This window comes from Solanum lycopersicum, chromosome 7 (genome assembly GCF_036512215.1).
Source record: "Solanum lycopersicum chromosome 7, SLM_r2.1".
NCBI classification, from domain to species: domain Eukaryota; kingdom Viridiplantae; phylum Streptophyta; class Magnoliopsida; order Solanales; family Solanaceae; genus Solanum; species Solanum lycopersicum.
In genome coordinates this window covers 61,548,197-61,620,285 of record NC_090806.1, presented here as the reverse complement: position 1 = coordinate 61,620,285, position 72,089 = coordinate 61,548,197, and the positions used below count along the sequence as shown (strand labels likewise).

At 37.3% G+C, this 72,089-nt stretch overlaps 4 protein-coding genes across 14 annotated transcripts; 1 reads left to right on the top strand and 3 right to left on the bottom strand.

The window, feature by feature from the left end:
- Positions 1–14,182: 14,182 nt before the first annotated feature.
- On the bottom strand, positions 14,183–18,312 carry LOC138337545 (uncharacterized). The gene is made up of 3 exons (XM_069287462.1): positions 18,280–18,312; positions 15,611–17,808; positions 14,183–15,563 (listed from the first exon to the last, which is right to left on the bottom strand). The coding sequence occupies exons 1-3, from the start codon at positions 18,310–18,312 to the stop codon at positions 14,183–14,185; spliced, it is 3,612 nt and encodes a 1,203-aa protein (XP_069143563.1).
- A 16,163-nt stretch (positions 18,313–34,475) lies between these two features.
- On the bottom strand, positions 34,476–42,161 carry LOC101248592 (uncharacterized). The gene is made up of 3 exons (XM_004243486.5): positions 41,366–42,161; positions 35,017–36,315; positions 34,476–34,939 (listed from the first exon to the last, which is right to left on the bottom strand). Exons 1-3 carry the CDS (start codon positions 41,546–41,548, stop codon positions 34,712–34,714), a joined length of 1,710 nt encoding a protein of 569 aa, XP_004243534.1. The 5' UTR covers positions 41,549–42,161; the 3' UTR covers positions 34,476–34,711.
- Positions 42,162–47,494: 5,333 nt separating this feature from the next.
- On the top strand, positions 47,495–58,552 carry LOC101248892 (CSC1-like protein At3g21620). 3 transcript variants are annotated; one of them, XM_004243487.5, is made up of 12 exons: positions 47,495–47,610; positions 49,617–49,948; positions 51,235–51,381; positions 53,354–53,489; positions 54,298–54,399; positions 55,019–55,138; positions 55,256–55,336; positions 55,745–56,085; positions 56,241–56,486; positions 56,961–57,285; positions 57,672–57,905; positions 58,021–58,552. In XM_004243487.5, the coding sequence occupies exons 2-12, from the start codon at positions 49,635–49,637 to the stop codon at positions 58,276–58,278; spliced, it is 2,304 nt and encodes a 767-aa protein (XP_004243535.1). In that variant the 5' UTR covers positions 47,495–47,610; positions 49,617–49,634; the 3' UTR covers positions 58,279–58,552. The 3 variants fall into 3 exon arrangements, with proteins under 3 accessions (XP_004243535.1, XP_010323863.1, XP_025887821.1); XM_010325561.4 differs by having other exon boundaries at positions 47,581–47,812; XM_026032036.2 differs by lacking the exon at positions 47,495–47,610 and adding an exon at positions 48,033–48,051.
- A 593-nt stretch (positions 58,553–59,145) lies between these two features.
- Positions 59,146–71,556, bottom strand: LOC101260553 (uncharacterized). Of its 9 annotated transcripts, none has more exons than XR_011210787.1 (13): positions 71,435–71,556; positions 71,093–71,185; positions 70,074–70,205; positions 66,705–67,544; positions 66,440–66,521; positions 66,288–66,364; positions 64,584–65,490; positions 64,194–64,492; positions 63,676–63,782; positions 61,428–61,578; positions 60,045–60,197; positions 59,596–59,845; positions 59,146–59,474 (listed from the first exon to the last, which is right to left on the bottom strand). XR_011210787.1 is itself a non-coding variant. In XM_069287019.1 (12 exons), the coding sequence occupies exons 1-12, from the start codon at positions 71,474–71,476 to the stop codon at positions 59,711–59,713; spliced, it is 3,018 nt and encodes a 1,005-aa protein (XP_069143120.1). In that variant the 5' UTR covers positions 71,477–71,556; the 3' UTR covers positions 59,550–59,710. The 9 variants fall into 9 exon arrangements, 2 of the variants coding, with proteins under 2 accessions (XP_069143120.1, XP_019070541.1); XR_011210789.1 differs by having other exon boundaries at positions 59,146–59,456; XR_011210791.1 differs by having other exon boundaries at positions 59,146–59,486; positions 66,705–67,509.
- Between the last annotated feature and the right edge of the window lie 533 nt (positions 71,557–72,089).

The following is a 72,089-nucleotide window of genomic DNA, read 5'->3' as shown; positions in this document are numbered from 1 at the left end:
TCTCCAAACGAAGCAAGTTCAACCTTTTCCTTAGGCTTTCGGTTTCCATCTCAACCTCCTTCTTTCTCTTTATCTGTGATGCCAGATCTTCATCCAAGGTTGTGACCGCAGCTTTGTAGATCGCCGTGGTCACGTCTACCTTGAGTCCTTCCTCCTTAACCCTCTGAATCTCTTGAGTGACTCGCTCGATCTTTCTTCGCAATTCCTCCTCAGTGAGCTCCGTCTGGACGTTCTTGCTTTTGTCCATAGCGGTGATTCGACTTTCCTGAGATGATAGAGCGGTATTTAGAATTTATGGTATGGATTTTGTGTGAGAAACTTGAGACTCGGGAATTTTGGTCGGACATTTGTAATGTTGGCTTCTGTATACTCTTTTGAATTTTGGCTGGGAGTGGGTTTACGATATCCTCAATCAAAGCAACATAACACATAAACATTTAAACAAATATATCGTGTCCTAAACATGCATGTGACCCTTTTGTGCCAAGGGTAGGCCTAGCGATCTGAAGGATGTATTGCGCCATTTAAATAAGTAATTGTACCCCCGAAACAAATTTCACTAGATGTCATAGCGTTCATTACACGATCAAAATTAAACGGGATATATCTTGGGAAGGGGATGTAATGCAAATACATATATAAAATCAATCCCACGCAGGGGAGTTAAAAGGTTGATGATCCAGCTACTCTTCTGGCCTTCTCCACTTCTTCTCGGATAATGCACTTGCTGGTGAACACGTATGGCTCAGCGAACACAGCTTTGGAAGATGTTGGTACGGCTTGTAAGGTGTTCATCTGCTCGTCCAAAATAGTGTCCAAACGCATTAGACAAGTCCTTGTGTCAGCTAATTCTTGTGACATTACGGCTAAAACTCTCTGATTTTCTAACTCCCGGAGTTGGTACGCTTGCTCCCTTTGTTGAAATTCCTGTTCTTTCTTATAGAATTCCTGCTCCCTCCGATCCTACTCTTGCTGAAAATGGTACGCGTGAATCTGAAGCCTTGTCTCCACGTCTTCGATTTTCCGACTCGTGCGTGGTGTCGGACCCACTACACCATGCAAATTGTTATGCAACCATGTCTTATATTCGTCGACATACCCAGCTCCATACCTATCTTCGTTGACCTCCCACTTCATGTTGACACGTCCGGCCCATTCCTGGAGGATAATTTTAGCGAAGGGTATTTTGTCCTTCCCGTTGTAATCAACAATGAAAGAGCTGGCATCTCCTTGGGCGGGTATGATTTGGACTTTCCCAAATTGCCGCATTACTCGTGTCGGGTTGTAAGGACGCAATCCTCTGATGCCGGGAAGGACTAAAAATGGCAATTTGGCCCCTTGTGCTGCTATCATTTGAGACCTGAAGCTCGGTAATACCCATTGTATGTCTCCTTCTTTCAAATTGTAAAACACCTTTGCCCACGCATCCCTGGTGGTGTGAATTGGAAATTTACGAATACTCAAATAGAACTCGTAATTATCAAGAGGACTTGTTTGACTCGGTTCGGCCAAACCCTGTGGCTGGGGGTTGTCTCTTTTGCATAGATGTTCTGTCAACCACCATTGAAGCAAGATGTTGCAACCTTGGAAAAACGGGAAACCATTCTTGCACAGGCTCAAAGATCGGTAAATGTCGGACAAGATGACTGGGGCCAAACAGCAATATTTCTTTTCTTCAGATTTTCTACCGACTCCTCTGAACATGGCATTCACTACCATCACTACTCTGGTGTCGATCTCTTTTCCTTCGTCTTTAGGGAACACCATAGTTCCCAAGAGGCATGCGGAGAAAGCGATAGCTTGGGTTTGCCTCCAAGTACTGTGATCATGAAATTCGTCCGGGAACAATCTAAAATAATTGTCGTGCCCCCACCTCTCGAAAAACCTCATCAGCGGAATGTTGTTGGTCTCTAACCAATCTGCATTCACTAGGAATAGCATATCCCTCAATTCGTTCTTGGTTGGCCTATCTGGTAAGAGAATGTGATGATCGGGACGCTTTTTCCTTTTGCCACTCGTCCCAATCGAGTCAAGGCAATCTTTGATCTCTTCTAATGTGGGTGTTATTTCGACATCTCCAAATCGAAAGACCATCTTCTTATCGTCCCAAAATCGGGTGATGACCTCGATAAACGTGGGCCATACCTTGAAATCCATTATCGAAGGTAGGTGACCCAAGTAAATCGAGATTTCTCTCTTTTGACACTCCTTAAGATTGCCCCACCATACTCGAAGAATGTCGGGTGCCCGGGTGACCATTTTGAAGTGAAGGAACTGACTTGACATCTACAAAAACATACAACTAGTTAATTTCAATCCCCCCGATACAACAACTAGTTAAACACGCAATACATCCTTCAAATTTAAACAACAAACATGAGCGTCCTATCGAGCCGCAGGCTCTTTGGACTCAAGGTGGACTTTTCTAATGGGCCCGACACTCCTTGGGTGTCGGGTCATCCTAGGCCAATGCACTATTTTCGGGATTTGGTTTCGCTCTATCCTAGTTTGACTAAGAGTGGGTTGTATTTAGAGTGGATTGGGTAACCCAAGCGGACTACTTGGGCTGGGACAATTAACGATCGTTGACTATCAAGTAGTCAACTACACTCGTCAGGGTGCCCCGAGAAGATTTTTGGTTAACGAACGACTGCGAACCCGCATAATCGTCCTTTAGTGGAAAATGTAAAAAATGTCGTTTGACGGAAGTATGTATGCTATGTATGCAGCAGTTTAAAAATCTAAACAATTTAAACATTTAAACAGTTAATCACAAATAATCAAATGCGTTAATCTTAAGGTTAGAATCCTCCAAACTCCCCAGCGGAGTCGCCATTTCTGTTTTATCGAAAAAAAGGGGTGATTTTCGAAAAGAGTTTGCTTTATTTTCGACTTTATGGAGTCGCCACTTAATTTTTTAAGAAAAATCAAGAAAACTTTGTTTCTAAACAACTTAAACAGAAAAATTATTTTGAAACATTTTAAGGGTTCGGGATTCCTATTAATATCTTAGGAAGGTGTTTAAGGCACCTAAGATACTCCGTTAATACGGTTTTCCGGCGATTAACTTATTTGACTATTTTATAAAGGCTAGCGAATTTTTAAAGATAGATTTCTCAAATCTTAATCAAACTTAATAAAACATTATTGCTTCAAAATTCCATTTAAAGTTAACTTTTTAAACTTTTAATTCTAAGCAAACTCGTGAGTTTGAAACGTCTATCGCTTTAAAGTTTCAATTTTTAGTTTTGATTTTGATAAACCAAAAGGCGTTCGACGGGGTTTGGAGTTTCTAATCCTAAACTAACGACATTTAAAACAAAACGTCAACAAATAGCAAAGAGAGATAGAGAGAGGGGGAGAGAGAGATTTGGGTCCAAGTTTTCGGGTTCTGTTCGCCTTGACCGAAACTTGGACCCACCTGCTTTTGGGTTTTTAACCCATTTCTTTCTTTCGTACCTGTCCTAATCTAAACATACAAGAATAAATACAAGGAAAGTAAAAATGACAAGGGCTTATGCCCAAAATAAATACAACTTAATAAATAAATAAAAAAATCTTCTAATACGCCTTCCTCGAGCTCCTTCGATCTTCATGGAGTTCGAATTTTTGCACGCCTGCTGCCATTCATATTTTTACACCTATTTAAGATATAGCGCTTCTGTATATCACTGTATACAGGATGTATATCAGCCTGATTTTCGATTTTTGAAAGTTGAAAGTTCCTTTCCAGAAGCATATTTTCACTTCCATCAACCCAGATTTTGGATTAGGCCTCCTGTGCACATTTTTACCTGTATATCAGCGTATAACAGACGTATATAGCTGGTATACAGCTTCTTCAACACCTGCAGATTATTTTTTACAGCCACTGTTTTGATTTTTCTTTGCTCCATAACAGCAAATCGATTGACTCAAAGACGGGAGAAACTCGGAGGAATGCGGGAGGAAAATGGAGTCCCAAAATGGACTCGAGAGGAGTTTCACATGCAATCAAAACAAGACAAAAGAAGGGAATTAGGAGGGTAGAAATCAATATCACATCATAATATTAATGTCACCCATAAACAAAATAACCATGATAATCCATACGATTTACATCAATCAAACCCGACTAGAAAAGCAAATCGGAGGCGAAGCGAGATATAATTCAAACAAAATCCTACAAACTTCGGCTATGCATGCTGGAATGTATGAAAGCGACAGCCTATAGCTTCCAAAATTTCAAAAGTAATACTTCAAACTCAAATATGCAGAAATACAGCCATTAAGTATGAAGGAAGTGAGCTGCTAAAAATTGAAAGGAAACAGGTACACAACACACATACGAACTTAATCACGCACAATCCAACTGTTTATCAAACTAGGCAAGAAAACAATTCATTTAACTCGCTACAAGACCTCGTATTAATGCAGTCAACCACAAGTGACCTTGCAAGAGGAAAAACAGCCTCTTAAACTACAGATTTCCCGAAAATTTTGGATAACTGACGTTGGTTCATAACCGGTTTAAACACAAGAACAATGGCTTAACGTCAAATGCAAAACACACACATTCATTCCTGCTGACTATAGGCAGACTATATGAGAAGCATAGCAATTCAAATATATATATATATATATATATATATATATAATGTAGACAAGCTAAGAAACCTTCATGTTCTCTTGAACCGTGTACTTGAACAAAGCTTAGAGATGGTTCAAATGAAGAGAGGCTTCAGCTACAACTCCAGCGAGATAAACAGCATGAACAAACTTAGAACGAGATAATCAAAACAAGAGAAGACTACACTCTAAACACACAAAACACACAAACAGTTCAATAGCATTCGAACGAACAGACTCGATAAGAGAATTAGCGAGCCAGCTGCAACATACATCCGTATTCAAATTTCATAACCGTCATCACCATACGAATCGTCAAAACATCAGAAGAAGCCATTTCGAAACGAAAGAAACGAGAAAGTTATGCGAAGCAGGGGATTACCTGTCGACGAGCAGCGAATTGAGACGATACGAGCAGGTGCGAACTACTTCTGCCACGAATGACAACTCGAACACCCAAGCGAGGGAAGGAAGCCGATGGATCGATCAACTCTTCCGAAGTGCGTAAGGAAAGCTGAAGAACTGGACTGTTCTTATGCTAAAATGTTAACAAAGTTTCAACCAACGATTCAACTTAAACTTTCGACCAAATTTCCAAAAAATATCCAACCCAAGTTCTGCTTTTTCCGAATTTTTTCGATGAAAATCTCTCTTCTTATCTATTCTTAGTTTCACGATAAAAAAAACTTCGTATCTTCGACTTGATCGAGACAGTGCCAAACTTAAAGGAGATTTTTCGATAATCCTTCCAACCAAAATTCTAGCCAAAAAAAAATCTCAGTCCAAAAAATAATCCAACCTCTAATCGCCCCCCCTCGATGACTGAAAAAATGGAGGGTATTTAGAGAGGGACGCTAGCCCTCTATTTGAATTCGAAATTCGAAATTCCCTTGGGTCAAACCCACATGGTCGACATTGCGTGTTGCAGACCTGCTCGACAGCGACGACTTGCGTGTTGCAGACCTGCTCGACAGCGGCAGGGTATGGGTCTCTGTCGTTGCGTCTCGCTCACGCGGAATGGAGGGGGGAAGGGAGAAGATCGTGGGGTGGTTGACGCAATTTCTGGGGAGTTTGGTCTGTTTTTCTGGGTTCTGTCGAGAGGGGAGGGAGAGAGCGAGCGTGGGGGAGACGCGGGAGAGAGGGAAGGAGAGGAGAGAGGACGAGAGTGCGAGAGCGTGGGGAGAGACGCGAGGGGGTCGCGTGAGGGAGGATGGAGCGTGGGGGGTCGGGTCTTTTTCTCCTTTTCTTTTCTGGGTTTCTGGGGTCGTGTAGGGGTGCTGGGGGAAGAAGAAGGGAAAGGGAAATGGGTCGGGTCGGGTAGGAATTGGGTTGGGTTTAATGTGTTGGGCTGGCATAGTTGAAAAAGGGGATTTGAGTTGAAGTGGGCTGGGATATTTAAGTTAGTGTTGGGTTGAGAGGTAATTGGGCCTGGGGAGAGTGAACGAAGTGGGCCTGGGGGTGTTGGGATTAAAGGAATTGGGTTGGGAATAAGAGTGGGCTGATGGTAACAAAAGGAAATGGGTTGGGATTAAAGGGTTTGGGCCATTAAGAATAAAAGGAAAGAGGCCCAAACATTTTAGATGTGTTTGAAGGGGCAATGAGTTGGATTAAATAAAAATGATAAACTCGGTTAAGCATTAAATAAACGAATTTGTATTAATTAATTAACGAGCCTATTTATTTAGCAACATAACTACTTAAATTATAAAATAAAGATTCAAAATATAGTTGTGATTTAAAGCAAACTAGTTTAATAGAATACTTTCCAAACTTAAGATATACATACATACATATACATATACATATATATGTATATATATATATACATATTTTTTTTTATTTTTTTTATATATTTTTTTTTATTTTTCGCAAGACTTATAAAACTAATTAACTTAAATAATTTGAAAACTCATGAAGCTCGATAATTAATTTATACCAACGCGGGTCAAAAATTGGGTGTCAACAACTGTCCCTCATTTTACTTGGGTTGATGCAAGCAACTCGAGGAAAATGAAGTTGACCGAACCAATTTTGACCAACTCCATTCGTTTTTAAACAGAAGGATTTGACAAAGAGTTTAGGAATTATGGCCGAACCCTTGCAACGGGTCTCCTACATATCTCAGGCTATATGAGAATTCAGGCCACTTGTAGTTCGATAAGCTTGATTTACCGCACGATTTCGAAGAATCCAAAGCCACCTCGACACCGAATTATGAAGGTATCGAAATGCTCGAGAATAGAATTCGAGAGCGAATGTTGGAATACAGCCGAGTTTTCAACATTGAATCCGCCTACATACCCTTAAACCTTCGGAATCAGGCTGTGTGTAGTTCGACTCGATCGTTGGAAAAGGAAAACTATTATGCTAGCTAACCTTCGGTTTTGGACGAGTGACACATTAAACGAGTATGAAAAAGAGGCTTGTAACCTCTTAGCCATGAATGTGGCGCGCTTCACACCCATAATTAAGAACTTACACAGACATAATTTCCCAATCTTTTGGCATATTGTCACTCAGATTGGAAATTTGCTTCCGATAAAACAAAACTTTCGGAAGCGGGACAGAAACTGACAGAACTAGAGAAAACCCGTAAGCCTCGAGAGGGTGGTTCGATTGTGGTGGAAGTCGCTCCTCTGCTCGCGTCCTAAGAGTTTGACATTCCTCTTTGGACTATGTCCCAGTTCGCTGCTAAGAAAAAGTTCCACGTTGTGCTGCATCCTTTTTGATGTCGTCCGCACCTGTGGTTTTTGGAGAATTCATCCTTTTGGATGCTCTCGACAAAGACTGAGATAAAACTCGTCAGCTTAAAAAATGCAATTAGGATGGGAGACAGTGTCTTTTACCATGTCGACACTTCATTGTTCTCCTCCATGTTCGACGTCGACTCGATCGGTCTGACGTCCAGCAAATAAAGCTTATGCCTTGTGTTTTGCAATATCATCTTCAATGTATTCCATACTTGATGTCGAAATAAATAAATAAATGCTGATGCGATATTGATGTTTCTTTTGTTGTCATCTTCAATGCTCTCCATGATGTTTATTTTTATAAGAAATAACATAATGCAGTCGAGGCCAATGGATAAGTATTGCTCTTTCTTTATCCAAGTACGTCTTCTTGCGGGTCATGAATATCTTCTCGCGATACGTAAATTCCTGCGAGATATGAATCTTCTCGCGATGCATAACTTTCAGCGAAGAATAAAATCTTCTTGCGATGTGCAAATTTTGACGAGGCACGAATTCTTCTCGTCGTGCATAAATTTTGACGAGGCATGAAATCTTCTCGTCGTGCATAATTATTGGCCCGCGATGCATGATTTCCGCGATGCATGATTCCGCGATGCATGAATTCCAGCGAGGCATAAATTCTTCTCGCGATGTATAAATTTTGACGAGGCATGAAATCTTCTCGTCATGCATGATTATTAACTCGCGATGCATGATTTCCGCGATGCATGATTCCGCGATGCATGATTCCGCGATGCATGAATTCCAGCGAGGCATAAATTCTTCTCGCGATGTATAAATTTTGACGAGGCATGAAATCTTCTCGTCATGCATGATTATTAACTCGCGATGCATGATTCCGCGATGCATGAATTCCAGCGAGGCATAAATTCTTCTCGCGATGTATAGATTTTGACGAGGCATGAAATCTTCTCGTCATGCATGATTATTGACTCGCGATGCATGATTTCCGCGATGCATGAATTCCAGCGAGGCATAAATTCTTCTCGCGATGTATAGATTTTGACGAGGCATGAAATCTTCTCGTCATGCATGATTATTGACTCGCGATGCATGATTTCCGCGATGCATGATTCCGCGATGCATGAATTCTAGCGAGGCATAAATTCTTCTCGCGATGTATAAATTTCGACGAGGCATGAAATCTTCTCGTCATGCATGATTATTGACTCGCGATGCATGATTCCGCGATGCATGAATTCCAGCGAGGCATAAATTCTTCTCGCGATGTATAAATTTCGACGAGGCATGAAATCTTCTCGTCATGCATGATTATTGACTCGCGATGCATGATTTCCACGATGCATGAATTCCAGCGAGGCATAAATTCTTCTCGCGATGTATAAATTTCGACGAGGCATGAAATCTTCTCGTCATGCATGATTATTGACTCGCGATGCATGATTTCCGCGATGCATGAATTCCAGCGAGGCATAAATTCTTCTCGCGATGTATAAATTTCGACGAGGCATGAAATCTTCTCGTCATGCATGATTATTGACTCGCGATGCATGATTTCCGCGATGCATGATTCCGCGATGCATGAATTCCAGCGAGGCATAAATTCTTCTCGCGATGTATAGATTTTGACGAGGCATGAAATCTTCTCGTCATGCATGATTATTTATATTGCCCCCGTGAATAGTAACGGCAAGACGACCTCCAAATAATATATCGACTTGATCGATAATGATAAAAATAATAATTGCATAGCTGTCTCTTCTGAGGTAATGCATTGTCTTGATCGACAATAATCATCTTGCTTTGATAACGCGATGCAAATAGCATCTTCTATAGAAATCGTGAAATCTTCGCTAAGATTCCTTTTTGATCCACCTTTGAATCAGGCCAGGCACTTTGTAAATTTCATGTATTGGGGAATGGCTTGAAATAAACAAACACATTCACAAGCATCTTGTCATAAAGATATGAAATGCTTCTTGCTTTCAATAAAATCACCGGCTTTGGAGATAGTTTTCTCCTTCTCCGTATTCATCAGTCGGAAGAATTCGGCCGATTTCGAAGTGAAGCTATAAACCTGCATCCACAGAAAAATTGTCAGTTTTAAACATACTGATCTGTGTCGATCCCTTCGATTGTTTGCTCCTTGTCTTGCCGTCCTCGGTTGATTTCCCGACTCTTGATAGATAAGAAAATATCTTATGCCAAAACAGATGAAATATAAAAGGGAAATTTTTAAGAGAAGCAGGAAATTTTTTAAGAAATAGTATCTCGAAAAAGTCAACGCCAAGTCATGTCATGTCAGGCTTAACGAGCTTCTTTGAGTCCGACGCTTGTCGAATGAATTTCAGAGGCATTCCGGATTTGTGGGGAAGTCCCATGACGAAATTTTGAGGCCATCCTCAAAAATTTCTGTCCCAGTTTAGTATCTTGTTCATCTTTCCATTGTAAACGAACAAATCTCGGAATTTTTGAGATCTTCTCAAAAATTCTGTCCCAGTCGCAAACTCGAAATGTCCTTAGTTTGATCCGCTGAGGAGAAGGTTCCTTTTGGAGAATTTTTGAGTCCCTCTCAAAAATTCTGTCCCAGTTTCTATTGTAGAAGGGGGAAATAGAAATCTTACGAGAGATATGACCGAGCCCTTGTGGCGCCTACGTATCCCGTTGAGGCAGGAATCAGGTCAAACGTAGTTCCCCTTTAAAGGTTAACAAGAATAAAATTTATAAAGAAACCGACCGAAGCCGACAAAGGCCGCCTACGTATCTCATTCTTGAGAATTCAGGTCGAACGTAGTTCAGGTCGTAGAATTTTGGTCTTCTGTTTTGACTTGTTAAAGAAGTCCAACTTCAAATGAACTTTTGAGATCCTCTCAAAAATTCTGTCCCAGTTTCCATTATGGAGAGAAATGGAAATCTTCTGGGTATATGACCGAGCCGTTGTGGCGCCTACGTATCCCGTTGAGGCAGGAATCAGGTCAAACGTAGTTCCAACACAAGGAATAATCAAGGGGAATAAATGGGGTGACCGAAGTCGACATAGGCCACCTACGTATCTCGTTCTTGAGAATTCAGGTCAGACGTAGTTCGTTACAAGAGGGATAAGAATTCAAATTCGAACAAATACAAGCAAACAGAAGATTACAAGTAAATGATGGGAAATGCAAAACGAACTTCACGCGTAATATCTCTTGACAGTATCTGAGTTGATAGGTTTGGGCCACACAGCGCCATCCATCTCTGACAAGACTAAAGCACCTCCAGATAGTACTTTGCGGACCATGTAAGGACCTTTCCAGTTTGGTGCGAACTTTCCTTTGTACTCGTCTTGATGAGGAAAAATACGCTTAAGAACCAACTGACCAACTTCAAAATTTCTGGCTCTTACTCTTTTGTGAAAAGCGCGAGTCATTCTTTGTCTATACAACTGGCCATGACAAACAGCAACCATCCTCTTTTCATCAATCAAGGCTAGTTGATCAATCCGTTTGCTAACCCACTCAGCATTACTTAGCTCAGCTTCTTGGATGATCCTCAGTGACGGTATCTCGACTTCGACAGGTACGACTGCTTCTGTTCCGTATACTAGCAAGTATGGAGTAGCCCCAGTCGATGTTCTGACCGTCGTTCGATAACCCAGTAGAGCATATGGCAACATTTCATGCCAACCCCGCTGCTTGTCAATCATTTTCCTCAGAATCTTCTTGATGTTCTTGTTGGCGGCCTCTACAGCTCCGTTCATTTGAGGGCGATAAAAAGTTGACTTTCGGTGAATAATCTTAAATTGTTCACATATCTCTTTCATCAGATGACTGTTAAGATTTGCACCGTTATCAGTGATGATGGATTCTGGAACTCCAAATCGGCAGATCAGATTGTTGCGGACAAAGTCGGCCACCACTTTCTTGGTTACCGATTTGTAAGAGGCTGCTTCCACCCATTTGGTGAAATAATCGATGGCAACCAAAATAAATCTGTGTCCATTGGAAGCGGCCGGTTCTATAGGGCCGATGACATCCATTCCCCAAGCTACAAATGGCCAAGGCGAACTCATAGCATTAAGTTCGTGAGGTGGCACCCGTATCAGATCGCCGTGCACTTGACATTTGTGGCATTTTTGCACGAATTTGCAGCAGTCATGCTCCATAGTCATCCAGAAATAACCAGCTCGAAGGACTTTTCTTGCCAAGGTAAGCCCGTTCATATGTGTGCCACAGACTCCAGCATGTATCTGCTCAATAAGCCTCACGGCTTCAGCAGCATCCACGCATCTCAAAAGACCCAAATCTGGAGTCCTCCTGTAAAGGACTTCTCCATTCAAAAAGAAATTGAGAGCCATACGACGTATCGACTTCTTTTGATTAGATGTGGCGTCTTCTGGATATGTCCCAGACTCCAAGTACCTCTTTATGTCGAAATACCAAGGCAAACCATCTGGTTCTGATTCCACGTGTGAACAATGGACTGGATGCTCCTTCAAATCTATATCCAGCGGGTCGATGTAATCAATATCCGGATGTTTGATCATTGAAGCGATGGTGGCAAGAGCATCAGCTAATTCATTCTGTATTCGGGGAGTATGTCTGAACTCGATCTTGCGAAACCTTTTACACAGGTTTTGCACATATTGCACATAAGGTACAATCTTTGGGTTCTTCACAGCCCATTCTCCTTGAACTTGATGGATCAAGAGGTCTGAATCTCCAATAACCAGTAACTCGTAAACATTCATGTCAACGGCCATTTTCAAACCGAGAATGCAAGCTTCATACTCAGCCATGTTGTTTGTGCAGTTGAACCGTAGCTTAGCCGCCATAGGATAGTGCTGACCAGATTCTGATACCAAGACTGCTCCAACACCTTTACCCTGGTGATTCACCGCTCCATCGAAGAATAATCTCCAACCTGGATAATCTTCAGAGATATCTTCACCCACAAATGACACTTCTTCGTCGTGAAAATATGTCTTGAGAGGTTCATACTCTTCATCAACGGGATTTTCCGCAAGATGATCAGCCAAAGCTTGTGTTTTTATTGCCTTCTGAGTCACGTATACGATGTCAAACTCACTCAACAGCATTTGCCATTTAGCCAGCTTCCCGGTCGGCATCGCTTTCTGGAAAATATACTTTAACGGATCCATCCTGGAGATAAGATATGTAGTATACGACGACAGGTAGTGCCTCAGCTTCTGGGCAAGCCATGTCAGAGCACAGCATGTTCTTTCCAGCAAAGTGTAACGAGACTCGTACGGAGTAAACTTCTTGCTGATGTAGTAGATAGCCTTTTCCTTCTTCCCTGTCTCGTCGTGTTGACCAAGTACACATCCAAAGGCGTTATCCGAGACAGACAAATATAGCAACAAAGGACTCCCTTCTCGCGGAGGAACCAATACTGGTGGGTTAGACAAGTAGCTCTTGATAGCGTCGAAAGCGGTCTGGCACTCCTCAGTCCACTTAGTTGGGGCATCTTTCTTCAGCAACTTGAAGATAGGCTCACATACCACCGTCGATTGTGCTATAAACCGGCTGATATAGTTTAACCTCCCTAAGAAGCTCATCACCTCTTTTCTCGTCTTCGGTGGAGGTAACTCCTGAATTGCTTTGATCTTGGAAGGGTCGAGCTCAATACCTCTTCTGCTGACTATAAACCCTAACAATTTCCCAGCTGGGACTCCAAAAGCACATTTGGCGGGATTTAGCTTCAAGTTGTACCTACGCAAACGTTCAAAGAATTTTCGCAGGTGTGTCAAATGATCCGAACTCTCGCGGGATTTAATTATGACGTCGTCCACGTACACTTCAATTTCCTTGTGAATCATGTCGTGGAAGATAGTCGTCATGGCTCTCATGTAAGTAGCACCGGCGTTTTTGAGCCCAAACGGCATCACCCTGTAGTGATATACCCCCCAAGGTGTGATGAAGGCCGTTTTCTCCGCGTCTTCTTCATCCATCAGAATCTGGTGATAACCCGCGTAACAATCCACAAATGACTGCATCTCATGTCTGGCACAGTTATCAATCAGAATATGGATATTTGGCAACGGGAAATTATCCTTTGGACTAGCCTTGTTGAGATCTCTGTAATCAACGCAAATCCTGATTTTTCCATCTTTCTTGGCGACCGGAACGACATTCGCCAACCAGGTGGGATATTGCGTTACTTCTACCAACCGGGATTCTATCTGCTTGGTGATTTCCTCCTTAATCTTCAAACTCAACTCAGGCTTGAATTTCTGAGTCTTTTGCTTCACTTGCTCGAACCCTGAGTTGATAGGCAGCTTATGAGATACGACATCGGTACTCAGCCCCTGCATGTCACTGACCTCCCAAACAAACACATCGCTGTATTCGGCAAGCAAATGAATCAGGCTCTCCTTCTGAGTTTTATTCAGGTGAGTGCTGATCTTAACCTCTTTGACACATTCTGAATCTCCCAAATTTACCGTCTCTGTTTCCTCCAGATTCGGTTTATGTTGATTCTCGAACTGTTGAAACTCTTCTACTACATAGTCTGGTTCCCCACTTTCTTCGTCGTAGTCGTCAGCCTCATCGTCATTTACCTCATTTTGTTCGTTTAGCTCATGACACGACATGACGTTGGCAGGTTTGTAACTTACGTTACTGAAATCATAAACGGACAAAATTAGAAAGTAAAATATAACAAGCAATCGAATAAACCAAGTCAAAATAAGGAGGCTTTCATTTAAATTGAATCAAGATGCAAAGTTGGGTCATGGCACAAGGCCATGTCGCCCTTTAAACAATCATAACAAAATTTAAAATCAAGAAAATGCAGAAATGGTGGGTCTCGGGCCTCTTCCGAACGACCACCGATTTTGGCATGCAAAAAATAATTCCTTTCTACCCAAAAGTCCGGGACATCAGGATTGGTGTGGACGTCCAGTTCTTCAGCATCTCCCCAGGTTCAGCATCGCGAAAGCCAGCTGGCTCAGCCTCCTCCTCTATGACGGCATTGATCTCCTTGAACAGGTCACAGATTCCTTCCCCGTCGTCTTCAGGCTCGGCATGCTCCCGAATTGGAAAGGAGTGATAGAGATGCGGGATCGGCTTAGTCAACTCTTGATCCCTTCTCCTCTTCATCTTCATATCATCATCTGTGGGGATGTACCCCAAACCATACTTTGATCCCTGAGCAAGGACCGGAACAGGCTCAATAATTCCTTGGGAATCTCTTCCCAATCCGAAACCTGGCTCGAACCCATTTTGCAGCATCACCGTGGCTATCATTTTGTACACGGCTGGCATGGAGTCGAGGGCCAAATCTTCGTTGGTGGCATTCACCAGCTCCACTGTGTAAAAGTCTGCGCCTTGCGGCATCTCATCAATGACCGACACCTGCTTGCTCGAGCGACTTCCCTCGCCGTGAATCACTAACTCTTCATTTTTCCACACAAGCTTCATCATCTGATGGAGAGTAGAGGGGACGGCTCCAGCCATGTGGATAAACGGCCTTCCCAAAAGAAGGTTGTAGCTAGTGTCTATGTCCAATACTTGGAATTGCGCACTGAACTCTGCGGGGCCCATTTGAAGGGTCAAAGTCACAGCCCCTAAGGTGTCTCTTTGCACACCATCAAATGCCCTTACATTGACCTGATTCTGCTCCAGTTTCCCAAGGTCAAAATTTAGTTGCCTCAACGTCGTCAATGGGCAAATATTCAAACCGGACCCATCATCTACCAAAACACAGTTGACAACCTTTCCACGACATATCACGGTAATGTGTAGCGCTTTGTTGTGGGATCTTCCTTCGACTGGCAACTCATCGTCACAAAAGCTGATCCGGTGCCCCCGAATGACTTGATGAATCATAGCGGCCACGTTATCACTACTTGTACCTGAGGGTACGTATGTATCATCAAGAGCTTTCATTAAGGCCTGCCTGTGGGACTGAGAGCTCATCAGCAGGGCCCACACGGAGATCTGAGCCGGAGTCTTCTCTAAATGTTTGACGATGGAATAGTCCTTCGGTTGCATCCTTCTCCAGAATTCCTCTGCTTCCCCCTCGCTTATCGGCCTCTTAGCATGGTCCTTCTTCTGTCCTCCGAGAGCAAGCTCATCAGGAGTGTAGCACCTTCCGGACCTGGTCATGCCTTGGGCCACGGCAGTTTCAATGACAAATTTGGGCTTAACGAGGGTTTTCGAAGGCACCAAGGCAACAGCCTTTACAGGTGTCAGAATAACAAACTTCCTCCTTTCTTTGACGCTTAAAGAAGCGACAGCCCTTTCCAAGTCCTCATGCATAATAGGGTAATCATCTTTGTTCCACACCCGTCTTCATCCGTTTCAATCATATTAAGGTTGTCACCTCCATGATTCGGCAACGGATTTGTGTTGATGTTTGGCACCGCCGGTTGCAGAGAAACTACCTCCTGATCGATCAGGTCTTGGATTTTGTGCTTGAGGTTGATGCAATCTTCCGTGTCATGTCCAACACTGTTGGAATGATAAGCACACCTTTGATCTGGCCTGTAGAACTTCGAGTTAACATCCCCGGATTTGGGCCCCACAGGGTGGATGTATCCATCTGCGGCTAGCCTCTCAAATAGTTTGGTCCGGCTTTCAGCAAGTGTGGTAAAGTTCCTTGAAGGCCTTTTTTCAAATCTCGGACGGGAAGTATCATAACCACTTTGCCGAGGGGGAGGCACCCGCTGATAATTTTGGGTATTTGTACGAGGAGCTTGGCTCCGGGGATAAGGGTTTGCCTGGAAATTTGGCATTGGAGCTTGGTAATTCGGGAGGGGGTCCTGGTATAATGGAGCTCGGACTTGATAAGTGGGCGGAGGTGGTCGGTAGCTCGACTGTACGTTGGCACAGTTGGGAGCAATGTTCTGATAAGGGGATGGGATCTGGTATGGTTGAGGGTAATTTGGGAATATGGGAGAAAAATTTTGGAGATTAGAGGGTGTACCTTGGTACGACGAAATTTGAGCATTCTGATAGGTGGGGACAGTATTGTGGCTATTAGGATGATCGGGTTGTGGGTAGTTGGATCGGTGGGACTTTGGGGAAGGCCTGAAACGATCTTGGGAATGTGACGGGTTTCTAGGGGTTTTTCTTCCCCCATACGAGACAGCGGCAACTTCCTCTCTTCTCTTTCTTATCAATCCTGAAGACCCAGGCGACGCAGATACACGGGCTATCTTCCCCGATTTTAGACCATCTTCGATAGTCTCACCAACTTTGACTATCTCAGCGAATTTAGCTCCGACCAGCAACATGATTCGATCATAGTACTCAGGCTCCTGTACCCGCACGAACACTTCCACAATCTCTTTCTCGGTCATGGGTGGCCTTACCCTCGCCGCTTCTTTCCTCCACCTATAGGCAAATTCCCTATAGCTTTCAGTTGGTTTCTGCTTTATCTTCTCTAGAGAATACCGATCGGGCACTATTTCAACATTGTAGGCGAATCGGTCAATGAAGTCCTTAGCCAATGCATTCCAACTGGGCCACTGCCTGGTTTCATGTGAAGTAAACCACTCGAGGGCCTCTCCACACAGACTTCGGCTGAAAAGCCGCATCAACAAGGCCTCATCCCTGCCAACTCCCACGAGCTGGTCACAATACGCTCTCAAATGCGCCATAGGATTGCCCACTCCTCCGAAGGTGTCAAACTTCGGAATTTTAAAACCTTCGGGAAGGTTCAAATCTGGATGGATGCACAATTCTGCGTAGCTAAGTCCGACGGCGTCTGGGATGCACTGCAGCTCTTTCATAGCCCTTTTGATTTCTTCCTTTATATCGATCTTCACTTCTTCTTTCGCCTTCCATTCTCTTTCCTGTTCTTCATAGTGATCCAACTCAGAACCGTGCACCTCGTGCTCGGCAGGAACGGGAACTTGGAAGGTGGCTCTTTTTGGTAGGGGTGGAGCTATAGAGGGACTTGGAGCGTTTTGGGCGGTCTGGTAGTTTTGTGGGTAGGCCTGAGGATTGGTGTTCTGACTCAAATGCGGATGAAATGCTTGGGTATTGAAGGCAGTTTGAGTTTGGTTTTGATTTTGTGGCGGTGGGGCAGTTTGAGTATTCTGAGGATGGGGTGGTATTTGAGGGTGGTTATTTGGAAGAGGTGAAGGAGTTTGGTAAGATGCAGAAGCGTATGGAGGGTTTTGGGTTGTGAGGTCAATCACAGACGGATTATGCACAGGTGTAGAAGGCTGGTTCTGAGTTGGATCTATGTTTGATGAAGGGAAGTAGACCGGAGGTCTTGCATCAGCAGTATTAGTACCAAATCCAGGTGGAGGCGCATCCTGTCTCCGTTGCATTTCAACTTTCATTTCAGCAATCTGTTGCATCAGCTGTATGATCAATTCGTTCTGTTCCACTACAGTGGGCTGAGCCACCACAACGTCAGTAAGACGCCCTTCGTCATTGTTGTCTCCCATAACTGTTTTTCCATTGTCTGAATTTGATCGAGGGAAGGAATCTGTAGGACCTTTCGATCTGGTGAAGTAAGGATGATCTGCCAGCTTTATTGACACAGATCAGTAAAAGGTACCTGAGATGTAAAAACAACTCAAAGGCAAATTTGTTAGTGCATATCCAGAGTACAAAATGCATAATATCGCACATAAAACAGATAAACACACAAGTCATTTTGTTTGAGGATATCTTAACCCACGAATAAGGACGGATATATATTTCGAACAAACAGGAATTTGTTTGTTTGGCGCTATCTTGGGAAATCTGAATCACGTTGAGCTATGGTCTTCTTGCAGCTGCTTTGCGACGTCCGTTGATCTTATCTTCGTATCTCCGAAACATGGAGGAGAATGAAAATTTTCTGTGATAGGGGCCGGGCCGAGAAGGCTGCCTACGTATCTCACGGGGAGAATTCAGGCCCAACGTAGTTCGGATTTTAGGATGAAAATTTTCCATTCATTCTTTCGTTGTGATTACAAGGGAATTGAAAAACAACATTAAGATTTCTAGCAGATCACATTCGGAGATTTCTTGTCTTGTGGCTGCGTCATTCCTTTCCTTTCAGACAGTCGGAAATGGAGGCTTGTAGACTATTTATTCTTCATCATCCTCCTCAATCACTTCACGGCTGGGGCTACTGTTATCTGCTTCCTGATCACGGGCGAGCTATTTTCCGCCCTTTGGGTCGCTATGGGTCGCCAATTCCTCGTCGAGCGCCGCATTTCTGGCCAACGCTACGGCAGTCTCGATATCTATCTTCGCCTCTCTCGCCTTTCCTTCGTGTATCTCCAAACGAAGCAAGTTCAACCTTTTCCTTAGGCTTTCGGTTTCCATCTCAACCTCCTTCTTTCTCTTTATCTGTGATGCCAGATCTTCATCCAAGGTTGTGACCGCAGCTTTGTAGATCGCCGTGGTCACGTCTACCTTGAGTCCTTCCTCCTTAACCCTCTGAATCTCTTGAGTGACTCGCTCGATCTTTCTTCGCAATTCCTCCTCAGTGAGCTCCGTCTGGACGTTCTTGCTTTTGTCCATAGCGGTGATTCGACTTTCCTGAGATGATAGAGCGGTATTTAGAATTTATGGTATGGATTTTGTGTGAGAAACTTGAGACTCGGGAATTTTGGTCGGACATTTGTAATGTTGGCTTCTGTATACTCTTTTGAATTTTGGCTGGGAGTGGGTTTACGATATCCTCAATCAAAGCAACATAACACATAAACATTTAAACAAATATATCGTGTCCTAAACATGCATGTGACCCTTTTGTGCCAAGGGTAGGCCTAGCGATCTGAAGGATGTATTGCGCCATTTAAATAAGTAATTGTACCCCCGAAACAAATTTCACTAGATGTCATAGCGTTCATTACACGATCAAAATTAAACGGGATATATCTTGGGAAGGGGATGTAATGCAAATACATATATAAAATCAATCCCACGCAGGGGAGTTAAAAGGTTGATGATCCAGCTACTCTTCTGGCCTTCTCCACTTCTTCTCGGATAATGCACTTGCTGGTGAACACGTATGGCTCAGCGAACGCAGCTTTGGAAGATGTTGGTACGGCTTGTAAGGTGTTCATCTGCTCGTCCAAAATAGTGTCCAAACGCATTAGACAAGTCCTTGTGTCAGCTAATTCTTGTGACATTACGGCTAAAACTCTCTGATTTTCTAACTCCCGGAGTTGGTACGCTTGCTCCCTTTGTTGAAATTCCTGTTCTTTCTTATAGAATTCCTGCTCCCTCCGATCCTACTCTTGCTGAAAATGGTACGCGTGAATCTGAAGCCTTGTCTCCACGTCTTCGATTTTCCGACTCGTGCGTGGTGTCGGACCCACTACACCATGCAAATTGTTATGCAACCATGTCTTATATTCGTCGACATACCCAGCTCCATACCTATCTTCGTTGACCTCCCACTTCATGTTGACACGTCCGGCCCATTCCTGGAGGATAATTTTAGCGAAGGGTATTTTGTCCTTCCCGTTGTAATCAACAATGAAAGAGCTGGCATCTCCTTGGGCGGGTATGATTTGGACTTTCCCAAATTGCCGCATTACTCGTGTCGGGTTGTAAGGACGCAATCCTCTGATGCCGGGAAGGACTAAAAATGGCAATTTGGCCCCTTGTGCTGCTATCATTTGAGACCTGAAGCTCGGTAATACCCATTGTATGTCTCCTTCTTTCAAATTGTAAAACACCTTTGCCCACGCATCCCTGGTGGTGTGAATTGGAAATTTACGAATACTCAAATAGAACTCGTAATTATCAAGAGGACTTGTTTGACTCGGTTCGGCCAAACCCTGTGGCTGGGGGTTGTCTCTTTTGCATAGATGTTCTGTCAACCACCATTGAAGCAAGATGTTGCAACCTTGGAAAAACGGGAAACCATTCTTGCACAGGCTCAAAGATCGGTAAATGTCGGACAAGATGACTGGGGCCAAACAGCAATATTTCTTTTCTTCAGATTTTCTACCGACTCCTCTGAACATGGCATTCACTACCATCACTACTCTGGTGTCGATCTCTTTTCCTTCGTCTTTAGGGAACACCATAGTTCCCAAGAGGCATGCGGAGAAAGCGATAGCTTGGGTTTGCCTCCAAGTACTGTGATCATGAAATTCGTCCGGGAACAATCTAAAATAATTGTCGTGCCCCCACCTCTCGAAAAACCTCATCAGCGGAATGTTGTTGGTCTCTAACCAATCTGCATTCACTAGGAATAGCATATCCCTCAATTCGTTCTTGGTTGGCCTATCTGGTAAGAGAATGTGATGATCGGGACGCTTTTTCCTTTTGCCACTCGTCCCAATCGAGTCAAGGCAATCTTTGATCTCTTCTAATGTGGGTGTTATTTCGACATCTCCAAATCGAAAGACCATCTTCTTATCGTCCCAAAATCGGGTGATGACCTCGATAAACGTGGGCCATACCTTGAAATCCATTATCGAAGGTAGGTAACCCAAGTAAATCGAGATTTCTCTCTTTTGACACTCCTTAAGATTGCCCCACCATACTCGAAGAATGTCGGGTGCCTGGGTGACCATTTTGAAGTGAAGGAACTGACTTGACATCTACAAAAACATACAACTAGTTAATTTCAATCCCCCCGATACAACAACTAGTTAAACACGCAATACATCCTTCAAATTTAAACAACAAACATGAGCGTCCTATCGAGCCGCAGGCTCTTTGGACTCAAGGTGGACTTTTCTAATGGGCCCGACACTCCTTGGGTGTCGGGTCATCCTAGGCCAATGCACTATTTTCGGGATTTGGTTTCGCTCTATCCTAGTTTGACTAAGAGTGGGTTGTATTTAGAGTGGATTGGGTAACCCAAGCGGACTACTTGGGCTGGGACAATTAACGATCGTTGACTATCAAGTAGTCAACTACACTCGTCAGGGTGCCCCGAGAAGATTTTTGGTTAACGAACGACTGCGAACCCGCATAATCGTCCTTTAGTGGAAAATGTAAAAAATGTCGTTTGACGGAAGTATGTATGCTATGTATGCAGCAGTTTAAAAATCTAAACAATTTAAACATTTAAACAGTTAATCACAAATAATCAAATGCGTTAATCTTAAGGTTAGAATCCTCCAAACTCCCCAGCGGAGTCGCCATTTCTGTTTTATCGAAAAAAGGGGGTGATTTTCGAAAAGAGTTTGCTTTATTTTCGACTTTATGGAGTCGCCACTTAATTTTTTAAGAAAAATCAAGAAAACTTTGTTTCTAAACAACTTAAACAGAAAAATTATTTTGAAACATTTTAAGGGTTCGGGATTCCTATTAATATCTTAGGAAGGTGTTTAAGGCACCTAAGATACTCCGTTAATACGGTTTTCCGGCGATTAACTTATTTGACTATTTTATAAAGGCTAGCGAATTTTTAAAGATAGATTTCTCAAATCTTAATCAAACTTAATAAAACATTATTGCTTCAAAATTCCATTTAAAGTTAACTTTTTAAACTTTTAATTCTAAGCAAACTCGTGAGTTTGAAACGTCTATCGCTTTAAAGTTTCAATTTTTAGTTTTGATTTTGATAAACCAAAAGGCGTTCGACGGGGTTTGGAGTTTCTAATCCTAAACTAACGACATTTAAAACAAAACGTCAACAAATAGCAAAGAGAGATAGAGAGAGGGGGAGAGAGAGATTTGGGTCCAAGTTTTCGGGTTCTGTTCGCCTTGACCGAAACTTGGACCCACCTGCTTTTGGGTTTTTAACCCATTTCTTTCTTTCGTACCTGTCCTAATCTAAACATACAAGAATAAATACAAGGAAAGTAAAAATGACAAGGGCTTATGCCCAAAATAAATACAACTTAATAAATAAATAAAAAAATCTTCTAATACGCCTTCCTCGAGCTCCTTCGATCTTCATGGAGTTCGAATTTTTGCACGCCTGCTGCCATTCATATTTTTACACCTATTTAAGATATAGCGCTTCTGTATATCACTGTATACAGGATGTATATCAGCCTGATTTTCGATTTTTGAAAGTTGAAAGTTCCTTTCCAGAAGCATATTTTCACTTCCATCAACCCAGATTTTGGATTAGGCCTCCTGTGCACATTTTTACCTGTATATCAGCGTATAACAGACGTATATAGCTGGTATACAGCTTCTTCAACACCTGCAGATTATTTTTTACAGCCACTGTTTTGATTTTTCTTTGCTCCATAACAGCAAATCGATTGACTCAAAGACGGGAGAAACTCGGAGGAATGCGGGAGGAAAATGGAGTCCCAAAATGGACTCGAGAGGAGTTTCACATGCAATCAAAACAAGACAAAAGAAGGGAATTAGGAGGGTAGAAATCAATATCACATCATAATATTAATGTCACCCATAAACAAAATAACCATGATAATCCATACGATTTACATCAATCAAACCCGACTAGAAAAGCAAATCGGAGGCGAAGCGAGATATAATTCAAACAAAATCCTACAAACTTCGGCTATGCATGCTGGAATGTATGAAAGCGACAGCCTATAGCTTCCAAAATTTCAAAAGTAATACTTCAAACTCAAATATGCAGAAATACAGCCATTAAGTATGAAGGAAGTGAGCTGCTAAAAATTGAAAGGAAACAGGTACACAACACACATACGAACTTAATCACGCACAATCCAACTGTTTATCAAACTAGGCAAGAAAACAATTCATTTAACTCGCTACAAGACCTCGTATTAATGCAGTCAACCACAAGTGACCTTGCAAGAGGAAAAACAGCCTCTTAAACTACAGATTTCCCGAAAATTTTGGATAACTGACGTTGGTTCATAACCGGTTTAAACACAAGAACAATGGCTTAACGTCAAATGCAAAACACACACATTCATTCCTGCTGACTATAGGCAGACTATATGAGAAGCATAGCAATTCAAATATATATATATATATATATATATATATATATATATATATATATATATAATGTAGACAAGCTAAGAAACCTTCATGTTCTCTTGAACCGTGTACTTGAACAAAGCTTAGAGATGGTTCAAATGAAGAGAGGCTTCAGCTACAACTCCAGCGAGATAAACAGCATGAACAAACTTAGAACGAGATAATCAAAACAAGAGAAGACTACACTCTAAACACACAAAACACACAAACAGTTCAATAGCATTCGAACGAACAGACTCGATAAGAGAATTAGCGAGCCAGCTGCAACATACATCCGTATTCAAATTTCATAACCGTCATCACCATACGAATCGTCAAAACATCAGAAGAAGCCATTTCGAAACGAAAGAAACGAGAAAGTTATGCGAAGCAGGGGATTACCTGTCGACGAGCAGCGAATTGAGACGATACGAGCAGGTGCGAACTACTTCTGCCACGAATGACAACTCGAACACCCAAGCGAGGGAAGGAAGCCGATGGATCGATCAACTCTTCCGAAGTGCGTAAGGAAAGCTGAAGAACTGGACTGTTCTTATGCTAAAATGTTAACAAAGTTTCAACCAACGATTCAACTTAAACTTTCGACCAAATTTCCAAAAAATATCCAACCCAAGTTCTGCTTTTTCCGAATTTTTTCGATGAAAATCTCTCTTCTTATCTATTCTTAGTTTCACGATAAAAAAAACTTCGTATCTTCGACTTGATCGAGACAGTGCCAAACTTAAAGGAGATTTTTCGATAATCCTTCCAACCAAAATTCTAGCCAAAAAAAAATCTCAGTCCAAAAAATAATCCAACCTCTAATCGCCCCCCCTCGATGACTGAAAAAATGGAGGGTATTTAGAGAGGGACGCTAGGCCTCTATTTGAATTCGAAATTCGAAATTCCCTTGGGTCAAACCCACATGGTCGACATTGCGTGTTGCAGACCTGCTCGACAGCGACGACTTGCGTGTTGCAGACCTGCTCGACAGCGGCAGGGTATGGGTCTCTGTCGTTGCGTCTCGCTCACGCGGAATGGAGGGGGGAAGGGAGAAGATCGTGGGGTGGTTGACGCGATTTCTGGGGAGTTTGGTCTGTTTTTCTGGGTTCTGTCGAGAGGGGAGGGAGAGAGCGAGCGTGGGGGAGACGCGGGAGAGAGGGAAGGAGAGGAGAGAGGACGAGAGTGCGAGAGCGTGGGGAGAGACGCGAGGGGGTCGCGTGAGGGAGGATGGAGCGTGGGGGGTCGGGTCTTTTTCTCCTTTTCTTTTCTGGGTTTCTGGGGTCGTGTAGGGGTGCTGGGGGAAGAAGAAGGGAAAGGGAAATGGGTCGGGTCGGGTAGGAATTGGGTTGGGTTTAATGTGTTGGGCTGGCATAGTTGAAAAAGGGGATTTGAGTTGAAGTGGGCTGGGATATTTAAGTTAGTGTTGGGTTGAGAGGTAATTGGGCCTGGGGAGAGTGAACGAAGTGGGCCTGGGGGTGTTGGGATTAAAGGAATTGGGTTGGGAATAAGAGTGGGCTGATGGTAACAAAAGGAAATGGGTTGGGATTAAAGGGTTTGGGCCATTAAGAATAAAAGGAAAGAGGCCCAAACATTTTAGATGTGTTTGAAGGGGCAATGAGTTGGATTAAATAAAAATGATAAACTCGGTTAAGCATTAAATAAACGAATTTGTATTAATTAATTAACGAGCCTATTTATTTAGCAACATAACTACTTAAATTATAAAATAAAGATTCAAAATATAGTTGTGATTTAAAGCAAACTAGTTTAATAGAATACTTTCCAAACTTAAGATATACATACACACATATACATATACATATATATGTATATATATATATACATATTTTTTTTATTTTTTTTTATATATTTTTTTTTAATTTTCGCAAGACTTATAAAACTAATTAACTTAAATAATTTGAAAACTCATGAAGCTCGATAATTAATTTATACCAACGCGGGTCAAAAATTGGGTGTCAACACTCATGACAACTAACTATGAATTTATATGCATCCTCAGCTAAGTCACCAGTATAAGTAGGAGGATTCATTAGTCTGAACCTCCCAAACATCTTTTGCTCATCAATAGTCATAGAAGGCCTGTTCACCAAATGTGATGTCATATCTGGAAACTCCATACTATCCAAACGAGGAGCTACAGCGGCAGCTGGCTGAGTCCTGGGAGTTTGAGAATCTGGAGCAACTATCGGATCTGGAGTTTGACCTCCAACACGGGTCTATGAGCCATCAGAAGTGACAGGCAAAGCTCCTGCCTGGGCCATCCCCTCTAGGATTCCTAACATACGAGTCAAGGTATCTTGAAGCACTAGGGGGACAATAGTACTGGTTGGAGCCTGATCTGGACCATCCCCCTCGACACGATCTTGCACATCCCCATGAATAACCTCTGCATCAAGAGGTACGGCCCTATCACGACCCTGGGTAGCTACTGGTACTTGAACATCCACAGGTGCTGCAACACGGCCCTTACCCCGACCTCGAGCTCGTCTCCTACCTCTACCTCGGACAGTGTTCCCAGAAGCAGGCGCAGGAATAGGATCCTAACCACCACTTGCCGATGTACGATTCCTCGCCATCTGAGAGAGAATGAGAAATCAAGATTATAATTTCTACAAGGTCAAGTGTGCACGATAATGAATAAAAGAACAGAATATTTCCTAAATGTCCTATAGCCTCTCGAAGATAGGTATGGACGTCTTCATACCGATCCGCAAGACTCTACTAGACATTGCTCTTGTACTCTTGAGACCGATGAACCTAGCGCTCTGATACAAAATTTGTCACGACCCAAATTTTTGCAAGTCGTGATGGCACATATGTTCCCAACCAATAGGTAAGCCAACCCAACATATTAACCCAACTAAACCAACAAATGAGTAAAAAAGACCAACGCTTAGCAAGAATCTCCAACATTGAGTTCCTTATAAGTACGAAATGCGGAAGATAAAATATATCACCCCAAGAATTGGTGTCTTAAGTACAAGAGCTTCTAAAATTCGATGCAAGTCTCAAACTAAATGACAAATCTAACATAAGGGATATCCTGTTTGAATACTAATAACAGAATAAATAAAAGATAGAGGGAGGTGTGGGCCACGGAACAGCCAAGCAGCTCACCATAACTCCAAGCTCGGACTCAATATGCTCTACGAGATGTGCTTCTACTCGGAATCGAATCTGCACCACAAAGAGTGCAACAAGCGTAGTATGAGTACGAAACCACGTATACCCAGTATGTCTCATTGACCGACAACGAAGAAGTAGTGACGGGAGTTATATAAGAAAATAAATTCTTAGATTGTACAAGTATATATATATATATATTACACTTACTATTTAAGTTTCATCAATAAAGGAAATCAACATTTAATATTTTCCAAACACCAAACGAAACATATAGTCATCAAGAATGAATGATGGGATGAAATGCAATGCAATATGATGCCATGTAATGATATGTCTCAGAATACCAGTACTCACTCAACCGTATATACATGATACTCCTCGGAAATACATCGAGAGTTCATGACCCAAGGGGGACTCGCGAGGTCCACATACTGACACGAACGATCTCCACGTGTCTGTGCGGACGATCTCAACGCACTATCATAATATCAAACAATTTTCGCACGGACGGTCTCCACATGCCCAAATTACAATCTTAATATCTCACCATCCCCAGCACGGACGATCTCAACGTGCCCAACTTATACTCAGTCTCATCTCTATGCATGTGCACAATATTGTTTCAATAGAGGGGATGATGATGCATCTCAATCAATCAATATGAATATAATACATAACCACCTCAATTATCTCAACTATACGGGTGAAATAAATAAAACACAATCACACAAGGAATTCAAGTCAATAATATATCAGCTAATGCCCATATGCTTTGGCATTCTCAAATTTCAATCCACATTCTATAATAGAAATTTTCCGTTTTTTAACACCGGTACTCGTACCAATGCCCGTCACACCATTGATACGAGACCACCATATTTTCCCCTTACCCCTTTGTCTATTTTTATTTTTAATCTTTAATTAGGAAAACGTCCTTCAACAAGTCTAACAAGTCTTAACATACCATAGATGCCGAGCTTGTGCCACGAATCTTTTAAGATTTTTCCTTCCTTTTCGCAAGGTTTCGGAACGTTCCCAATCTACCAATTTTGCAATATTCGTAAGTAAGCAATTTTTGTAGACATCCAAATTATTATATGTCTATCATAGACGCTAACACTCACTCATTTTTTTTCAACAAACTCCAAATCTTGATATATATTGGCATGCCAAATTTTTCATACTTGCTAAATTTCAAGCCAAGAACTTAACTCTAACCTCTTCAAATGGACTAAAATTCAATGTTAGATCATATAAAATAACACCTAATAATCAATTACCAATCCCAATATATTAAAAACTAGCATTTTAATATATGAATAAAATATGAACCAAATTTCCACCCATTGGCAGAAGTGGAACGCCCCTCCCCTTTTCCCATTTGTAAACAAGTGCCAATTTCCTAAAATATTTATCCAATTCCAATCATTGGCAATCATTGACAATGATTGTCCAATGATTGGCTCAATCTAATTCTACCATTCTGAAACTAACAATATATATGATAAATTCTTTTGACAAAATCCCAGAAAACATTAACCTGCAGCCATTGAACTATTCGACTTCGATTGATTTATATATATATATATTTGAATACTAACCCAATTGCTAACAATATAATATAATTTAGTAATCATCACCAACTTACCCATTATTTATTATCACCCATTATCAATATAGCATAAAATAATAACACAATCTCAAGCACTCCAACAATATATTACTATATATAGAATTGAAAAGAACGAATATCTCATATCTTTACCTGAACAATGGCTATGATTTTTCTCCCTCTTGCTGGTCGCCTGTGGTAAGGTTTCGTCTCCCCACTTTTTGTTTTCCTTTTCTTCTAAATAAGAAATTATTAACCGTGAAACTCCACTAACCTATTTTCTAATTATTTATTTAATAAAAGTTTCATCAATTGGGTACTCATAGTTATCTAATAGTTTAAAAATACCCCTTTAAATTTTCAAAATGAGTCAAACTAGTCCTAGTTCTCAAAATGACCTAGCGGGTCGTTACCATCTACAAAAATTTCCCACCAAAAAAATTATTTGGCATCATTTGTTAATTATTGTTAGTCACAAATTTAAGTTATTGGTGACACATTATTTTGTCACTAATAATGTATATAATTCATGACAAAAAAGTTTTGTCTTAAAATTTTATTGATTATATAGCTATGAAATTATTAGATACAACAACAAATTTGTCACCGATTGTACGCTTTCAGTGACAAAATTTACTTTTTGTGCTTAAATATATGAGACAAATACTTTTAGTGATGAAACATAAATTTGTAACAAAGTTTTGTCTACTAAAGTTTTCCATCAAATAATTAATTGACGTCATTTGTTAAGTAGTGTTAGTCAGGAATTTAAAGTGTTCAGTGACACATTATTTTGTCACAAATAATGTTCTAATTCATGACAAATAATTTTTTATCTTAAAATTTATTAATTATTGGACCCAAAATAATTTCATCTAAAAAAATATGATGTTACAATATCGACAAATTAGAGTTCGTAGTTAAATGTTATAAGTTTAAGCTATAAGAATTTAGCTTTAATTATGATATTTATTTTCGTAACTAATATAATAAATAATTGGTGACAAATATTTTACTGTCTCTAATCAATCTGTGATTTAGTGACAATAAAAAAATTGTCATAAAATATGTAAGGTGTTAAATAGCGATGACTTAAAATTTGTAGTGAATAATTCAACTATTTGCTAAGAAATAAATTAATAGCTAAATACAATTTTTTTTGCTACAATTATTTATAATTATAAGTGACAACTTACAAGAAGAATAATATAAATGCTTCATAAGAAATACATAGAGTCCTTCGTTAATTAGCAAGAAAAAATATTAAAACCAACGAATTTGGTTCACTTTGTAAAAATGAAAAAGTTCAATTCATGATTTCTCTTAAATTCCACAATTATAAAATGCATCATTTTAAAAATACAATCTAGGTTATAAGTATCGTGAGTAAGGTACAAATCTTCCACTAGATCACTGATATATATTGGTTTAACACTTTTATTTTTTATTTGATACACTTTCATTATGAAAGACGATAGAAGAAATAGTTTCTTAACTCTTGGGGCTAATTTTGTGCATGTCTAATGATTTGTGACTGGTAAATTGCATAGACTAAGTCGATCTATTTGCGTCTGTTTAAAATATGTAGATATTTAATTGTAATTCCACAAACGCGCATAGATCAACTATACAGAGATAACATCGACTTACAAACTTAGACTTTGTAAAAGTACGAAATACTTCATGAATTTCTATTAACTTTTCATCAGTGTGAAAATCAAAATAAACTAAAAGATAAAAGCACCAATGAAAGAAATAAACAACCTAGGATTTCAAATATATTATGATGAAGTACTATAGTTATGAGTATCGATTTTTTTCCTAAACAATTAATTTACTGACCGAATTGAACCAATTATTTATTTTTTAAAAATAAAATCAAAATTTTAATTTTATACAAATTTATATTGTACTAATTAATTTTTAAAATTTATAAAAGAACTGAATAAAATGACATGGTACAGAATATATTTAAAGATATGTTAAAAATATGCAGCTTAATTAAAATATAATCTGCATTTGAATCAATTGTGATTTATGGGTGACAAATTCCATGCACTTGCTTATGTGTATAAATAATTATACAATGTATTACATCTACAAAAGTTATATTGAAAGAAGTGAATGAAGTAGAAAATAAATTAATGAGAAACAAGAGAGAGTTCATCGAATGGTAAGCACTCCTCACTTTCAATATTAAGGTTATTTGTCCCTAATTAATACATTTAATAACAAAATAATTTTTGGTATATAAAATATAGTCATTAGTGACGAAATTAGATTTTGTTCAACTACGAAATACATATAACTTTAGAGACAACTGACATTGTCACTAATCGAAGCAAAAATAATTAGTGACAATATAATTTTATCGGTAGTAATAACTTATTTAATGTCAAAACATACTATTATCTAAAAAAATATACTTTTTACGACAAATAAATTTGTCACGAATGTTTAAGAATTTGGAGATGATTTTTTTTGTAGTTTATATAATACTTTTAGCGACGAATCACTAAATCGTCTTTATATACGTTTAGAGACACACATTTAGTGACGGCTGAGTGACGAATTATTTTTCGTCTCACAAGATTTTTATTGACGAAATATGATTTATAAATGACGAAATTATTTGTCCCTGATTTTGATATTTAAAGCATTTTTTTAGAAATTATCAAAAATCCTCAATTTTTTATGTGTTGTAGCCTATGGATCTGGCGTCCACAACACCCAAAAAAAATCTCAAAAAACTTTATGAGAACCTCCGTTATGAGTTGGGGAACCGCCACGTATACTCACACCATTTTTAAGCGCCTATTTCAGCATTCACAAGCCCTTAAGAAATTACCCAAAATCCTCAATTTTTTGTGTATTATATAACTCATGGATCTGGCGCCTCGGAGCACCAAATGAATTTTCTCATTTATGAGGACCTCCGTAATGATTTGGAGAACCACCATGTATATTCACACCAACTTTAACGCCTATTTCTGCATTTACAAGCCGTTTTTTAGGAATTATCCAAAAAAATTGATTTTTCGTGTTATAGCCCATGGATTTAGTGTCTCAGAGCACCCAAAAAGTTTCTCAAAAAGATTCATAAGGACTTTCATAATGAGTTGGAGAACCACTACGTATACTCACACTATTTTTAACGCCTATTTACGTATTTACAAGCCTTTTTTTAATGAATTGTCCAAAATTCTAAATTTCTTATGTGTTATAGCCTATAAATCTGGTTCCTCGAAGCACCTGAAAAAAATTTATGAAGACTTCTGCATGAGTTGTGGAACCACCACGTATAATGAAATGAGTTTTAACGCCTATTTTCGCATTTACAAGCCCTTTTATGAGTAATCCAAAATCTTCAATGTTTCGTGTGTTATAGCTTATGGATCTAGCACCTAGAGCACTCAAAAAATAATATTTCTCAAAAAATATTATGAGGATCTCCGTAATGAGTTGGATAACCACCACATATACTCACACCATTTTTAACGCTTATTTCTGCAATTGTAAGCCCTTTTTTAAAAAAAATTGTCCAAAATTCTCAATTTTTCATGTTATAGCCCATCATGGATCTGTGCCCGGAACACCCAAAATAATTGTCTCAAAACATTTTGTGAGGACCTCTGTAATGATTTAGGAAATCATCATGTATATTAAACTATTTTTTAACATTATTTTCGTATTTACTTGCTTTTTTTTAAATTACCCAAAATCGTTATTTTTCGTGTGTAAAAGCCCATGAATTTGACGCACCAAGCACCCAAAAGAATTTCTCAAAAAACTTATTAGGACCTCCGTAATGAGTCCACCACGTATACCCACACCATTTTTAACGCTTATTTTTGCATTTACAAGCCCTTTTAAGGAATTACTCGAAATCCTCATTTTTTCGTGTTTTATAGCCCATTAATATGGTGCCCGGAGCGCGAAAAAGAATTTTCTCAAAAAACTTTATGAGTACCTCCGTAATGAGTTGGGAAACCACCACATATACTCACACTCTCTTCTAATGCCTAATTTCGCGTTTATAGGCCCTTTTTTAAGAACCCAAAATCCTCAAATTTTTGTGTGTTATATAGCCCAGGGCGCCTCGGAGCACCCAAAAAAATTTTACAAAAAAAAATTATAAAGACCTCCATAATGAGTTGGGGAACTATCAAATATATTCACACCATTTTAATGCATATTTTCGTGTTTACAAGCCCTTTTTTAAAAATTACCTAAACTATTTGATTTTTCGCGTGTTATTGCACATGGATTTGGCTTTCGAAGCACCCAAAGTTTATTCTCAAAAAACCACCACTGGCTTTCGAGGACCTTCGTAATGAGTTGAGGAACCACCACTTGTACACACTCCATTTTTAACGCTTATTTTAGCATTTACAAGCCCTTTTTTAGGAATTATTCAAAATCCTCATTTTTCGTATTATAGCTCATGGACCTGGCGCCCTAGAGCACACAAAAAAAATCTCAAAAAGATTTATAAGGACCTCCGTAATGAGTTAGGAAACCACCAGTACACTTACACCATTTGTTTAATGCTTATTTTCGTATTTACATGCCCTTTTTAAGAATTTCATCTATGGAACCTTTTCTTCCATAGAGTTTCCAAATTCTCCAATTTTGTAAAGTTAGAATCCCAATCAAAGTTACGATTTTGTACAATTGTCATAGGTTCTTTCCAATGTATGTGTAATTGATTATTTTATGACTTTTTATGCACGAATTGTAGTAATTGCATATTTTTAAGATAAATCTCCATGAACTCATGCATAACCCATGTTTTCTAAGCTATGGTGATATAATGTGGGTCATGAACTATGAAAGATGAATTTATAAAAATATACAAGCCTTCTCTTTATGAAATTGATGTAAATGAATTTGAAGATGCTTTAACTTTGAAAACATGATGAAGTTTATGGATTATTGAAAAGAATGCAAGTTCATGAAAATGTACTTGTGACACAAGCAAGCTTATAGATGAAAGTGTATGTATGTTCTATGAACCTTGGACACATGACATGAATGACATGTAGATTTTTCTTAATGCTATTCGGGCTATTTTCCTAAATTAGGTCTTGATTAATATGGTATTCGGATATGTCATCAATGATTAGAGACCACAATTTTAAAGTTATTTTTATTAGTAGTTAAAGATTAATAACTACTTTGTGGGATTTATGCTTAGCATCGAAAGAATATTGAGATGGAAGCTCTCCCTAGTTGAGATCGGATTTCTAGCAGCAATCTCGACATACCTTACCTATGTGCCCACATAGGATGATTGTCTAGACATAAATTAGCTACTGGATCCACTTTAGCTCAGATTCATGGTTCTAGCTCGGCAAGTAGGAGAACCCTTTTCGATGTAGGAAAAATCAGTGATCTATGTTATAGCTCGCATGGTCTCTATGTCGGTTAAGGCTACTTTTCGCAATGATGAACCGAGATTACCTTTAAAGTATCTCTCATGCGTTTTAAAAGATGAATTAACTTGCATTGATCATAATTACTATTATGTTTTTTTCTAACTTCTTATCTAACGTTTTGATTTGATTTTTGCATATAATGAAAATGTCTTTTTAGCATGATTTCATGCTTTTATGCATGACTATCATTTTTTATGTCAGGGGTGGCTCGACAGTGTTAAAAAAAAACACGTGGCTTAGGCCCCCAAATTTAATAGGCCTCATTTTTTTTATAGTAATAGGTTATCAAATTATTATTTTTTAACAAATATTTAATGCTATTTGTAGAAAAAGTAAACATTTCATGGAAAATGAAGGGATTATTAGAAGAAATTTGACATATTTGGAGTACTATATCTAATGAAAATTAATTTAAAATAAGAATAGTTATAAGATGAAAATTAGAAGAAATAAATTATATAAAAGTTATTTACAATTTAAGTTTAATGCCCCGTTTGATTTTTGTTTTAGGCCACTAATACGGTTGAATCACTCATGTTTAATACTTTGTACTAACACATGCTCTTGCATATTGTTTCACTAATATACTAATGTAAGGTCTAATGCTCCTATCTCGCATCTTCGTGACAAAGAATCTATTAGTAGAAGATTGAAGATTAGTGAATCCTCATGTTCCAAGGACTAACCTTTACTTCATTGTTTCTTTATATTTCACTTTTGAACTTGATCTACGAGTTACGCCCCAAGAACTTCTTATATACCAGATGGCATTGAGACCGATTTTTAAATTTAGATTTCTGCTTCATTTTATAAAAGTCTATGTTTTGAAGTTATTTAAATCTTTTTAAACTCTATTATCTTACATAATGTATGCTAGGTGGCTTTTATAGAGCCTCTCGAAATCTTGTACGCCATATCACGTCTAGGGTTTACCTTGGGTCGTGAAGAGACCAGAATGCAACATAACAAGAAATGGTGAAATGGTGGAAGGATGAACGGATAATGGAGCATGTGTTCACCCTCCTCAAGCAAATGGTGCACCCGATTCCACCAAATACTGATTAGAGAAATGCTTACAGCAAAAATCGTCAAGTTATATGCGGAGTTGTGTTGCACAGATCTATACATACAAGGTACTAAGCATTGATGACAATCGATAATATTTTCAAAGTCACAGCAAAGGGAGCTAGAAATCATCAATCCACCCCTCCCCTTGCAACCCTTAAAGTGGTTGAGAATGAAAAATAAAGACGAAAATATACAACTGCATGAATACATGAATCAACAGTCGGTTTTTACAGTTCAACCAGCATTTTATATCCAAAGTCACCAGAGAAGAAATAAAAGATTTACTCATGATCAATTTTTCTGGTGGACTGCAACTTGGTGTATGTCCATATCCTTCAACATAACTGAACGCCCACATGAATCACAAGGGGCGGTTCTTGATCCACAAACACTCTCGTGCTGTGTAAGTCCTCTTAAGCGATCCCTCACATCTGCTGCTGAAGTCCCTGCTTGGACCATGTCTCCACAAAACCGGCATGTTACAAGTCTCAAGGGACACTCCACAGATTGATGTTGAACCTGTTACCAGAAGCTGTTAGATGAACAAGCCAATAAAAACAGTGTAATAAATTTTAAAAAGGGAAATATAACTTTACCATCTTTTCTTTTTCAAGGACTATTCCACAAGGGCAATTCAGTGGGACGTGAAATACTTTCTTGTGCTTCTCAATTTCCTCTTTCTGAAATGCTAGCCCACATTCTTCACAATGGACATGGTTCTCGACCTCATCCCTCCTTAGAACAACCCCACAACCGGTATGCTGACAGATGATATTGTGCCTCCTGCAGTAAGCTTCATGTAGTGCTATACTCCTGGAAGGTATGTAATGTTTACAGTTTTGGCATTCTACTGTATCTCCATCAGCAGACAATGTGGAAGATACGGCTTGCTGTCCAATCTTTAAATTAGATTTGTCTCGTATGCTAACTGACACCTTGTACTTGGTTGTGCCCTTGAAACCATAGATGCCAATACTGTAAGTACCAGGTCCAAGGCCGAGATCCCTGGAGTTAAGGACCAAAGCTTTTGAACCGATGTCATGAGATGACCAACCATGCTGGTGCTGTGTAGGAAATAGTAATGGGTGTCGGGAAACATAGAGGTCAGTATCCCCATCTTGGTTCTCTGATTCTATTTTTACCTCAACTTCTGCATCTCCTGAAGATATTTTTCCCCAGACATCATCGCCTATTTGGAACTTGTAATATACATAGCTTCCTTCTGCAACCACCCCAGAATCTAACTTGCCCAATTCGAGAGGTTGCAATACAGGCTGACTTGTGCTCTCAGCAGTTGGATCAGCACCGATTACATCAACCTCTATATCTGTTTCTAGAACAGACACACTCGAAGAAGGTTTTAGTTCAAGAACACGTAAATGATATGTCAGAACACCATGATTAACAGTAAGTACATCGCCTTCTGAAAGCGTCGCATGCTGACGAAGACTTGTTTCAAGAACTGCCTTGTGATTAGGGATATCAGAAAATCCTGCTTCAACTGGCTGAAGTTTTGCATAAGTTCCTTTTTGGAGCCAGACATAACACACCTCAACCATGGGAACCATTGGCGAGACTGCAGGATATAAGTTACTCCATATATGGGAAGGAAGCCCTACAACACCATCATCTGCAGTGAACTCCAGGACTCCAGCATGCGTTGTCCGCTTATTCTGCTCTGCATCCTTCAAGTCCGAAAGAGAGGATTGGTGAACGACAGACAACCTGAAGTGTAGAGGTCCCTTGTCAAAGGCACCCTGATCAGACAATTCAGTGAAGCAAGATGGTGGCAATTTAATTTTATCTCCAGCACCCTCATAGGGTACAGCTTCCAAAACACGAGAGAATGCAACTCCTCGTCCAGCTAGCAGTTCTTCTTCAATTTGCTGGGTTGCCTGTTAAAGAAAAATTGAAGGGTTAGGCATTTCCTTCCATTATTAATTTCCTCAAGACGGCTTGAACATCAGCAATAGGTCACATGACAAATAGGGAAGACAGCCAGCTACTTTTCTTAATAACGGAAAATATTACACCACCTTGACCGCTACACTAGAATGGAGCCAGCTAAGTTCTTCTAATTAATATTAATAATCAGAACAGGAAAATTTTGTCTGTATAATCTGACAACAGATTATAATGGTTTACATATGCAATCAATCATAATAAATGGACGCATGAACCGGTCCCGACATTTGTAAATTCATTGGAACTGCCTGACACAGTTAAAAAACCATAGCAAGTAGCTTAAACCCATGAACCCTCAACCAAATATAAGTACAATTTGAACTACAGAGCAAAAATATATACAAATTTAAGGAAAAGAATTAGTACTATAAAACTGGCATAGAGTACATCTCTAACTCAAGGAGGCAGCTTCGCGTAGGGCACTACGAAGGGAAGTTGACCATGGATTACCAACAAGTCTAAAATACAACAGAGCCTTTACTTCATACTTTAAGTTAATATTCTAATTGATGTTATTGCGAAACTGTATTGTTCACACGCTTTGGCTCTACCCATGAAGTATCCAGTAATAGGTCTTTCACAATCAGATCTACTGCTAGATCCCGTATTTCTCTTGGACTTCAGTTCAATTGGTTAACCCTGTCAAGGCAGAAGCTTCCAGTTTGAGCCCCCGCCAGTCCCAAAGGATCCAATAAATTTCTCCCATAGAAGGAAGCATGGAGGTAGGGACTGATTCCTATCATAAGAATTAATATTTTGATTCACACCCCACATCAACAAGGCATGTTCAGCCTCAGTTCGTCGGTATCTCGAGAATCAGCAAATGCTTACAACTTTTCCTGGGGGGAGGAAAAAATAGAACTCATAAGAGCACTGATATTCAGAAAACTTCAGCTAAGTTTATTGGGTACAGCACTTTACACTAATCTCCAAGTGTAAAGTTAATGAAGTAGGAGGGCATCTATACTTGATTGATTCAAACACATTCTTGCTAACCACACTTACCCCCGAGGGGTTGATATTATTTTATTTTTGTGTAATGCACATGCAGAACATTGTAAAATTGACCTAGAAATTTGAAAATATTGCTCTGCTTTGAACACACACACAGGTTTTCAGAAAATCAATTGTTAAGGCATAACAATATAGCAATCAATTGTGAATTGAGACAATTAGGCCATGGAAATTGATATGGACTAAAGCCCCTGCAAAGTAGCCTGTTTTGCATGGGTTCTCAACAGATAAATATACTTAACCCAAGATAATCTGCAAAGGAGAGGTTTAAATTTGAGTCGCAGGTGTTATATATGTGAAGTGAAATTGATGTCGGTCAATATTCAATGTAAATTTGCTAAACAATGCTGGAAGATGATCCTGAATTTGTGTGGTGTTGTTTGGGTAATGCCTTCAGATGTTAAAGAGTTCACTGGAGAGCTGGAAATCCTGGAATGAGCAGAAGACAGCTAAATCTCAGAAGCAGATCTGGAGGGCTATCCCTTTATGCACCTTCCAGACTATTTGAGAAGAAAGGAACAGTGTTTGATTTGTTTGATAATAGAAAGAACCACATCTCTAGAGTGATTAGTGATGGACATTTGTCTTCATAATCTGTTATTTTGGTGTAAGAAGAGTTATTAGAAAATATGGATCAGTATATAGGCTTTTTGGACTCAATCGGGAATTTGCAACTGGAGTTCATTACACGGGCTCTCTGATCCTGAATTTGTGTGGTGTTGTTTGGGTAATGCCTTCAGATGTTAAAGAGTTCACTGGAGAGCTGGAAATCCTGGAATGAGCAGAAGACAGCTAAATCTCAGAAGCAGATCTGGAGGGCTATCCCTTTATGCACCTTCCAGACTATTTGAGAAGAAAGGAACAGTGTTTGATTTGTTTGATAATAGAAAGAACCACATCTCTAGAGTGATTAGTGATGGACATTTGTCTTCATAATCTGTTATTTTGGTGTAAGAAGAGTTTATTAGAAAACATGGATCAGTATAGGCTTTTTGGACTCAATTGGGAATTTGCAACTGGAGTTCATTACACGGGCTCTCTGATTTTGTTGTACTTCTATATAACTTCTTTATTTTTGGAACTTTCTTTTATGTACCTTCTTGATACCTTTAATGATAATATTTTTACCTTATCAATCAAAAGAAAGACACGGCAATATAGCAAATCTGACTTGAGTACAGCTTACATTACAAAAAAATCCATATGTTGAGCAGGTTGCAATTATGTGGTTTACCCAAGCACAAGTGAGAAGTAAAATTGGAGATGGTTTGAAAATATAATGTGTTAACAAGTTTGTTTCTGTAAAGAAAACTGCTCACAGCTGAAGAAAGTAAGCAGAAAATAAATAAAAACATATTGTAAAAATTCTTAACTTGTCAAAAAACTTCAAGGTGTGGCAAGTAGAACTGGTAAAGGACAAATGAAATAAATTTTTAAGTGATTCTCCCGATGGGAAATAAGTAGTTTAACTTACTAGGTATCCAGGTAAAATGTGCTTGCTTTCATATTTAATCAATTAAAAACTAATAAATGATGTGGTAATAAGTCCGCAAATATCAACTGTTATTTTATTGTTGAACAGTTGTCTAGCCAATTACCATCACTTCATTTCTTAACATGGCAGGTAGCATTTAGTTTAATAAGTATCTGATATAGATCACAAGACACTTGTGGTAGTTAAACTATTCCCCCCCCCCCACACCCCCACCCCACCCCTCCTTTTTCTTGTTCTTGTTCTAGAGAGGAAAAAACCACCTGAAGCAGATCTACCACATCTCAAGCAGCCGAAATACATCTCTGTTCGCTAGCACAACATTGTCATTGTATCTAACCTCCATTAAAATGCTTATATGTCACAAAGTTCATATCTTAATCCTGTCTTGCATACTTATTTTTCACGTGTTCATGATCCCAATACAATAAATGTTCCTTAAAAGAAAAATAAGGCCCCTACAGTCTGCATACCGGAAGAACGTGAAGAGTTTTTTCCCTAGATGTTGAAAGCTGTAGATTTAACTTATACTCAAGCACGGCAACTGGACTACCTTTTAAATCATTACCACGGAAAATTATACGTACATTCAACCGCACTCAGATCTAGATGGTTATACCACAAACCCTGCAACGACTGAAATGCATCAGTTTTCCCTTTAAGCCACAATTCTACTTATCATTCATTCTAACAAACTAAAAATAAATCAACAGGCCCAACTTTTACCCACAAGTTAACTACTCAAATCATTTTTTGCAATAATACAGCTGAGATGGGGTTCAATGATAATTTTTTCATGAAAAGCAGACATGAGATAACAAATGCAGTGCTTCACCAAGATTTTGAATAGCGGTTCCGAATCCAAGTCAATTCTATTTCAACTCTTTCTAGGATAAAGACAATCAGAGTAAGCCATGTTCTTGCAACTAGGTTCATTCATTCTTGTCTCCAGCAATTAACCTATTCCAGAACAGCACAAAGGTCAACCTATCCTGCACTATTTGAAGCCTTTGTAAATGCATTGTCAATTTCAATCATAGTGGGCTGTTCTGAAGAGATCCTTGTGCCAGTGAAAATTGTTTCCAATGATCAGGGAATAATATATAAAACAATAAAGCGATTGAAGCTAATTTCCAGCAAAATTTCGTACGGTGGAAATACCACCACAAATACATTCAAAGTTTTAAAAACAATATCTGTGGGAAGAACTATAACATGCTAGGTCAATGGTATTGACATTAACACAAAAAGATAACTTCTCTAAAGGGATCACTTAAAATTCATACATCACCCCACTTTTCACCAGAAAAATTACGAAAAACTTTCTATCCCAGTGGAAAAACATTCTCCCATAAATTTTTTCATGCCCTTCTTGCTAATATAATTGGAAAAGGACAACTTCGACTATGACTGCCTCCATCCATGAACTCCACTTCTTTTCCTTTTTGAGTTCTCACTTTTTAAAATGTATCCTGGATTCCTGATGCCCAGGGTTACTGCATTACAGTATATTCCAGTCTTCAAATCTAACACCCTTTAGAAACACCACCACTTTTCTCTCTGTCTTTTCACTTTTTTATCCAACACCCCTTAGGAAACCTCCCCTTCTTTCCTTTTTGCCTTTTCAGTTTTTTAACCCTATTGTTAAGATTAAACGCTTACCATCAAGCCAAAAGCTATAGCTGATAGCAAATGCGCAGCTTTATTTCTTAGCTAAGTCCACCCAGCAAGCGCCATGTTCGATCATGACGTTGGACCCAGGCCACCGCATCCCCTCGTGGGCCTTAACATAGGCATAATGTTGGTGTTACCCAACGACTATCCTCATACCAAGGGATTACTACGTCACAGTATATCCCAATTTTCAAATCTACAGCCCCTCGTGGGCCTTGTTGGCATTACCCAACACCTATCCTCATACCGAGGGATTACTACACCACAGTATATCCCAATCTTCAAATTTAACACCCCTTAGAAACACTATAGTCATTTTAGGCACCTTGCAGATCATCCATCTTCATGGCATTGTAGCAAACAAATTCACATGAAGGAAACATACTAACGAATTCTCACTTTCCATCAGTATCTAATCTCACTGAAGGCCAATATATGACAGATCTCAAAAAGATCAAACTTCTTTCTTAAAGAATTCATGAGTCACTAAAATTTGATTTATGAGATGATGATGCAACAAAATACAATGGGGTAGCAACTTTCAGGTACAAATGCACATATTCAAGTAAACTGTTTGATAACGATTCTCCTTTGTTGGAATTATATGTTCAAAATACAAACTTGAAATAATAAAGAGCAATTTAAGACCTACAATTACAGTAAGTTAGAACAACTGGTCTTAAAGAGATCAATATACTAAACACCCATAACCCAACTAAGCACTATCAGCAAATTCGAAAAATACCCAACTCCCAAATCGATTAAACTATGGAGAAAAGGGGCGTATCGGAAAAACTGACCTTAGCTTGGGCTTCAGCAGCATCAAGTCGGCGAGCACGCTGAACAGCTTCAATTGCTTCACGTTGACGAATAGCTTCTTGTTTTGCTTTCTTCTCTCTGTCCAATTTCAATTTAGCCTTGAGTTTCCTCTCCCTCTGCTCTTGCTCTAGCTTCTCTCTCGCTCTTCTCAGTTCAAAATCCATTCTTCTCGCTCTACAAAACTTCCAAACAAATTCTCTTTTCTCCTCTTCTATTGCAATGCGATGGATTACGTATTTCAGATATATTGAACGAATGATCTGTCCAAGGTTGGATTATACATGTATATATATATATATATATATATATATATCTGAAACTCTTTCGATTGATTTTCGATTTCTTGATGGAGAAGGCAAATTCGCTTACCTTAATTTCAATTCGAGAACAATCTGGGCCTTTCGAGATGAACCCGGATACTGGTGGCCTGCTCAACCAATTACTTAATTAGGCCCAATCCTAATTATCGATTTTAGCGCAATACTATCTAAAAAAAATTTATCTAACATAGTTATACTATTACAGTGAATTTTTCATCTCTCTTTCTTTCTAGCTCGTCATTCTTCTCCTCCTCCTCTCTCTATGAGCCTCACCGGATTACTTCTCTCCTCTCACCTTTCACGATTTTCTCTTACCCTTATTTCTTTCTTTATAATTCATTGAGTGAATCTTTTTTCTTCACTCTCAATTTCTTGTATTAACATGAAATCTTATTAAGTTTTACTTGAACTATTTTTATCTACATATGTGGTTCTTGATCTTTAATTTCTTATCTATGGCTGTCAATTATTGATTCAACTTTTTATTAGGCTAACGTCAATATATCAAAAAGTTTTCGCGAATAGTCAATATAATAAATTTAATTATGTGTTGTAGCTACAATTTTAGTTGTCTAATTTTTACAATTTACGGGTTTGTATAATTCGCAGTTGAGTTTGTATAATTCACGGATACATTTGTATAATTGTGTCCCTTATTTTTGTATATATTTGAAATAACGAATTTATACAAATACAAGAATATAAATTTTAGTTATATAAATTATGTTATGCAAAATTACATTAAATAATAGTTATACAAATTTTGAATAATACAAAGTTGTGAATCTCGAAACCCCAGTCCACATAATTATCACCGAATATTGATCACAAGTGATAATTAACTAAAATTATAACTATGATGACTAATAATGTAGTATATGTGCTTAACCATATAATTTTCCCTAGATTTATTGTTTAGTGTTTGCATCACTACACTGAAAATAATTAGGGTTAATACGATAATATTCAATGTATTTTTTCGTTTGTGTATCACAAAAATGATACAAGCCGTAATTATATATTTCTTTTAGGGGGTGCTATAATGTGTATTTATATTTCAGTTTTCCAAGCTAATATGTGTACTTGTTTGTCTGTATGCAAGGATAGAAAAGACGAAAAATAGATGAGCGAAATTTGAAAGAGAGAGGAAATTGTGTATCTATATTTGGCATATCTCAACTGAGAAACAACTTGCTCGTCTCTCTCCTTTATTTCTCTAAGTCTTGTTTGTATTCTCCTCTCTAAAATTGATAAATTATTGTTATGAACTGTAATTAGGTAAATTTTATTTATAGCTACTGTTCATAATTATGGTCTGAATTATACCTATAATTATGCATAAGCTATGTTTTGGGACTTAGTTTGGTTCTATGACAAATAGAACGCCTTAACTTGCATTGAGATAACACCAATAGCTCGTAAAACTTTAGATGTATTTAATAAAAAATTGAATTAAAATATCAATTATCACTATTATTAATTAGTCACTATTACAATTATTATCACTAGTTATGAACTTAGGATCCTTACAAGTTCATAATAATCACTAATCATTCTTGGTGGTCACCGCCATTAACTATCATTATATATGTTCTCAACCATCAATATGACTGGTCATTGATTATCATTAGGTACTGTTTAATAAGTTATTGCGCATCATTACGTTATTTCTATCAACCATCATTATCAATTATAATTAACACTAATTATTATTTATTTTTAATCACAATAATCAATGTATATCACTATCAATATCATTACCATTGATAACACAAACACCACCGACATACAATACACCTTAATTTTAATATACATTTTTTATTCAAATAAGTTAATCTTAACATAGAAACGAACTTTTTACGAAGCTTTTAAAAAAAACATCTAAAATCATAAATAAAACAAGCCACATGGATCATCATATAGTACTCCAATATAAATAATGTATGTCTACATCAACGACTATATTTTTATATGGATTTCATGTTCATAAAGACAATTGTAGTATTGATTTGATTTGATGGAGATTATGTGGGGGACACATGCATGACCCCCCTCACCTCTCTCTTTTGACATTTTGGTTTTAATAAACTTTCAAAATATATCTATATATCATTAATCAACTAAAGAATTAGTCCTGCTAATTAAGCTTCAATTAAGTCACAAAAAGTTCATCATCATTACTCATAATAAATAGACATAAAGCATAAAATATTATATTAACACCAAACTGGTCCTCTTTCTTTTGTTGTTTTTTTCATTTTGAATAAACAAAATGCATTATTTTGCTACGAGGGAAACCTAAAGAAATTGTGATCAAATGAACAATGCCCTTTTTTTATTTATTGGAATGTAGTGTACTAATTTATTTTAGTAATTGTTGCAATAAAATTAGGAGGTAAATAATTTTCCACAAGTTAAGTAAAGTAATTTTTGGCATTTTGTTGTCAAGTTTGATGACATTTTTATGCATTTTTTCTTCTAATAATTAGTTGTCATTACCGTGGATAATAACACAGTTAGTTTGCTCAGTAGAATCAAACTCAAGCTAGTAAACTCAGAGACAAAGCTAGAATTTAAAGTTTAGAATATATCAATGGGAAAGTTAATGTTCTTTTTTGTAAAAAATAAATAGATTTTCCCCTTTTTTCAGTTGGTCAGTATGTAAACAAAACATATATTATAATTAAAAGTATTTATATATGATCTAAGATAAATACTATGGGAGGTGAGAGTGTTTGAAGAGGAAACAATCGGTGTGGAATGTTACTCCTAAGGAACTTGTCTTCTTACTTTCGTTAGAGGAGTTATTTTCCTCCTTTTAAATAAGTTTATATTCTGAACGAATAAAAATTTAAATTTTTAACAAATTGAATATAAAAAATTTGAAAAAGTTTTTTCTCCGTGCTAAACAGATGAACACACCTTAGGGGTAATGAACACACCCTTAGGGGTAGGTGGCCACAATGCCCTCGTGTCACGAACTTAAATCAACTTAATAATATACATAAATTATGCATATTTAGTATTTAAAAAATTAAATCAATTTATAGTATTTTCCAGCCATAATCCCCTCGTGTCTACTTTAGGAAAAAAGATGCAGTAGGAAAAAAGTTCATGATTTTAAAAGAAATAAAAACTAAAAAGCAAATGGGTACAGGTGTTCTTTAATCACTTTAAAAAAAATTTGCATGTATAAAAAAATTAGAAATGGAGTGAATATTCCTATGTACGCTCTATCGAGCGGCGGAACTAAAATTTTTATTAAGGAGTGTTAAAATATAAAAAGGTAAATTGCATAAAAGTCGAAAAAGTGAATATGTTGCGCATATATATATATACAAAAACAATAAATAGCGGTAATAATATATTTTAATTTCGTCAGAAAATTACATCGTATTTATAAGAAAAATAATAGTTTAAATGGTTAAATAATACATATTGATCTCCCTTGAAAAACAATTTTTTGCAACTTGTGGTGCGCGAATTCAATTCCAGTTATTTGATTTTGATTTTTTTTCATAAATATTTAAAAATAATTATTTAATTTGAAGTAAATAAGCAAATTCTAATTTTTTTCATTAAAAATTTAAAAAAATTATTTAATTTAAAGTTAATAAGCAAATCCTATCTATTTATTCCAATTAAGCTAGTAAAAGCGAAAATAGTTTATATAAATTTTCTTTTAATCTTACTTGTTTGATTCTATTATTTACTTTTCATTTCTCGTTGTTAGTCATCAGTGATTTGTGAAATGTTGAAGCATAAACGTGATTCCACTCTAAATGGAAATATCTCTTCTTTTTTTTTTACTTCCTATCAGATAAACGTGAACACTAAAACTAAATATTATGTAATTTGATTTTAAAAAATCTTGATACATTTTAATAAAAAAGAATTAATCATTAATGTTATGTAATTTGATTTACAAAATTTAAGTACACTCATTCTTTAAATTATTTTTACGAGTTATGAGATTTTTGGACATCCTTTATAAAATTTCTGCCTATGCATTATCGAAAATATAAAACTTTTTGATATAAAGTTAAATTTAATCAAAACCCTAAATAAATATCAAATATCAAATTGCGAAAAAAAAAAAAAAGCAAAGGTAATAGTACATCACAATTCATACCTACGAACCCATCCCAATATTAAAAAGTTTTCACAATATTTTGATGAATAAATAAATTATAAGTCAATCGTTCATATGCAAAATGTCAATTTTTTTTGGTAGAAATGTATATAATAATATAGTTGATGACTTATATACATTGATGACATAGACGTTTCTTACGAAAGTGAAATCAACTAAAAAAAACCCTAATCTAAATAATAGGGCAAAAGGTATAGATGAGCTTTAGTTTGATCACTAAGGTATGATAATGAAAATTGATAATAATTTGTAGTAAATATAATAGATAATTTAGTATATTTTATGTATGAATTTGATCATTTTATATAGAAAATAAGACTTGATTATAGATAGAATAAAAATTTAAATTTTTTTAATAGATTTAAAATATGAAAAAGTACACATATAAATATGACACGTATAACAATATAATTATGTATTGTCCTTACTTGTAGAAGTACACTACCTAAAGTATAGAGTAATAATGATGTAACTTTAATATTAAGTATAAGTAATTTAATGGTTGAACAATTACTAATTCAAAAATATATATATTTATCCACAAGTAAAGGGATAACTTTTTTTTTTTGAATTACTTGGACTAAAATTAGAATTTACTAATAACCGGAGACTAAAATTGCTATGAAAAATAAAATAAATTCAATACGACGTGATTATAGTAATCTTAATTATGTTAGATATAAATAAATGTGTTACATCACTATGTAACTCCTACTTTAATAGATACATAAAGTTTCATCCCAAATTACATTATTAATTACTAGAGATAGATCTCTGTAAAGTTCATTGTATACAGTTTTAACAATAACTATTTTGTTGCTATAGATAAATTTAGTGTGATATCTTTAATTGTTCTTCTTTTTTTTTCTAAAAAGAGATCCAAAAAATTACTTATTCTTTTGTTATGCATAACTATATGGGATTATGATTTTACTAGTTAAATAGCTAGGATATTGTTATTTCTTTTTTGTTTGGAAAGATACATATTTTACTGTTAGTAAAAACTAATTACAATCATTCATAATATATAATATATAATAATAATCATATTTATTCAATACAATCACAAAAGTAGATCTAGAAAAGGCAAATAATAGGGCTATATGCACACTTTATCTCTATATTTTTGTGAAGTAAAAAAGTCATTTTAGTAAATTTCTACTCAGAGAAATATTTACAAAACAAGATTGCAAAAAAAATGCTAGTAAGACATACACAAATAAAAATTATAACCACTATTATTTTGTTGGAGAAAAAAGTATTGAAAATATCCATGAAATTGACACCAATTATTAACTTAGATACATTTTGATCTGTCACATAATAAAACAAATAATCTCAAACTCTTGTAGGAACGTGAAAATTTTCAATATCAAGTCGAGAGAAATCACGTTTAAAACACTCGTAAATCTAGTAAAATTTTAAAAATAAATTTTACTTATTCTACAAATCAAAAAATATATAAATTCACTTAATCAAGTAAATAAATATTTTTAGAACTATCCATCGAACGATAAAAATTCAATTTTTCCCTAAAATTAAAATGTCAATACTCTGAGGTCTAAGAATGTAGCCGTTACTGCAGATGGACCATACCGATATTTAATTTTAAACATTTTTTGACAGAAAAAAAAAAACGAAAAAGTAACGTAAGAAAAGCCATAAAAGCAAAGAAAATCTTCAGTTTCTATATTAAAGAAAATATAAATAATTCCATTAAAATATCCCATTTTTATACACTGATCAGATTCAGGTAATCTTGCCACCCCTAAATTAGCCATTTTTCAGGTGTTCCATTTTGTTTTCATGAACCCCATTTGTCTGTCCTTTTTTTTCATACTGTATAAGACACTGTAATACAACTGTCCTTTTGAAATTCTTGAATTATTGCTTCACACCTTCCATGGTCTCTTCTTCTTTGCAAGTCCAAGAATTGCTTTTTTTTCGGTCATTGAGTATGAATCTCAAACACCCTTTTCTTTGTTTTGAGTAATGGTGACCCCCATACCCCACTCTTTTTTGTGCAGACAGTTTTTATGTGAAAGTTTGGAACTTTTTTTATGTATTGTTTTAGTACACCAAGATTGCTACTTTTTGAAGGATCCATGAAAAAATTACTGTTTCTTTTCTATAGTTCGATTTTGTTTTAGATTTTTGTTTGGTATAAGTTGATCAACTTTTCGTTACCATCGAGGTAATTGGAAGAATATAGGAGCGAAATTAAATGCTGTAAAGCTGAATTATTTTTTTGGCTATGGTGGACTGTTAATTGGATTTTGGTGAAATTAGTGTTTGATTTTTGTATGGTGAACTTTATTGGATGGAAGATTTTGGATTAATTGACAGTTGAAGCTACTTTCAGTTTTAGAAATTTGGTGCATTTTAATTATATTATTGTTCTAAATTTACTTGATGGTGAATTGGGGAAAAATGTTCATTCGTGACCTTATCGGATGGTTGATCTATGATGGTTTAAAGATTGTTTTACAGTTGGATATCCTGGAAGTTTTGAGGAGATGGAATTTGCATTGATAGCTGTTTCTTTGGTGCTAAACTACTTTATCTTATAATTGGATCGTGTTTAGGCTCCGGTGAATCTCTTTAAATAATTGATATTCTTAGATGATAGTTCCACTGCAAGGTCTTGATAGGCAACTAGTATGTGATAAGCCCTTATATTCAGGGTGGTAGATGACTCTGAATCAAGTCGTAACCAATCTGAGTAGATGCAGTTCAAATGTTTATATATATTGGTTAGTCAATGATGGATACCAGATGGGGCACAGTGAGCTGGAGCCAGTGGGCTTAACACTAGTTCATTGAAGTGAAGAACTAAGACCCCTTCCAGTGAATGTTTTTAGAATAATCCAGGACCAGCTATTCTGCAACGTGTGAGAACAGGAAAGTTTTTGATGTGAAACTAATTGTTTTTGAGAATGGTGATTTACTTGGAGTATGGTTGAATGTCACCAAGTAGGATACAATTTGAGTGTACTGAGACAAACTACTCACTCCTTTTAGGTATCATGAGTATTGGTTAAGAAGGGAGGCTGTGAAAATATAGATAAATAAAGGAACTAGTATAGGCTTAGCCCGTTCTATTCTATAAATAGGAGTGATCATATGTTAGTTAGCTAGACTTTATGGTGATGACTTTGACTTTCTGGTCATGACTTTTAGGGGCAGTGCTTGTGTCATGCGTTCCTTGGTGTCTTTTCATGCGCTGTCTATGAAATTCCGACCCTTTTTCTCCGAGGTTCCATTGGCCTCTATTATTTTTCTCAGTGTGCTGTTGTCGAAGCATTTTACTGAGAATCAATTAGAGACCTTCAATTGTTGTCTATGTAAAGGGGATAGTGTGCTCTAGTGACGACATCTTAAATTGAAAATGTGGGTTGACATACTGCAATTTTAATCCTCATCAAATCCTTCCTTCATAAGGCATGAAGGCGTAGCCCAGATATGGATATATTCTCATTTACCGTAGTGTACTGACTCTGATTCTGATCTTAGTATTCATTTTTACTGAAAACAGTGAGGCTGGTATTATTGTCTTTATACTTTATGTAGTTTCTCATCTTTATCTTTAAGGATATGAGTTCATATCTTTGCTATCACTTTCTTCACATTTCATGCATTCTGATTAGTTCCACCAGATTAATCCCATTGTTGAAACTTGAGTCAAATATCTGTTGTACATTGTTCCTGATAGAATTTCACTTTGACATATTTATCTCACTAAGAATGCTAATATTGCAGACAAGTCTTTGAAGAAACATGGCCACTCTGTCTGATATAGGTGTTGCAGCTGCTATTAACATTCTGAGTGCGTGTATTTTTTTAATTGCATTTGCATTCCTTCGAATACAACCTGTCAATGATAGAGTATACTTCCCAAAATGGTACCTAAAGGGTCTAAGAGGCAGTCCTTTGCACTCGGGTACAATTGTCAACAAGTTTGTCAACTTGGACTTTCGTGCGTACCTGAAGTTTCTGAATTGGATGCCTGCTGCACTACAAATGCCAGAACCGGAGCTTATTGAACACGCAGGATTGGACTCAGCTGTCTACTTGAGGATTTATTTGATAGGGTATCTTCATTTGGCACTTGCACTTCCATTTCATGTTTTCCATTTTCTGCATTAGAAGCTCCGCCACTACTATCTGTTTGTGCATACTGGTCTTTCATATGACTAAATTAAAATAGGCATTCATCATATAGTATGTACATAATCATAGAGGTTCATTTCAGTTGTGCCATCATATCAATCATGCCTGTGTCCATGCTTCAAGAATTTTACTGAACATGGTATCAGAATTAAGTCATCAACTCTGGTCTACTTGTATGGAATATTTAGGTGGCTGAGATCGGCTGTTTTGCACTACTTTGTTCAACTTCTTTGAAGTATATAATCATGTTCAAATTGCACTTTCATGTCATCTTTGTTATATTGTACTCAGAGAAACAATTTAATAGGTACAGCAGTACAGCTGTGGAGCTGCATATCTTTGTTGCATTAATGCACAGGACACCAATTTTAACTGCAAGAACAGACTAGGGAATATGATGATCAGAAATTTAGGCAGGGACCTCTTTACTGACATAATATTGAAATTCATTCATGAAAGTTGAACTTCACGACGATTGTGTAAATTATAATTATCCCTTACATTGGAATCTTATTCGAATCCTGATTGACATGTTTCTAGTTTTTATAGATGCCTTGTAACTTGCTTATAGCTTCTTTCTATACTCCATGTGTATACATTGAAAGTCCATAAAGATGTGCTAGAGATCTTCCATTTGCCTTCTCTTTCATTTGTTTTGACATTTAGCTTTGGTCACAAAAAAGTCTAGAAGCTAACTTAAAGTTTCAAGAAATTGCTCAATTGTTAACTCTTTTGTGATGATAGTCATTTCGGAAATAGACCTCGAGCACTTAGAAATCTTAAAAGATGTTCTTCTTTGTTTTGAATGAAAATCTTTGGCACACATCAATATGTTCTATTACAATATTGCGTGGCTAATAATATCATACCTTCAGGAATGAGTAATGCTGTAATCTAATGCTGATAAATTTATACTGATAAATTATCTGAGTAGGCAATTTATAAAAGTTAGTATTAACAGTTCTTTTGGCATTGAGGAGTCCTGCCTAATGATGTGGCTATTGTTTCAACTTTTAGGAACCATATTATAATCATTTTAGAGATAACCATTGACTTCTGTCTCTTATGTCTGTTTCTAGCTAACTTAATGTTGAAAACCCTGGGCGTCTTAAATCAAAAGCCAGAACATATCGTCTTTAATAGCTTTATAGTAGTTATTTTTTCCCCACTCTGTGTTTGATTTCTATCATCGTTTTGCTCAACGCAGGCTTAAAATATTTGTCCCGATTGCTTTTATTGCGTTCTCAGTCATGGTTCCTGTTAATTGGACCAACCACACATTGGAGCGTTTGGATTTGGCTTACAGTGATTTAGATAAGCTTTCAATTTCCAACATTCCTTCGGGATCACAGAGGTAAGCAGAATCTTTATTTGCTCTACAATTTGCAGTTATTCTTTCTTAAAGCTGCCATTTTTTTAATTTTTCCATTTTTTCTTTGACAAATTTGAAGATGTTATTTGTTTCACTTATATCTTGTGCTCTTTTTTAAATGTACCAATGCCACTAAGTTTCCTTGATATCAGTCAAATCCCTAAAATTAGGAAGGTCCTCATTGCTTTGTTCCTGAAATTCCCAGTTTCACTAATGTCTTGTGATCCTTCTTAACGTACCAAGGTCATTAAGTTCCCTTGATATTTGTCAAATCCTTAAAAATAAGGAAGCTCCTCATTGCTTGGTTCCAGCTGCAAAGTACTTGAAGTATCATAATCTTGTAATAAATGTAATTTGAAGGGAAAATCCGGTATAGTATACCAAAATTTTAGAGTCTACATGAAAATATGACCGTACACCCGATCATCTACACGAGCAGGGACCTAATGGGTACACCAAAAAGAAAACTTATCATCAAAGAAAAGCCTATTCCTTATATTTACAAAGTCATTTTTCATTTCTTCAGACACTTCCCTATTTCTCTCCTTCCATACAATCCAAAAAAAGAGCTAATGACTTAGGTCTTCTTTTTCTCCTTCTAAATGACTAGCTATGTAGCAACTCCTTGACGGTTGCTTGCATCACTCACCTCACTCCAAACCAATTCAAAACCACAAACCACAGACGTGTTGCTACACGACAATGTAATAGTAGGATGATCTACCTCTTCATCTAAAACTTTACACATGAAGCACCAACTCAAGTGTCTCAGGTTTTCACAGTTAATATCACACCCATAGTTCCCAACTATGCGAAGATTGAAGAAGCACACCTTTTTTGGCGCCCTTGGTGTCCAAATTGTTTGGTTAAGGAATAACAATTCCTCTCTCCTTAGCGATCTGTAGTAGTAATATTTGTATGTGAACTGGCCATCTCTCCTTCTCCATCTCTACGGATTCAGTGTGATGTGCTTATAAAGTAGCTCCAGTGGGCTTCTCTAATCACTTGATGAACCTTCCCTTTATATATCCTGAAATTCTGTTTTTACAGTCATCTCTTTTTGACACGATACAGTGAAGATGTTAGGGAAGGCAATCTCGAAGTGCTGAAAACCACTTGATGACTCGAAGAAACAACAGAAAATGTAGCATATAAAATTTTTGGCATATTTCACATATTGTATTCAGAGAATGCAGAAGTTTTACATCTATTTATGCACGTAAAGAGGTATCAAGGTGCCTAAGCGAAACAAGATTCCTTTTGTGTGTGCATCAAAATCTCTTTAAGACCTCTCAGTACTGGTGGTCCTAAAAAACACTAGTCCGGGCAGTTTAATAAGTCAACATTTTATTATGTACATATTTTTTACTATTGATTTTTAGCTTATGTTCTAACTATAAACTATAGCAGAACATATCATGCGTGTAGAAGTTATTGGGTGTCTATAGAGACAAAGCACCATATTCTTATTAAACGTAAACGTTGAAGTCATCCAATGTTGAGTTTCTAAATATGGACATGTGAACAAAACAGGTCTTAGGTTTTAACTGAAAACAAAGGGGAAAGAAAGCAAGTTTTAAGTCCCGCTGAACCATTAAATACAGGATCACTAGTTGACAGTTTGGTGTTTTAACCAAAACCAGCTTAACCACCCATTGTCAAAGTCTCTGTAAGGTTTCACATGCTGGGAGTCAAAATAGAGGAGCTTAAGTTTCACTGAACCAGCTTAAACCACCCATTGTCAAAGTCTCTGTAAGGTTTCACGTGCTGGGAGTCAAAATAGAGGAGCTTAAGTTTCACTAACTATAAGCACAGTGATGGCTAGTTGATTATTTTCAAATGTTAGGTACACGACTTAGAAAATTGAACTTGTAAATGCATTTTTTGGGGAAGTAGATTGGTGGTTTCATTATGTCTTGCTTCTGTCCCTGAGTACTTGAACTACTGCTTGCAGATTCTGGACCCATCTGGTTATGGCTTACATCTTTACTTTCTGGACTTGCTATGTGCTGAAAAGGGAGTACGAGATAATTGCATCAATGAGGTTGCATTTCCTTGCATCTGAACGTCGACGACCAGACCAATTTACAGTAAGAGCCACAAGCCTTGTTGATCTATTATGATGGCAATCTTAATCTGACTGTAGGTTTATGGGTAAGTGAAGCCTTATGCAAAATTTGGCTTTAAATTTACCTTAATAGCTAGTGAAATTTTTAAACTTAACATTGTTAAGACAATTATGTCTTGTTAGGGAGGGAGAACTTAATATTGATCTTGGGAATATTTATTAGGATGCAAAAGGCACTGAAGTTCAGCATATCCTATCTTAGAATTTCAAATTACTGTGTTCTGCTTACAACAAATATCAAGATGGGGGCTGTGGGGGTAGAATGTATGCAGACCTTACTCCTACCTAGTGGGGAGGTAGAGAGGTTGTTTTCAATAGACCCTCGGCTCAAGTAACGCATGTCAAATCAGTTTTAAAAGATAAAATACCGAAGTAAAGCAGTCATGATTTAACTAATAGAAAAATCATTACATTAGCATACACGAAAGTGGAATAGTAACAGCAAGAAAATAATGCAATAACCGAAGCTTGAAGCTTTAAAATAATAACTTTCTTAATTCTTTTTTGAGACAGATAATAGCTTTTCTTATTTGGAAAAAAGAAAAGGAGCTACGCTCCTCAATGAGGGTAGAAAAGAGGATGATATTTGATGTTATCTTGTTTTCAAGGCCATTTCTCTCTAGGTCAATAATAACCATCTTACAAGAGAGACATTGGATTAAGTTAATTGGTTTTCTTACCTTTTCTTTTCTTGGGTTAAAACCCCCCTTCCAACTAATAGCCTTCAATGACTGATGCATGTTTTCTAACAAATACTATGCCCTGCCCAGGTACTTGTCAAAAATGTGCCACCAGATCCTGATGAGTCAGTGAGTGAGCTGGTAGAGCACTTCTTCATGGTCAACCATCAAGATCATTATTTAACTCATCAGGTTGCAATTCATATGCCGTATCTTCTCATTTAAAGGATTTGCTCGCTGCCAAACTAGAATTTTTCAAAGTATTACATCTGTTTTGTTTCTGTGCTGACCTCTAGAGGACTTCCATAATCTTAGCTCTTAACGTTTTGATATATCCTCAAATCATTTGTCAATATCAATGAAGGAATATAGTTACATGAATCAGAAGGTGAAGAACAAGGTCTTATTGCGAGTTCACTGTAGGTGGGGTAAAAAATGAGTTTACCATATGTAGTTGCTCATACCTATTAGCATCTGATACTTTTGAGAACACACTGCCTCTTATTTTCAAAGAATTTGTATACATTTTTGGTGTGAAATTAACATGGTAAACTGGTGCAAAATGATTTAGATAGAATCAGATTTTAAATATGACAGAACTCAGAAGTATAAATTTTTGTTTGAATTTGCTCTGATCCTCTCACCAGATCAGATCAAATGAGGTAGTCACATTTCTGTAGTAGTTTACTGGAGCTGCAGGTTTTAACGCCAATAGGGAAGGAGGATTTGGTCTATGATGAGCAACATTTATTTTATTTTCCATCTATGATGAACAAACGCTTATTTTATTTTCCCCTTAATAAATGTGTAGGTTGTATACAATGCCAACAGGTTGACAGCGCTAGTCAATGAGAAGAAGAAAAAGCAGAATTGGCTGGACTATTATCAACTAAAGTATACTAGAAATCACTCCAAAAGGCCGACATCAAAGGTACTATTAATAGTTTAATTTTGCTCTAGTATTAGGTAGTAATGATTGCAAGGTGAAATGCCATTTCTCACATCTCAGTACTAACATCTAATGAGGAATATTATTTCTATTAAGCAGACTGGTTTTCTTGGCTTATGCGGCAAGACTGTTGATGCAATTGATTTCAATAGTTCTGAAATTGAGAGGCTCTCAAAAGAAGTAAGTTCACCTACAATATGTTTTTGAACGTGGTTGTGGTATTTGTGAACTGTAACTGCGTAATTTATTTAAATTTTTTAGGAGTGATTGTCCTTTTTTGCATTCTTATGCTTGTAACATTCTTATTTTGGTGTATGTATTAAGTGAGGATTCAAAACCATAGAAATTACTTTATCAGGTACTTGTGACCAAGTCAGATTGTCTATAAAATAAGAGGTAAATCAGTTTAGTTGGTTGAACATCAACTTACAGGGAGAGTTCATTGGCGTCTCAAAAGATTTGGTGAATAGTTTGACTGTAGTAACATAGTGATCGCTACATCCTCAGATGTCAGTATTCAGTGTCTAATTCTAAAATTCCTTATAATGGCCCCTCACACATCACTACTTTGGATTGTGCTTGCTTCAGATATCTGATGAGAGAATGAATATTATTGGGAGCACCAAGTACATTATGCCAGCAGCATTTGTTTCCTTCAGAACAAGATGGGCAGCTGCTGTTTGTGCGCAAACACAACAAGCCAGAAATCCAACACTCTGGTTAACTGAGTGGGCTCCAGAGCCCCGTGATGTCTACTGGGATAATTTGGCAATTCCTTATGTTTCACTGTCAATCAGGAGGCTTATTGTTGCTGTAGCATTTTTCTTCCTTACATTCTTTTTCATGATTCCAATTGCATTTGTACAGTCCCTTGCTAATATAGAGGGAATTGAGAAAGCGTTACCTTTCTTGAAATCCTTAATTGAAACGTGAGTTTCTTCTTCTTCGACTGTTTCCTCTGTAGTTCATTTGATAACTTGACTTGTATAGTTTTTGTATACCAGCTTTGGCAAACTGAGTAAGTATGCAATTACAAAGCAATATTGCTAAAGTATTTATACTAAATGATGCTTTATCCATGCAGTAATGCTGTAAAATCCTTCATTCAAGGCTTCCTCCCTGGAATCGCATTGAAGATTTTCCTTATCTTCTTACCTTCATTATTGATGCAAATGTCAAAATTTGAAGGATTTTGCTCCATATCAGCTCTTGAAAGGAGATCCGCGACAAGATATTATATTTTTCAGTTTGTTAATGTATTTCTTGGAAGCATCATTACTGGGGCCGCATTTAATCAGCTAAATAATTTGTTGCATCAGTCAGCAAATGAGTATGTCCTCTATAAGTTCATATTTAATTCTCCAATGCAAAATGCTTCCTTTGATAAACATTCTTGTTTTCATTTATGTTGTTTGTCTTCAGTTTTATCTATCACAACCTGATTTTCCTCCCGTTCTGCTAGTGATTGGACCTGAGAATTTTGTCCACCTTATTTTTGCAGTTCATGTCTCTTCTTGTGAGGTGTGACAGAAATTCAGTAAATTTTCTAGTTGTCCCACCAATCTTATTTCATGCATAAATTGTGGGTGAACATAATGATCTTGACAAATGACATGTTGATATGTAACTTCTTCAATTCATATCTAGAGAGAGCTGCTACTTCATTTTCCAATCTCATGCCTTTATTTCTTCTACTCTTTTATCGTAACTTCCATAAGGCAGAGCAAAAAATATTTCACTCTGGTTTGCTTGTGCTGATTATGAAATATCAGACAGTTAAAAGGTTGAGTGGTTTCTGATGCAGAATACCAAAGACAATTGGTGTATCCATTCCGATGAAGGCAACCTTCTTCATAACTTACATAATGGTGGATGGGTGGGCAGGAGTTGCTGGAGAGATTCTTAGGTTGAAGCCATTAATATTCTTTCACTTGAAAAACTTTTTCCTGGTGAAGACTGAGAAGGATAGAGAAGAGGCCATGGATCCAGGAAGTCTCGGGTTCAACACTGGTGAACCTCAGATACAGCTCTATTTCTTGCTAGGCCTTGTTTATGCTGTTGTGTCACCGATCCTACTCCCATTCATCATAGTATTTTTTGCTCTGGCATACGTTGTATATCGACATCAGGTAAGCTTAATTAATACTTTGATTGACTTTTTCTTGTATAGTTAAGTTTTTCAAAAGGATTTCTTCCAGTGGAAAAAGTGACCATTTTACTGGGTTTTTTTTTATAGTCTCATGGGTACTTTCTAGGTGTACATTATGCATGATTTTATGTTTATCCAAATGCTGCTGGTTGTTTGTTTGATTGAAGATGATCACTCTAAAGTAGATTTACCCCCCACCCCCCGCGGCTGGAGACTAATTGGACTTGTTATTTATTACGTGATCATCACCTCAGTTTTTATTTATTATGTGTCTGCTTCCCCTAATGCATGTGCACAGTCAAAACCACTTTGCAATTCTATATGAACTAGTGAAAACCTGATTTTTGATGTTTTGTTTACCTGTAGATTATAAATGTGTACAATCAGGAGTATGAAAGTGCAGCAGCATTCTGGCCTGATGTACATGGGCGCATCATAACCGCGCTGATAGTCTCTCAATTGCTTCTAATGGGATTGTTAAGTACAAAAGAAGCTTCTAAATCGACTCCATTGCTAATTACACTCCCTATACTAACCATATGGTTCCATATCTTCTGCAAAGGTCGTTTTGAGCCAGCTTTTGTCAGATATCCGTTGCAGGTATTGCAGCCTTCTCTATTGCTTTCTTCTTTTCCTTGTATGATCTATGGCCAACTTGAGGCAGTTAGTGATTTTTCTTCCTATGGCGTTCCCTTTCTTGATTGATCAATATTAGGAAACAGTGAGGAAAGATACACTAGAACGTACAAAGGAGCCAAACTTCAACTTGAAAGAGTTCCTTCAGAATGCTTATATCCACCCAGTTTTTAAAGGTGAAGTAGATAGTGAAATTGATGCAGCCAGTGAAGACGGAGATCTGGAACCTTCGCTTGTCCAAACAAAACGCCAATCGCGTTTCAACACACCATTGCCAAGCAAAAGGGGTTCATCGCCTCCATTGTTATCTGATTTTGATGCAACAACGCAAGTATAGTTATAAAGGTAGCCAACATTTAGCATCTCACAGATAAAGCTAGCCAACTTAACAAAAGCTGCTTGGCGAGATTTATCCTTTGTTGAAACATGCAAGTTTTCATGAGCTGGCAGAAACCTGTTTGGCATTGCATGTTTTTTCAAGGTTTATAGAGTTGTTTAGTTTTGTATATAACCTTCTTGGTTCTCTACTATATTTTAGTTCTTCTGACTCCTGTCCTACAATCAGCTGGCATAGAAAGGAAATGATCATTCCTTCTTTAGTTTTGAAGTTATTTTGTTGGCATTTTGCACTTTTGTGTTTTTTTTTAGTTCCTTTTTAAATTTGCCTCTGCTGTCACTGGAAAGTATTGTTGTCCAAGAAAAGGAAATATGACACCCCTAGTGGAAATATTCAATTGACAAGTGAGGAATAAGGTTCTATATCTGATTAGTCAAGCTCTCAAAATTTGAAAAGTATTTTTTTGTTAAAGAGCTTTCAAAAACATAAAAAAATAGCTTTAAAAGAATAGTTCTGTCAATATTAGAGCAGTACTTCGTGTTTGACCAATGTTTCTGGATAATATCAAACTCACTTTACCGGACCAACTATTAAATCTTGGGTGGAATTTTCTTTTACCGATTTCTCTAGGTAATCTATTATTGACAACCTCGGTATGATAAAAACTTATTTTATCATACTGCAATACTTTTACAAGGAAATTCTATATACGCTGCCCGTCTACACTCCAAAATGTCTTGTTAACAAATTTAATGAACTAAATCCCAATGCCCTGAGTCTCCCATAAGATTTGTTGCAATACTTATCCAAATAGCAAAATATTATCTTTTAATAATGAGGTTTTATAAGTAGTAAGACGAAAAAATATTCAGCAAAGAATTTTTTTTTAATTATCTTCATGAATGGTACATTTTTCAAAAAAACACATGAAATGATAGATTATGTGTCTCTTACAGCAGAAACAGATGACTTGTAACAACGAAATGTACAACATATCACTTCACCTATGATACTGAACCACTACACCTAGTGAAGCCTTTGATCATGCTCCAAAGAAGCTAGGATAAATATACATATATCTGTCTTGAGCATGGATCACTGTTGTCGCGTGCCTCCTCAACCCATCAGCCTTAATGAATGTTGTTGAAACTATCGTGCATCTATATACCAACATCCTCCTGATAAATTATGTACACCTTGAGGATAAACTGATCTTAGTAAGTCAGCAGGTTAAGACGTCGACTTTGACAGGGGAGATGAAAAAGAATTCCTTTCTTTAGAAGTAAATAAATGAGCAAACAATGTGCTGCTACTCACCAGCAAGTCAGCAACCTACTTAGCTTCTGAGTGAACCATGGTTCATATGCCAAGAAAAGACGAGCATTTATATTTCTTGCTGCAAACACACATACATGGCCACAAAGATGAGCATTTATATTTCTTGACTCAGTTCCACGGTATCAGGAGATTCTGGAAGCACGAGAGTAGGTAACTTGCAGGTTTTGGTCTTCTCCTTCAAGGGAAGGAGTTTCCCCATTTGTAAACTCCTTATGATCCAGTAAGCTGACTGCACAAATTGAAAAACAAAAAATTGAAGTCTATATGGTAAGGCAGAGCTAAAAAGAAAAGATTTTAATGCTCCAAAACATCAGAGCATCAACGGCTCATCCATACCATACATTTAAGAAAGTTGGAGCTTAATATACTTGAACTAAATTATTCAATTAACCAGTTAAACTACGTAATTAAACAAGGGTCTAACTAACCATAATTGGTATGTTCCCTTCCGAGGCGCAATGCTTCAGGTGACGTGATGCGCTACGCTCATTCTCAGTAATAATGATTCCCGTTGCAATCTTCTCACTGTCACAATTTTGAACCAACTCGAGAAGCGTTTTGAAAACTTGCCCACCACCATGCTGGGTGGCCCAGAAAGAAGAAAAAGGGGTATCATAACATGAAAGCTTGAATGACAACAAAGTAGCCACTCTAGGAATACTATCACACAGATTTGACTGAGAAACTAAAGACCAACAAAGACGAAGAGGATTTTTTGTAATGTTATTGTTGACTACAATTACTAGATTTAAATATGTTTACAAGCAGTAATAAGCTAAAGCAGAAAAATTCCCAGATAATTTCAACGATGTGAGAAGAGATGTATTTAGATTCTGGCTAAATCTTGACAAAGATTAGTTCAATTGACGTTAAGCCTTTAATTTTTCCATGGGTTAAAAGAAGGGGCTCATAAATAAGTTTTTATTGAGCTGGGGTTGAGGGAAACATAAATCAATATTTTCCCTCAAGTCATCAAATTGGATTTGTTTTTTTTTCTACTTAGTTCCTTATGTATTAGCAATAATGATAGTAACTTTCCAAAGGAATCAGGAATAAAGAAAACATATATTATTCACAAAACCTAATGACGTATACTTAACAGAAATAAGAATAACTTACCTAAGAAAAACTCGAATTTTCACCTATTTCATGTGTCTATTAGATCACTTTGATATTCTTTGATGTGCTTTTTTCTGGTCTTCGAGCTTATAGACGTTCTTCTTTTTTGATAACTTGAGCTTATAGATGATTTTTTAGTCACAAAAAAGGTTCAGTTCCATCCTACATTTATTCAAAGAGACACTATGACACTTGAATCAAGCATTAAAAGGGAAAACTTGACAATTTGACGGGAATCTACAGCTCTCAATCAATAAATTTTATATTATGGAAAAGGGCAGACTGATGAAGTATTCTATTCCTCTCTTTCTTGGTGCCAACTACGACAGAGAACTGATAAATCCAAGCAAACTTGGACACATACTGACTATTCATATAGTGATGCTTCTTTAATCATTGAATGGAATTGGAACTTCCTAAACTACAAACCAAGTACACAAATTGTTAAAGGACAAAGCACTTGGTCCATTCAAATGAACAAATTCTGAGATCTATGGGACCCATCATAAGGATTTATTTGTTTATAACAGAGACCAGAGTAGTTTTTTCTCTTCTTTTCCACCTTTTTTTTGTTGAGGAAATTGGCACTTGAAATAAGGAAAAGAAAATGGAGTATTAAGAGCAATTGAGCAATAGAACTGCTAGAAATAGAGAAGATAGTAGTTACTGAATAATTTCAAAAACCAAACTACCTTGATTATTTTGGCCATGTCGGTGCAGAAATTCTTTTCGCCGTGAAGCATGATGCCTAGATTGTCAAAGATAGGGCTATGACTATTGTTTTCGACTGAGCTTCCGACAGCAATAAACCTTTTGCCAACACATTTTTTAACAACCATGTACCTGACAAAAAGTAAAGATGCAACTAATCATAAATAAGCAAGTTATCAGGATCACAACACGAACAATTCAAAATAAAAATGTAACTTGTGCAGTCTAACACCATTCATCATGTTTTCCTAATCAAACAAGGAAGAGAATCATTACTTTAGAATTATCATTAGCAACAATCAAAACTAAGTTACTTACAACAAAGAAAAGGAACATGCTTAGAGAAGATTTTCAAGTTAGCAGGATCCTTTTTTTTTCAGATTAATCGAATAAGCATGGTCATTTAAACTGAGTACTTAATAAAGAGTTTAACTGCTTCAGCATAACAAGTTGAGTAGATTTAGTTTTTGCGGATACAGTTTTCCATCTCTTAATCCTCAAGCAAACACATGTGGAGCTTTCACAAACCTAAATACAATATCTAGCTTGGGTAAAGCAATATGCTACCATTAAGTCATATTTATATTTTGAATTCTTATGCACACTTCCTCACTGTGGAAGTTAAGATGCACAAAAAAAGAAAAAGGGTTAACTAGTCATCATTTGAGTGCATTCAAAGAAACATGTACACACGAGAAGGCACTAAACCTAGTTTTTGGAAGCATATTGTTTCTTGCTATAAGCTGGATAAGTAGGAAGAGAAGTTTATTTTCCGAAAAGAGGGGGATACAACTTTTGTACAACACCCCACTTCTTATATGCTTTTGTTTGCTGGTATAGGTCAATAAATGATTGGAGAAACTACTGACAAATTTATTTTGTCGGATGTCACAAATGAGAAGAGGAATGTCTTCTGCTTAAACTGAGAAGGTTCCATCCCTATGGAGATGGGAAGTTTGGGTATTCGAAGGTTGGAGATCTTTATCTGAGCATTGTTGGTAAATGTTAGTGGAGGTGTAAGTGAAGATGGGACATGTCGAGGAAGGTAAGTGAGGCAAAATACAGCAATTACCAACATGGATAGTTCAGAAGGGAGGTGATGATACATCATGAACTTGTCAATGGGAATAATAAAGGAGAAAATGTACTGTCCATACTTGAATTTTTGGTCGGGAATAGGAATAGTATAGAGCTGATTGTAGCTAGATGTATGGTGTGATAACAATAAACTGACAGATGATTTTCCGAACTTATTGCATTTGACTATTGACCAATTGATCATATTAGTTGAGATTCTAGAGAGAGTATGCACTCAACCACCATGAGATACAACTCCCAGAATACCTCTAATTCTTTAGTTGGTGTTGCTTGTACTACAAACTTGGGGAGGATGTGAACCACCATCATGCATTTTTTTATTTTTGCTTCAGAATGTGGTCATAGTACATATGATTTAACATTCATTTGTTGCTTCCTTTTTCAGTTAGCAAGTTGGAAAAGTTGCACTTTTTTGCAAATTGCTGTTATTATAGAGAGGAAAGAGAAAAATACGAGAACTTTGAACAAGTAGAGACTCCATTATGTAAGGTCAATATTTGTGCAATGTCGAAACACACACTTGTATGGATAGTTTTTAGACTTTTGGGAGGCTTAATGTACATTGCGACAATGCCATTTGTAAAGTTAAAATCTTGGTGAAGGAGAAGGCCCCACAATCATACCATGGCAGTCAAAATAACATGTTTCCTTTGGATGAACACACCACAGGCCACATCCTACACCTTAAACCCCCTCCCAGTGTATTTACCATCCAATGTTGGACTCAGGGGTTTATCTTGATTCTTGAAGAACGATATGAGATAGGAAAGGTTGAGAGGGAGTCTTATTAGTTTTATAATATGCTTAAGTATATGTAGCATGAGCAGCGATCCTTCCAATGCCTGAATTAATTTAGTTCAAAAACAGATCATTGGAGATGCAGGAAAAATATTAAAAGTTTTTGGCATAGAGATGATAGATGCTGCAAAACTGAATATAAGTTTTTCCTGATATCAGTGCCTTGTAGATTTCTTGAACAACACATGTAGGATTATAACACTAAAACAAGATCCAATAGAATAATTATAGTTGGGACAATGGACTTCCCATCATAAATGTAATATATAATGATGAGAGCTGAAGAATCCATAAATCTATCTGTTATATCTTGGGCATGGTAGAAAAACTTACTTTTCAGGTGGTAAAATGCAGCCTTCACTAATTGAATCAGTAAGCCATTTAGCTTTAAGCATGAAGGCATCTACTGCACGTCCATACAAGAATTTGATTGATTGCAGCTGCAATAACACCAAGTAGTGATAAATATTTACCTTAGAAAGTCAAGTAAAATCTAGGATAATAGCAGTTTAAGTGAATGACAGTAAATATATAGGCAACAGGACACAAAAGCTGGAAGTTTTACAAATCTAAGTTATGGTTTTAGTATCTAAAGCTTGGTCCAATTACTTGACTTTAAGAATATAACAATCCAAATTCAGTGTTTTTATGACGGTAGTGTCCAGACCAGCTCCGTGCGCCTTAACTATTCCATCGGGTATGTGCTACCTCCCATTAGCACATGATGCAATAGCTAGTCACTGGATTCTTTTTTTACATATGAACAATGTTCCGTTTTATGCCCATTAAAAGCATCATGCTAGAGACCTGAAATGAAATGGCAAAATAAAAGCAGAGAGGCAATGACTGACCTTCTTTGAACAAAGAACAACAGGAACTGCCTGGGATTGAAACCCCTTGCATCTCTTCCCATTATTAGTTGGAGCAGGAATATCAGAGAGAACTGTGCCACCGTGTTTCTTGATTAAGTCTTCAAGTTTCTTCTCTCGCTTCCTAGAAAATCCTGTGACTAAGAATTCCATATTTCCGAGCATCAATCTTCTTCCAACTCTAGCACTAGAGTTTATTAGACGTTTCTTGAGTTCTTGAGTTCTCAACTCTAAATGTGAAGTTGGAGGTCTCAAATTTCTAGCAGCTTTGGGAGTACGACCTACATAGATGAAGGTGATGAAAGAAGTGAAATTGTGTCTCTTATTCTTTGAATAAACACTGAGTCAAATTCCAAATTACAACTCACTAACAAGATTTTAGTGCAACGAGTGACTTTCTAGGCTCCTTTCCCAGTTGAATCTCAGTTTCAGTTGCTGAAAAGTGAACACGCTTTCTTTTTGGACACTCTATAGCAGCTTGATCTTCTGTTGTTTGTTTTCTATCTTTTTCTGATCCAAAATCACGTTGAAATGATTTTGAAGCTTGGAATCGATGGCGTGATCTAGGGTTCAATATAAGGGGTGAGCTTGTGTTCTTGGGCACAGAAACTGTGACTTCATTCCCGTCTCTTGGAGTATCACAAAAATTTCCATTTTCATTTGTCATTTGACCTACTGGCTTTAGCATCGGTGCATCATTTCTTCCCAATGAGAACGATGTATTTAAACAATATCCTTTCTCCAAGGATATTCCATTGCCAGCGAGTACACTATAAGTTCTTAGCGAGATTACTTCTCGGCGAACTGGGACTTGCATCCCTTCTCTATTAATCTTCGGAGTGGTAACTTGTTTCCCATGAACCACCAGATTATCAAGAACCGAGTTTCTCTGCAAGTTCGTAGCATATTCAGTTGTGGGACCAAAGCTTTGTTGTTTTTCATCCCTTACATTATTGTATATAGCTGAAGGAGAAGACAAATGGTCAGATGATATACTGCACGGAACAACAGAACAGAGGGTATCATCTAAGGACAGATCGGAGGATGCCACAATATCGTGAGAGAGCAGTGTCATCTCCTTTCCTTTGCATAAATCCTCAGAAGGTATACTCAATTGAGAAGCAACGATGACCCTTTCATCCTGTTTTCTTGCGACAAAGGAACTCATATCTGGAGCTATGTCAGCTGATTCTGAGAAATAACTTGTCTCGCCAACAAAAGGTTCGGGAATACTTTTGATAGCATTGCATTTGACTTGATCAAATGAGCGTACTTCATTCTAAAAAGAAAGATGAGAAGAAACAGAAATAAGGTACATCTCATGAAAATTGAAAAAAGAACGTAAAAACAAGAAAGATCAGTGATAAGAACAGCAAGTGAAGAGGAAAGAGAAAAGTAATCAAAGCAAGATGACAAAGAAAGCCTAAGAAATGAGATACAATGCGGAAAGGCAAACTCCAAATGTCAAATAGGACTTGCACTGCTGTGATTTCTTTTAGCAGTGACATGGCATGTAGTACTTCTGAAGCTCTGGTTTTCCTATGCTACAAAGAAAATTATTGTGTTTATTTCATTGAAAAGAAAATTTGGTTACTTTATGTTTTTCAAATTTATCATGTTCAACAATCACACCCTCGAATTTCCTCTGATTCTGAAACCTGGGTTAAAAAAATGACCTGATTTGAGGACATAAGAATAAAAAAATAGAAGACAAAAAGAGCTTTATATATGGAGGATTCCTAAACCATCACCACTGCAGGGATGTGTGACCCCAACTTAGATGAGTAATGTTAATATTCACTAATGGATTGAAGGCAACTGAGATATAATGTAGTACCATACAAAACAGAAACAGAGAATACTCTTCAACCTGTTGCATCTGTGTCAGTGCCAAGAATCAACTCATTCATTGGTTATAATATCGGACAATTTCTAGGCATACAAGTGCTACCTTCAAGTGTCGGATCACTGAAGCTTTGGATTTACATGACATAAGTTCTGCTTTAATAGTAAAATATTCCACAGAGAAAGAGTTGATGAAGGAACCAGTGACAAGATATACTTGAATTTACTGACCTTCAAATAAGTCCAACCACCAAACCAACGACTTTCGAATCTATTGGGAAATACTTTTGGTAATTCATCACTTTCTCCTGTAAGAATGAAATACATTATCTGACATGAAGATTTTTCCAATGGAATGTGATATACAAAGAGAAGTACTTTACCTACAACATTGATGTTCTTAACACTGGGAGAACCAATAGATGCTTGAAATGATTTTCCTTCCAAGACAGGAAAATTGACTTTCTGCATAAACAGGGTAACATTAAGCCCAAACTTATCAACAGCAAAAATTAAGAAAACCAGCGAGGTAAAGAACAATCATTAGTACGAGAAAACTACATGGAGACAAAAAGCTCTCACATATCTTCTGTCTTTATTAATAGTTTCCACTTTTGTCACTAATGAAGCTGAATCAATAGGAGTTACCTTCAAACAGTCTGACATGTGATCACTCTCACGTGCCACAGGGATGATATCTGCAACCAAATATGGATTCCTTGTTGGTTTTCTCTGTCCGTCATCGCTAAGAGACCCAAACCTTTCGTCCACTTTCAACTGAGACTCGCTCTCAATATCATTTAAGTTTAGCTTGGTAAAGCTATCTCCTGGCTGAAGAATGTCTATCCCATGAAGAACTGCTCCTTCCTTTTCCAATTTGCCACTACAACTTTGAGTTTGTGAAGCAAGAGTATATTTAACTTGAGACAGACTAAAGTCATGGAACTGCGAATCAGCAGAGTCACTAGCAGATAACCCCACATCATGGAATGCATCTTCCATTCTCAAATCTTCAGATTCTGATAGACAATCAATTTCGGGTATCTCCTCAGTGGCACAATTGCAGCTTTCATGACTCTCTTTCCAAGCTTCAAGCCGTGCTTGTTTCACCTGTAGTGCAGCTTCTAACACAGTTGAAGCCGGAAATCTTTTTGAAAACAGTTCACCCTTGAACATCTCATGAATAACCAGTGCTTCAGATGCAGCAATCGACAACTCAATTGCATCATCCATGTGATTGACTTCATGTAAGCAGGCATTTCTCTCATGCCCTTCTCCTTTGTTCACATTATTACATCCTTTTCCTAATGCAGCAAAGTTGTCTACTTTCAATTCCTTAGCACTCCTTTCAGTTACAATTGGGATTTGAACACACTGAACTGACAGAGCATGACTGGACTTGATCCTTTCTGCTTCAGATATATCTTCAAGTGTAGTTGGAAGATTCTCTGAGCTACAACCCAATGACAGATGAAGATGAAATTGAACCTTTAAAAGAAATTAAACATAGAAATAGTTAAGAACTGCACTAGTAATACACAAGACAGAGCATCATGCAAGCAGTGACAAAAAGCAATTATGTGACATTCATTATCTTGGCTTCTCTGGTTTGAAGCGAATTGGAGAAGATCAATTAATCAGTCCAATCAAACTTAACTACACATTCCAAACTAGTTTGGTTGGCTATATGGTTACACTACAACCATTCAACTCCAGTAGTGGCCAATTTCATTCCAATACTTTAAGGCAAATTACGGGGTTTCTAAAGCTAAAGGTTCTCTAAATCTCACACTTACTTTGCCCCCAGGGGTTATCTCAATTGGCAAAGGCTGAGAGACTCGTGCTTAGGTCAAAAATTTGAGCCCTATGTCAAGGGAACTAAGGGTGCGGTAGGCCCAAAGTGTTGTCTCTAGACAGATTCATCTATCACAAAAAAAAATGTAATATTCATTTCTACACCAACATACAAGTTTCTGACAAAATTCTGAACACTCCTGGCATATACCGTACTAACATAAGTGTAACAATCACCATTAATCCTTGATCCCCTAAACGGAGAAAATAAGAAAAGAATACCTGGGCTAAAGGCAAGCTTGTAAAAATAAAATTAGAAATTTGTACATGTACCAAAGAGTTCTTTTATAAATTGCACGCATGTAGAATACATGCACAAGTTTGCTTGCAGGAAAAAGAATGGAGATAAGGGAGAAAGATGATCAACAATTTTACAAAGGCACAAAGGAATGCTAAAATTGCCATGGTTGAATGATATTACAAGTAAAATTTTATTCCAGGACCAACTGTAAATGCGCACACAAGGTTGGCCAGTAGGTAAGCCAATAGGTATGCAAGTGAGATATTGCGGCCTTCTATAACTCCTAGAATTTTGCAACCTTCACATGACAAATTAATGTGGTGTTCATCTCATTTCAATTGCTATTGAAGTAACCTTCATCCCATCCTTGTATTTGAGATTAAGGTGTTATGCAAGAAGCTAAATTCAAATTTGCAAGGGTGAACTTATCCAGTGTTATGCATCCCCATCAATTCACATGCAGTCTTAGATAATTGCATTAAATACTAGTTTCGTTGGATCAATTTCACTTTAACTTCACGTACTAATCTCACTCGTGGAAACAGGTTAAAAGAAAACAAACCTATGACAAAGTCCGTAATAAAGGTCATCGGCCAACCATCTCAAAGCAAAACCGTAGAGAATGCACAACTTTCACAAGAACATTCTGTATCTTTTGTGAGGTTTAGCAGCACAGCTACAGTCTCCTTTCCTTAGCAATATATAAAAGATCAGGAAATATGGGACTAATTATTGAAGCCTGCTAGTCACTCTCTTTTATTTCCTTTTTTAAATTTTATGTGATCACTAATTAGGAATATTGACAAAACATAAGACTTATACACAAGGAGTATACATAGACAACTTCATTGAAGAGGAGTTCAAATTCACAAATCTATCCATCCACCGATATATTTCACCCCATAAATATAAGAAAATGTAGTGTGGTCGTCTGAATTTCAGAATCCTCATATTCAAATCTTGAATATCCCTGGTGAAACCAGAGTGGCCAGAAACCTTTGATGTACCACCTAGATAACTCTGCTACAATGGCCTCTTTGTCAAGTGGATGGGATACAGCTGCCAAATCCAAAACTTAAGATTCTCGCATCACGCCGTTGATGACCACCCAGAAAATAATTGCTACAGAGTAAGGACACCCCTACATAAACTATTTCCACAGATCTACACGAGAAGGGCTGTTGATTGGTGCAATTTTCCGCTCCCATCCTCTACCGCATATTTTCCCTTATCGAACTTCTCCATAACCTCTACTCTTCCGCGCAAAATCGCCACACTTTGCCAGTAAAGCAGCACTGATATCTGTTCCTCACCCAAGGACCAAATTCTTAGTAATAGCAGAAGCAGTTTTCTGGTCAATCAGAAGGGTTTTTGAAACCTTCCAGGTCATCTTACAGGAATTCCTGGAATTGATAGTGTTTTTTCTATCACATATGGAAGCACGCTAGTGTATTGCTTAAAATGACTAGTTCTCTAACTTTTGACGAACTATTCCTTTGCTATTCTACTAATTTTTTCAAACTGTACTTTCCTTATGAAAAGCGACCTAGTGAGAGGCCCAAATGAGTAGACTAAGCTGGTCTCTATCATCCAAGTCTTGAAATCTAAATCTATGTCAGTATTGAAAATAACTTATAGCAAGCAAAAAAGATATTGATTAATGACAACAAGCCACTAGTCCTTAAAATATGTAGCTAGATTTTAACTGTTTTACAATATAGCTACTTTACTATAGGTAGTCAATAAAAAATAGTATGGATTCGTAACTTCTCATATTGTAGCACAATATTAGTTATCACACATAAAAAAAAAATTGTACTTCTCCTGGAAGATTGCAACTTAAGAACTGAAGATGGAATAACTCACAGTGAAAGCAAGAATTTTCGGAACATTTTATATAAACAATGAGTTCCTCAGCTTACACTGTTAATCGGTTGAACCAAACTGAGTGGTGAGCTATCATCACCGGATAAGAGTAGATGGCAACTCTTATACCCATCTTCTTGAGTTGATTGTTGATGGGGCACCACTGCATTAGGTTGCTGGAGAAATTCCTACATAGAGACCAAGGAGCCAAATTGATTTTTCTCGTGGCACACGAGGCTTGTCTAGAAAAATTAGAAGTTTGTAGACCATGCAAAACTATGAAGGATCAATGATAGTTACCTGTAGTAAATATAAGCAAGAATCAATTTGTCTTAGCTCACAACAGATTATTTGTTGTGCGCTAGACAGATTATTGGAGCATACAGGATGCAGATTTATCAGCTTAGTATTAAAGTTTATTGCACCTCACTTGCAACTTCCTTTTTTTAATTCCCTGTTGGTTTATTCACTTAGTCCACACTGCTACAAATGATGCTTGTAAAAGTACTATAGATTGTTGTTGCTACAAAAGGTAGACCTAGCACTTTCAGTAACTGGTTCAGAAATGAGAATACAATTAACAGTTCTGAGCAAAGATAGCTTCCATCCTCGTAAGATTATATCACGATCAGTTCAATACACATTTACACTTCCCTCCATATTTAAGCATTAGTTATATGGTGTAAATCGAAAGTATTGATATTGTTTCAGCGTCTTAAAGTTCTCACCAACAAAAAATGTCACACACAATACTAATTTTAATGCGGTGAACTGTTCTTCTAGATGGCAAACCAGCTTTTATCAAAAAATACCTTGTATCTTTTCACAAACTATGTGGATTCTTATATTTGAAACAAAAAATGTAACTAGATGTTAAGGACAATCCTTAAAATTTCAAACCTCTGCAAATGTCTTGCAAACGAAAAAGCTTTTGCTCCCGTATAATTTTACTTCAACTTCCTAGAGTTTTCTTTTCAATCATTTGATATACAACAATACTATGACCAAAGTAAAAAAAAAATGTATTAGCAGTTATTACTCAATATCTTCGAAAAATAATAATTAAAGAGCATACCTGAGAAAATGAATTCCCAATATCGGTACCATTGTAAGATGATTTGGTTTCAATATCTTGTTGCTGAAGCCAACCCGGAAGCCAAGCAGCCTCCTACATCAATCAACTAGTTCAAATCAATGAGTCCCTTTTTTATCACTTCAATTCATTCAACTTTTTTTTTCTAATTATTGAGCTTTGCAAGTAGTGATTGAAACTGAAATTTTCCAGAGATTTATGATTCCGGTATATCCGTAAGCTTATGAATTTCTCATTTATTCGTTTTATGCCTGGATTTTGCTGAAAAAAGTTCAAAAGAATCGCCATAACATAATATACAGAGTGATGCAATTGAAAAATTACCTCGGAGAATTGAGGAAGACGAAACCCTAGCAAGCTCTGCATTGAATGTAGAAAAATGGCTAATCACTTTGCGCTACACGATGAGCTAACAAAGTTGTTCACTAAACTCGCGCCAGTTCTTCTTCGCGCCAAAACCTAAAGGAGGGAATTTTGCGTTTGGGCCTCGGATTTTTCTCATTAATTGGGCTAAGTTATGAGTTGGCTTTACGGCCCAATAGGCCCATTCTACACTTTTTTTTTGGGGGGGTGGGGGGGGTCCCTATTGTTTCGTGTAGTCATAGTTGAGGCCTTGAGGGGTGTTATCCCATGTTAAATCAAAATTGAATTAACTTGATTGATTTTAAAATTAAATTTAAACATAATATATTTATTACTTTGGTTGTTAATGGATTTGATTTGGTTATTCCATTACTAATCATATACGAAAATAAAAGAAATAGTTCATTAAAAAAATTACAATTCATTTAAAAAGAAATATAGTTAAAATGACTAACATTACACAACTTTTGATCACTCAATCTACTATAATAAGCTCCAAAAAATCACCACTCTTAGCACAAATTATGAAACCATTTTCTTCTCTCTAATTATCGCCTTGTTTGTATACCTGCCTAGAATAACAAATCCTTTCATTTTCTTTTACTATTTTGTTTTT

What these genes read in the sequence shown, in the direction of transcription:
- LOC101248892 (XM_004243487.5), top strand. Translation starts at nt 49,635, where the DNA reads ATGGCCACTCTGTCTGATATAGGTGTTGCAGCTGCTATTAACATTCTG. An exon ending in TTGAGGATTTATTTGATAGG is followed by an intron (nt 49,949 to 51,234) that starts GTATCTTCATTT and finishes TGCTCAACGCAG; the next exon opens with GCTTAAAATATTTGTCCCGA. An exon ending in GACGACCAGACCAATTTACA is followed by an intron (nt 53,490 to 54,297) that starts GTAAGAGCCACA and finishes TGCCCTGCCCAG; the next exon opens with GTACTTGTCAAAAATGTGCC.
- LOC138337545 (XM_069287462.1), bottom strand. Translation starts at nt 18,312, where the DNA reads ATGACGCAGCCACAAGACAAGAAATCTCCGAAT. An exon ending in AAGACAAGAAATCTCCGAAT is followed by an intron (nt 17,809 to 18,279) that starts GTGATCTGCTAG and finishes GTGTCAATAAAG; the next exon opens with CTGGCAGATCATCCTTACTT. An exon ending in ATTGAAACGGATGAAGACGG is followed by an intron (nt 15,564 to 15,610) that starts GTGTGGAACAAA and finishes GGACTTGGAAAG; the next exon opens with GGCTGTCGCTTCTTTAAGCG.
- LOC101248592 (XM_004243486.5), bottom strand. Translation starts at nt 41,548, where the DNA reads ATGGATTTTGAACTGAGAAGAGCGAGAGAGAAGCTAGAGCAAGAGCAG. An exon ending in CTGCTGAAGCCCAAGCTAAG is followed by an intron (nt 36,316 to 41,365) that starts GTCAGTTTTTCC and finishes TTTCTTTAACAG; the next exon opens with GCAACCCAGCAAATTGAAGA. An exon ending in TCCTTGAAAAAGAAAAGATG is followed by an intron (nt 34,940 to 35,016) that starts GTAAAGTTATAT and finishes TTCTGGTAACAG; the next exon opens with GTTCAACATCAATCTGTGGA.
- LOC101260553 (XM_069287019.1), bottom strand. Translation starts at nt 71,476, where the DNA reads ATGCAGAGCTTGCTAGGGTTTCGTCTTCCTCAATTCTCCGAG. An exon ending in GTCTTCCTCAATTCTCCGAG is followed by an intron (nt 71,186 to 71,434) that starts GTAATTTTTCAA and finishes TGATTGATGTAG; the next exon opens with GAGGCTGCTTGGCTTCCGGG. An exon ending in ACTCGTTGCACTAAAATCTT is followed by an intron (nt 64,493 to 64,583) that starts GTTAGTGAGTTG and finishes TCATCTATGTAG; the next exon opens with GTCGTACTCCCAAAGCTGCT.